At 43.9% G+C, this 60,720-nt stretch overlaps 2 protein-coding genes across 3 annotated transcripts; one reads left to right on the top strand and one right to left on the bottom strand.

Annotated features, from left to right (window-relative positions):
• Window positions 1-2,708: 2,708 nt before the first annotated feature.
• On the bottom strand, window positions 2,709-16,930 carry TMA7 (translation machinery associated 7 homolog). Its single transcript, XM_054035550.1, is given in 5 exon segments — window positions 2,709-2,884; window positions 5,666-5,753; window positions 16,599-16,654; window positions 16,826-16,859; window positions 16,862-16,930. Coding segments are annotated over 5 exon segments (267 nt in total). The 5' UTR covers window positions 16,916-16,930; the 3' UTR covers window positions 2,709-2,849.
• A 93-nt stretch (window positions 16,931-17,023) lies between these two features.
• On the top strand, window positions 17,024-47,868 carry CCDC51 (coiled-coil domain containing 51). Of its 2 annotated transcripts, XM_054035548.1 has the most exons (4): window positions 17,024-17,210; window positions 28,170-28,516; window positions 32,923-33,087; window positions 46,434-47,868. In XM_054035548.1, exons 2-4 carry the CDS (start codon window positions 28,208-28,210, stop codon window positions 47,178-47,180), a joined length of 1,221 nt encoding a protein of 406 aa, XP_053891523.1. In that variant the 5' UTR covers window positions 17,024-17,210; window positions 28,170-28,207; the 3' UTR covers window positions 47,181-47,868. The 2 variants fall into 2 exon arrangements, with proteins under 2 accessions (XP_053891523.1, XP_053891524.1); XM_054035549.1 differs by lacking the exons at window positions 17,024-17,210; window positions 28,170-28,516 and adding an exon at window positions 31,915-32,093.
• The last annotated feature ends 12,852 nt before the right edge of the window (window positions 47,869-60,720 follow it).

Here is a 60,720-nt window from a genome sequence, read left to right on the forward strand (position 1 = left end):
AACCCCTAAACCCTAAACCCTCACCCTGACCCTAAACCCTAACCCTTAACCCTTAACCCAAACCTCACCCTGACCCTGATCCTAACCCTAAACCCTCACCCTGACCCTAACCCCTAACCCTAACCCCCTAAACCTAACCCTAAACCCTAACCTCACCCTCACCCTTAACCCTAACCCTACCCTAACGCCTAACCCCCTAACCCTAACCCCCTAACCCTTAACCCTAAAACCCTAATCCTACCCCTACCCCTAAAACCCTAATCCTAACCCTAAAACCCTAACCCTACCCCTAACCCTAAAACCCTAATCCTAAACCCTAACCCCGACCCTCACCCTCACCCTAACCCCTACCCTAACCCCTACCCCCACCCTCACCCAACCCCTAACCCCAACCCCTAAACCCTAAACCCTACCCCTACCCTAAACCCGAACCCTAACCCCTAAACCCTACCCCCTAACCCCAACCCTAAACCTAAACCCTAACCAACCCTAACCCCTAACCCTAAACCTGACCCTACCCTTACCCCTCACCCCTGACCCTAAACCCGACCTCCCCTAACCCTACCCTAACCCTGACCCTAACCCCTTAACCCTAATCCTAACCAAACCCTAACCCCGACCCCTAAACCCTAACCCCTTAACGCTACCCCTAACCCTAAACCCTAACCCTAAACCCTTAACCCTAACCCCCAAACCCTACCCCTGACCCCAAACCCCAACCCCTTTCCCCTACTCTATCCCCTTACCCTACCCCTCACCCTAACCCCGACCCTACCGCAACCCCTAACCCCAACCCCTTACCCTCCCCTAACCTAACCCGTAATCCCTTGACCTTAACCTAAACCTTCCCCCTCACACTCATCGTAAACCCTAACCTCCCAACGCAACCCTAAACCCTAACCCCTTAACCCCGACCCCAAAGAACCCTAACTCTACCCCTGACCCAAACCCTAATCCCAACCCTACCCCCTAACCCTACCCTGACACCGAACCGTGACCCTTACCTCCGACCCTAACAACCATAGCCCTAACCCTTAACCCTCACCCTAAACCCAACCCCAGCCCCCTAACACCTAGCCCACCCCCACCATCCCCTAACCCTCACACCTAACCCCTCACCCCACACTGACCATAACCCTAAGATTGTATTGCAGTTATCCAACTAGAAGCTGGTTTGTGCCTTCTGTTGCACATTAGAGCTAAATTATTAAATATGCTTCAGCCCTCACCTAGCTGCTAGCCAGGTTCTCAAACTGCCCGTACCCTCAATGTCTTCTCCCTTGTTACTTAGTCTTAAAGTGCTCCTCAGACGGCACTTCTACACTACAGGGGAAAGTCGATCTAAGTTACGCAATTTGAGTTATAGGAGTAGCATAACAAGTCAACATAGTTTAAATCTACTTACTGCGGGGTCCACACTATCCTGTGTCGACAGGAGATGCTCTCCCATCCACTCCCCTTACTCTTCTCATTCCGGTGGAGTACCGGCATCAACCCCCGCTGGATCGATTGCCGCAGTGTGATCCACCAGTAAGCGGAGACAAGCCCTGAGCATAGAGAGTCCTTAGGCTAAACCACAGATGCTCAAGTTAACCCATCATCCTTATGTGCTGAACCATAAACCACTCCTTCAGTTGTACTTGACTTAAACTGTTCTCCACCCTCCATTCACCCAAGACAGCTTCCAGTTTCCCTAACCCACTCCTTCCATGGTGCTCATTTTGTAAACTATTCCTGTCCCCAAGTGCTCACTCTGGACTCTTATCCTCGATCCGCACACACTAAAAACCTCCTCTTCTGTCTCCATCCTAAACTTTTTCTCCTGGTGTTCACTTAACCACTCCTCCCCAGACACTTACCTTGAAGCATGCCCCAAGAGAGTGACATAAACCACTCTTTACATTTTATTCCTCACTTACCGGTATCTGCTCCTCCCAGCATGCTTACTTACAAAGTGGCAGCCTGGGCATCCATCTTAAACCACTCATCCCATATAGAAAAGACAAACTAGTCTTCCCTAGCTACTTGCATTAAGTGTCCTCTGGTTCCCAGTGCTCACAGCAAGTGGTCTCTCTCCCACCTCCCACATGCAAACCCTCAAACCCAACCCTAACCAGCTCCTCCCTACATGCTCATCTTTAAATACTCCCTATGCTCTTGCTTTATAGTGGATTTTTTTAGCCTACTTAATACTTCAGGTATTAATCACTGGAAAATTTTATTAATTTAAAGAGTGTAACCAATCATAATAAATTTGTACAAGATACACAACTGTAATTTATTAAAATTAGAGCAAGATAAAGGTATTTCTTAGATAATACTCCATCCCTCTTCCCCAGGCAAAGAGAGAATAGTGGGAATTTTTCAGGAAGCAGATGGGGAGGAACAGGGACCCTCCAATGAAAAAGTCCGCTCACTAAAAATGTACATACAGGTATTCAAGCCTTCAGTCACAGCAGTACATAGGAGGCAGTCTCTCTGCTATCCAGGACTCAAGCACTGTAGAGCTGTATAAATCAGACACTTTGAATTGCATACAGATATCAGCAGTGCAGAAGTTGAATAAGTTTGTTTCTGGAACTAAACACCACTACCCTATGGGCCAACTATAATTTCAAGTGGTCTTCAACTGTAGTCTCCTATGAAGTTCAATCCAGTAATGCATTTTGAAAGTCAGTCTACAGGGCAACACAGAGAGACACCACATCTTAACAAAACAATTTATTTTGACTGAGCAAAATGTACAAGGAGCTCAAATGACAGTGAATTTTCTTGACTACATGAATCTGCAGATCCATTGCATAGACAAGCAACCAATGGGAGCAGACTGCTTCTTCTACAGCATATAACTACTTTTTGCCAGACTTCTTGATGCCACCACCAGCTGCCAAAAGAAAGAAAACCACAATACAGACATCTGAAGCCTATACAGAGGTTTAGTCCCACATGCCAATTTCTTCAACAACTTCCTTTATTACCACCTCCACTCAATCCCCCATTTAAAAACCTTCACCTCAACCACATTGTTTGTATTACATTTCACCTGACTTTGAGTTAATGTTTTTTGTATAATTTATTACACTACTTCCTCATCAACACATGCTTTATGTTGCATTACAAGCTTTGCATTAAGACCCAATTCCTGTAACATTAGTTACGCACCTATTTTTGTCCGCAGGACTATGTATCCAGAGACCTTTTGCATCCACTCAAGAAAATCCTCTACTTTGTCCTCTTATTACAGAAGATGTTAGCACTGTTTTGTGTGATGTACAACACTGAAAATCTGTTCATTCACCTCTCTGGCCCTGGTAACCACTGTGGGGTTACGTGGGTGTAACAGCAAAATTTGGCCCACTAAGTCAGAAAATATACTTGAAAGGCTTTGCCAACAGCTTTTTCAATAACAGATTTTTCTCCTCTCCCCCTCCCACACCATGTCCGGGGAGAAAAACCATACAGATTAACAAAAGTTCAGAAAGTTTGCTGATGAATTCCCAAAACAAGTGATTCCCCATTAATGGCTCCACTCCCTTGTCAAGGACCCTAATTAGTCTTGAGAAACCTTTTGGCAGAAGAGCAAATGCTATGTGGGTACAGCATGAGTGTCTCCTCATCCCACATAATCAAGGTGTATTTAAGGCTGTAAGAATACAGACAACAGCAACCTTCCAATAGCAACTAGAGGCCCCAGTCAGAATCAAGGCCTTGCTGTACTAAGAACTGGAGGGGGAGGGGAGGGGCGCGGTGGCACATGGATCAGCATTCATGTCGCACTTCCTATCAGTACCTGGCTGGGACCAAGAAAGCTAACAATCCAACCAGCAGACCAAATTCGGTGATGCATCCTGGTCATGTGCCACCTGAGGCATGTTGCGCATGCGCTAAGACTAAGGGCTGGTCCACACTTAGTCCGGACTTCGGACTAAGGTACGCAAATTCAGCTACGTTAATAACGTAGCTGAATTCGAAGTACCTTACTCCGGACTTACCGCGGTCCAGACGCGGCCAGAAGTCTCCCCCCGTCGACGCCGCGTACTCCTCTCGGCGAGCTGGAGTACCGGCGCCGACTGTGAGCACTTCCGGGATCGATCCGGGATCGATTTATCGCGTCTTAACCAGACGCGATAAATCGATCCCAGAACATCGATGGCGTGCCTCCGGACCAGCCGGTAAGTGAAGACTAGGCCTTAGTAATGTAGAAACATGAGAGATTGTAAAATCTTCAGGACAGGGACTATGTAGGGCAGACAGACAATAGAAGGTAGGGAGAAGAGACTGTGAATTTAAATAAAAATGATTTTTTTAAAAAAGGTCAACAAAATCATTTTTTGTATTTAATTTAAATACCGTTTTTAAAAATAAACATTTAAAATTAAATTTGCAATTATGATAGATTACAGTATGTTTATGCCTAAACATAGGCTATTAGAATCATGTCCATTACATTAAAAAAAAAGCAGGACGTTTGCTATCCAAGTATTAAAAAAAGTCAAACCAATGAATTACTGGAAATCAATGGTTAAGTACACAGAACCAGAGTTGGCTGAAGTGCTAAATTAGCTTTTCATAGCAGTAGCCACTTTCTGCAGATACAAGGAGAATAATTTTATCTCAATTTATTCATTCAGTTTAGTTCAACAACTAGTTAATTCAAAGTTAAGAAACTGATTGGGAGTTGAAAAAACTGGAAAGCTTGTTTCACTCTTCCAATCTGTGAGTAATAACATGGTGTAAGAGGATGAGACCTGGTAGTTCCAAAATCTTGACGAACGTGGTGACCAGAAACAACCAGTTAAATTCACTAACTTTAGCGAAACTATTATATTAAAAAACAGTTTTAAATTCAAAACATGTTTGATGAACTTTTTCTTATGGATCCTGCACATTTAAGATAGAATTTCATTTTTATAATAAAACAGTGTTGGCGAGATGAAGAAGTAATAGGATTGTCAACGGGCACAGTTATTAGAATGGACTAGTTTGTGTCTGTCCAGGCAGACCAATGAATCTATTGAGTTAATTGATTGTAATAAGTTTAGTTATACTGAATATTGTAAATCACTCAGGACTGGTGCTCAAACAACTAAAACAGATGAAGTAAGAAATCTTAATTGAATCATTCTGGTTTCCATTTGTTGCTCATATATTCTTGTGTGTGTTTAATAACTTGAGTAATTTGCAATTAAAACCAGCTCACTTTGGAATGTAAAATAACTAAGGCTGTCAAGTGCAGGCATTAACTGCAATTAATTAACTGAAAGCAAAATTAATGCATTAACTTTCTTAACACGTTAATTGCATACCTGGGGCAGGGTGGGAGACATCGGCGGCAGGGGGGCTGAAGCAGCCCCAACCCACAGCTTCCTGGGTGATGGGGGGGGACTGGAGCCCTGTGCCACAAACCCTATGGGTGGGAAAGGGGGGCTGGAGCCCCCAGCCCTGACCCTATATTTGAAAATATAGAAACCTCCCCAAAATATTTAAATAAATGGTATTCTTATATTGTTTAACAGTGCGATTAAAACGGCAATTAGTCGCTTGACAGCCCTGAAAATAACCTAAAGCATAGTCCTTGTTATGTCAGTGTAGCAAAAAACATTAAAGATAATTCCTTAACTTTTCCTATCCTTAAGGCAAGCCAGTTATTGAGTGGGCCACTTACTAAGGGGGCCTTTCCCAGAAGCTTTTGTCTTCATCTCCTCAAGTTTCTTCTGCTCTTCCTTCTGTTTTTGCTTGAAGGCCAAATCTTCCTGAAGAAAAGTCAACATTTGTTAGCATCTTCCCTCCGACCACTGAAGTGAACTGACAAGGGTTTTGTGAAAAACAGTAAACTGGAGGTAAGCAATTGGAAATTGTAAAATTCCAGAAAACAAAGACCCCCAAAATTATAAATCTCTTCTAAAGAAAGATAGCCATAGAATCATAGAAATGTAAGACTGGAAGGGATCTCAATAGGTCATCTAGTCCAGTGGTTCTCAAACTAGGGCCACCGCTTGTTCAGGGAAAGCCCCTGACAGGTTGGGCCGGTTTGTTTACCTGCCGCGTCCGCAGGTTCGGCCGATCACGGCTTCCACTGGCTGCGGTTTGCCGCTCCAGGCCAATGGGGGCTGCAGGAAGCGGCACAGGCTAAGGGACGTGCTGCCCGCCCTTCCTGCAGCCCCCGTTGGCCTGGAGCAGCAAACCACAGCCAGTGGAAGCCGCGATCGGCTGAACCAGCAGACGCGGCAGGTAAACAAACCGGCCCGGCCTGCCAGGGGCTTTCCCTGAACAAGCGGCGGCCCTAGTTTGAGAACCACTAATTTAGTCCATTCCCGTCACTCAAAGCAGGACTAAGTAGTAACTAGACCATTCTTGACAGGTGTTTGTCTAACCTGTTCTTAGAAACTTCCAATGACGGAGGATTCCACAAACTCCCTAGGCCAGCGGTTCTCAAACTGTGGTCACCACCACATTTTAATGGGGTCACCAGGGCTGTTAAACTTGCTGGGGCCCGGGGCTGAAGCCAAAATCCAAGCCCCATGAAGTCCTCAAGCTTTGGCACCCCCCCACGGTGGGGGGCTCAGGCTCCAGTCCCTCTCCCTGGGGTCTTGTAGTAATTTTTGTTGTCAGAAGGGGGTCGCGGTACAATGAAGTTTGAGAAACCCTGCCCTAGGCAATTTGTTCCAGTGGTTAACCACCCTGACAGGAGGTTTTTCCTAATGTCCAGCCTAAACCTCCTTTGCTGCAATTTAAGCCCATTGCTTCTTGTCCTATCCTCAGAGGTTAAGAACACTTCTTCTCCCTCCTCCTTGTAACATCCTTTTATATATTTGAAAATTGTTATCATGTGTGTGTCCCCCACCCCGCCAGTCTCTTCTCCATACTGAAGAACCCCAATTCCCCCCCTCCCCCAATTTTCCCTCATGTCATGTTTTCTAGACCTTTAATCATTTTTGTTGCTCTCCTCTGGGCTTTTATTGGACACAGTACACCAGTTGAGGTCGAATCAGTGCAGAGTCCAGCAGAATTACTTATTGTGTCTTGCTTACAACACTCCTGCTAATACATCCCAGAATTATGTTCCCTTCTTTGCAACAGCATTATGCTGATGATTCATATTTAGCTTGGGATCCATTATGACCTCTAGATCCCTTTCCGTAGTACTCCTTCCTATGCAGTCATTTCTCATTTTGTATGTGTGCAATTGATTATTCCTCCCTAAATGGAGTACTTTGCATTCATCCTTATTGAATTTCATCCTATTAACTTCAGACCATTTCTCCAGTTTGTCCAGATCATTTTGAATTTTAATCCTATCCTCCAAAGCGCTTGCAACCCCTCCCAGCTTGGTATCATCCACAAACTTCAGAAGTGTACTCTCTATGCCATTATCTAAATCATTGATGAAGATATTGAACAGAATTGGATCAGGACTGATCCCTGAGGGACCCTTGATATGCCCTTTCATATAATATTAAATACCCAAAAAGTAACAAAATTAAGGTTGCCCAGTGCTGCCATGAGCCCTACCAGAATATGGAGAGTGGCTAAACTAACTTCTGGAAACCAGGAAATAAGAAGTTAAATACATACCAGACTCTCAATATAACCTTAACCCTGCCCTTTTTGAGCAATACCCAACATGCCAACACCACACATAGCTCCTGTAAGGATGGAGTGCTGCTAAGGAACACTGTTACAGGTTGGCTAAAAAACAAACAAACAATTTAACTTAAAAAAAAAACCCAAAGTGTTATTTTTAATTTAAATTAAATTACTTGTCCTTTTTAAAATAAAACCATTTTAAAATTAAATCTGAAGATATGATGACATATCTTAAGGGCTAAATATACTACAATCTATTAGAATCTTTTATATTAAATAGAAAGTATTGAACAGTATATGTCTGCTGCTTAAATGTTGAAGAACATCAGACTACTGAACTGGTAGAAGTCACTGATTAAGCACCTGGAATCAGAGTCTTTTGATGTGCTAAACAAAACTGACAGCACTAGCCTCTTCTGCGGGAGTAAAGAGAATATTTTCTTCTTTTCAGTTTATTCAACTAGTTCAGTTCAACAATTAGTTAATTGAAAGTTAAGAAACCGATTGGGAGATGAAAGAGCTGGAAAGCTTGTTTTTCTCTTGCAGTCTATGAATGAAAAAAAAAAAAATAGGTGTGAAAGGATGAGATCTACTAATTCTAAAATCTTGAAGGACATGAAGGCCAGGAACAGTCAGTTCAATTAACTAACTACAGTTACTACTTCTTTTGTTTAAAAAATCAGTTTGTTTTAAATGCAAATGCATGTTGTGTTAAACCTAAGAAAAAAGTATGTAGCCAGCACATTTAAGGTTGTTTGATTTAATATAAATGCATTTTAAAATGCAGTTTTTATGCATTTTAAAATAATTCTAATTTCCATCCAAATGCAGCTGGACACAACTCATGAGCACAAAATTAATAATCAAGTAAATGAGAAATGCATCATTTATGATTTCCTAGCATAATAAAAATGTAAAACTTAAGAATCTGAATAAATGCATATTAAGTTATGTAATTGCTTAAATAAGTCTGCATCAATAGTGTATCCTCCTTGTTAGCAAGAAGTACCAAGTTTAGCATAAAGGCAATACTCATTTACAAAATAAAATCTTGTAATGGTTACCAACCAATGAGAATCAACTTTTTCTTTAGGAAAATAACCAAAACAACAAATGCAAAACAAAATTAAAATAAATTATTTAAATCAAGAATTCCTGCTTGCTGATTTAAACTACGATTAAAATCAGTGACTTGTACTGGTTTGATTTAAAACAATCCAACCTGAGAAGGGATGCAATATATTAGTAGAATGGTGGGTGACAAACATGTTAGTGATGCATTTTGTATTTTTAAATGATTATGCTCTTTAAAACAATCTCCATGACAGGACGACTCCTGGGCACCTCTATTGATGCAATCTATACAACTCAGCACTGAGAGGAGACATACCTGATCCCGCAAGACGCACATGCACTTCTCTTCACATCATAGCAACAACTCTGCCAAGATGCTCCAACTAATCACTCCACCATTTAATAGAGCTACACCTAACAGTGAACGCATGTGGAGTGAATGCAGATAAATGCTGGAATTCAAATTTTTGGACCACCACCAACCCAGTGGCACCGGCCATGTCTATACGTACAGCTGCACCACTGCAGCGCATCTGGTGAAGAAGCTCTATGACAGTGGCTCTCAAACTTTTTTTACTGGTGACTCCTTTCACACAGCAAGCCTCTGAGTGTGACCCTCCCTTATAAATTAAAAACACTTTAAAATATATTTAACACCATTATAAATGCTGGAGGCAAAGTGGGGTTTGAGGTGGAGGTTGACAGCTTGCAACCCCCCAATGTAATAACCTCGCAACCCCGAGGGGTCCCGACCCCCAGTTTGAGAACCCCTGCTCTATGACAATGGAAGAGCTCTCCTGTCGGCATAGTAAAATCACCTCCACAAATGGCAAAAGCTATGTCAGCAGGAGAAGCTCTCGTTCCACATATCTACCTATAGATTAACAGATTTTAAGCCCAGAAGCGAACCATTAAGTAGCCATAAAATGCTATTCACGTAAGTGAAAGTTCTGCTGCAAATCTGGATTAGATTAGTAGGGAGAGACCACTATCCACAACTAAGGCTTGGTCTACACTACAAACTTATTTCAGTAAAACTACGTTGCTCAGGGTTGTGGATTTTCTACACCCTGAAACAACATAGTTATATCAACCTAACCACTAGTGTAGACAGTATTACCACCTCTTGGAAAGGTGGAGTACCTATGCCAACGGGAAAGCTTCTTCACTCGCTGTAGCATCTTCACTAAGCGCTACAGCAGCGCTCTAAACGTAGGCAAGCCCTGCTACAAGTTTGTCTACAAGAAGATGACGTTGCAGACCAAAAAGTTAGTGAGTCTGGGATTTACAACAGCGGCAGCTGCTTAATGGCTCTATGCAGAGTCTCAGCACATTCCATTAGCCAGCGTTTCTCAAATGCAGCCACAACAGCCTCCTGGGCAGAGATGGGGGAGGGGGCAAAGTAGTGGTCACTCCCTACAGTACTGAGGGGCTCCGGGGCAAGCTTAACCCCCCTCTCCTCCCATCAGCCTTGGGGCTCTGGTGGCTGGCTCTGAGCTTCAGGCCCCACTCTCCCAGCTTCAGGGCTCTGGGCTTCACCCACCCCTGCTCCTGCCATAGGGCTCCAGCTCTGGGCTTCAGCCCAGGGTAGCAGGGTTTCAGCAGTGCCGGCCTTACCTGGTGCTGTGGTCAAGAGGCAAGCAGGGGGCTGAGAGGCCATGGAAGGGAGCTTGGGGTGATTAAGCATGATTGAAATACAGATACGTAGTCACTCTGGGTGACACCCACAGCTAGCCTTTCTGGTACAAAAATGAAGAAGCCAGATGGTTTTGCTGATGGGCCATCAGCAAAGCCAATGAATCCTGGTAGAACTTAACCTTCCTGTGAAAGTTTTGGCCAGCCTGGAAGCAATGGCTGCTATAACACTGCAAGAGCATGTGACCAGACCACGTGTCTCTGGATTCCATCTTGGGATGTCAGTATTTTTTCCACAAACCAGTCTGGGAATCAAGTTTTGAAACAAAGAGTTCCTGCCATATGCTAATGCTATATAAGGAGGGACTGACATCATCTGTTGTTCTTCACTCCCCACATAAGAAGACCCCTGGAAATACCTGAGGAACAAAGACTGAACTGGGGGAAGTGCTGGACCCAGGCTAACAGGATTTCTAGCCTGTATATCAGTGGTCACCAACCGGTCGATTGTGATCATCTGATTGATCCTAGAGGATCTCCCAGTTGATCCTGATCTCTGGCAGCTCAGCAGGGCTGCCGCTAAGACAGGATCCCTGCCTGCCCCAACCCCACACCACTCCTGGAAGTGGCCAGCGCAGCCCCGGGGGCAGGGTTCTCCCTCCACATGCTGCTCCTGCCTGCAAGCACTGCTCCCGCAGCTTCCATTGGCTGGGAACAGGGAGCTGTGGACAATGGGAGCTGCAGGGGTGGTACTTGCAGAGAGGGGCAGTGCACAGAGCCACATGCCCCACTGTGCCAGGGCCACAAGGGTGAGTTGGCCCCTTCTGGGAGCAGCATGGGACCGGGGTAGGCAGGGAGCCTGCCTTAGCAGCAGCCACGCTGGACCACCGACCGGGAGCTGCCGGAGGTAAGTGCTGCCCAGCAGGAGGCCCCCACCCCAAACCCCCTCCTGCACCCCAAACCCTGACACCTCTCCTACAGCCAGCACCCCCACCCCCTTCCGCACCCCAATACTCTGCCACAGCCTGGAGCCCTCTCCTGCACCCAAACTCCCTCCCAGAGCTTGCACCCCACTCACTCCTGCACCCCAACCCCCTGCCCCAGGCTCAGCCCAGAGCCCCCACCCACAGTGAACTCCTCAGCTCCAGCCCAGTGCCCACACCCCCTCCTGAACCCCAAACCTCTATCGCAGCCCAGTGAAAGTGAGTGAGGGTAGGGGACAGCACGTAACGGGGGTGGGGGGAGGTAGAGTGAGTGGGGTGGGGCTTTGGGTAATGGGTGGCGTAGATCCTGGGTTGCCCTTAAACTCAAAAAGTAATCTTGGGCGTAAAAAGGTTGGAGACCACTGCTGTATATGTAGACCTGAGAAACCCAAGCTCTAAAACTAATGCAGCTTGTGCCTTAAGAATCTAAGTCTGCCTGTACTATCAGTTAGGGTGAGAATCCGCTAATTCATATCCAATCAATCTAGTATATTAAGCTTAATGTGTGGGGGGGTTATGTGCTAGGTAATCTGCTTTGATCTGTTTGCTATCCCTTATAATCACTTAAAATCTATCTTTTGTAGTTAATACACTTATTTTTGTTTTATCTAAACCAGCGAGGTTGAGTGAAATGCATGTGAAATCGTAGCTCAAGGGGAAAAGGCTGTCGCATATTCCTCTCCACATTGAGAGGGAGGTGAACTGGACAATAAATTCATAATGATTGGGGTTTGGACCATGGCAGGACAGTACAGCTCTGGGGTCCTAGGCTGGGAAGCTGGTGGTTATTTTGGCTGTAGCCTCTCTATTGTTGGTTCACATGCAATGGTTGGTCAGAGAACCTGCATGTAACTGCAGCTGGGTCGGTATGTTCCTGTGTGTATGCTGTTGGAAGCGTAAGACCGAGAGTGTGTCTGCAGCTTGTCACAGCAGCACAGTGTGAGAGGGAGCCAACGCTGGTGGGTCAGAGGGCTCAGTGGCAACCCAGGGGGAACCTGTCACAGTGCATATTTGTTTTTCCTAAAGCTAAGCTCCTGGCCCTCAGAGACCATGTATGGGCTTTGGAGACCAGAGTGGCTGAACTGGAGGAGCTAATGGAGACAGAGAGATACATAAATGAGACTTTCTGGGACACAGTAGATCGGTCCCACCCCTGGTCTGACAGCATCTGTGCTGTTGAGGAGGATGAAAGTCTCAGGGAAGGAGAACATCCAACTGGAGCAGAGGGAAACGATCCCATAGTTGGGACCCAGATGATGATGTGGTATCCTCGTGCACTGAGGATACCTCTCGGGGGGAGGGAACTCCAGTTATTAGGAAGAGACAGGTAACGGTTATGGGGGATTCGATCATTAGAAATATAGATAGCTGGATTTGCGATGACCGGGAGAACCGCATGGTGACTTGCCTGCCTGTGCAAAGGTTGCAGATCTCTCAAGACATCTAGAAGGACTTATGTGTAGTGCAGGGGAGGAGCCAGTGGTTGTGGTCCATGTAGGTACCAGTGACATAGGGAAGGATAGGAGAGAGGTCCTGGAGGCCAAATTTAGGCTGCTAGGTAAGAGATTGAAGTCCAGAACCTCCATGGTAGCATTCTCTGAAATGCTTCCAGTTCCACGCACAGGGCCAGTTAGACAAACAGAACTGCAGGGTCTCAATACGTGGATGAGACGATGGTATAGGGAGGAGTTTAGATTAGGAACAAGGGAAGCTTTTGGGAAAGGGGGAGCCTATACAGGAAAGATGGGCTCCACCTAAACCAAAATGGAACCCGATTGCTGGCATTTAAAATTAAAAAGGTCAGAGAGAAGTTTTAAACTAAGGACTGGGGGAAAGCCAACAGGTGCAGAGAAGCACATGGTTCAGACAGAGACATCCCTTAGGGGAGGATCTATTAATGGAGATTCTCTATGTCATAGTAAGGAGGAGAGGATGGAAGATGATAAAATACAGGTAGGATCTGATGAGAAACAGTCAAATGAAAAAAAGTCCCATTCAATTACATCATGTAATGGCAGACAGCTAAAAAGTGACAAGTGTTAATATACAAATACTAGAAGAATAAATAATAAGATGGGTGAACTAGAGTGCCTCATATTAAATGAGGATATTTATATAATAGGCATCACATAAACTTGGTGAAATGAGAATAATCAATGGGACAAAGTAATATCAGGGGACAAAATATAGCAGGACAGAACAGGTTGCGCTGGTGGGGGAGTGGAACTATATGTGAAAAAAAGCATAGAATCAAATGAAGTAAAAATCTTAAATGAACCAAACTGTACCACAGAATCTCTATGGATAGTAATGCAATGTTCTAATAATAAAAATATATTAGTAGGGCTATATTACCGACCACCTGACCACAATGGTGATAGTGACTTTGAAATGCTCAGGGAGATTAGAGAGGCTATAAAAATTTAAAAAATTAAAAAACAAAACAAAAAACAACAACGAAACTTGATAATAATGGGGGATTTCAACTATCCCCATATTGAGTAGGTGCATGTCAACTCAGGATGGGATGCAGAGATAAAATTTCTAGACACCACTAATGACTGCTTCTTGGAGCAGCTAGTCCTGGAACCCACAAAAGGAGAGGCAATTCTTGATTTAATCCTAAATGGAGCACAGGAACTGGTCAAAGAGGTGAATATAGCAAGACCGCTTGGTAATAGTGACCATAATATAATTAGATTAAACATCCCGGTGGCTGGGAAAACACCACAACAGCCCAACACTGTAGCATTTAATTTCAGAAAGGGGGACTACACAAAAATGAGGAAGTTAGTTAAACAGAAATTAAAAGGTACAGTACCAAAAGTGAAATCCCTGCAAGCTGCATGGAAACTTTTTAAAGACGCCATAATAGAGGCTCAACTTAAATATATACACCCAAATTAAAAAACATTGTAAGAGAACCAAAAAAGTGCCACCATGGCAAAAAAAAAGTAAAAGAAGCAGTGAGACACAAAAAGGCATCCTTTAAAAAGTGGAAGTTAAATCCTAGTGAGGAAAATAGAAAGGAGTATAAACCCTGGCAAATGAAGTGTAAAAATATAATTAGGAAGGCCAAAAAATTTGAAGAACAGCTAGCCAAAGACTCAAAAAGTAATAGCAACAAATTTTTTTTAAGTACAACAGAAGCAGGAATCCTGCTAAACAACCAGTGGGGCCACTGGATGATTGAGATGCTAAAGGAGTACTCAAGGATGATATGGCCATTGCAGAGCAATTAAATAAATTCTTTGCATCCGTCTTCAGGGCTGAGGATGTGAGGGAGATTCCCAAACCTGAGCCTTTTTTTTAGGTGACAAATCTGAGGAACTGTCCCAGATTGTGGTGTCATTAGAGGTGGTTTTGGAACAAACTGATGAACTAAACAGTAATAAGTCACCAGGACCAGATGGTATTCATCCAAGAGTTCTGAAGGAACTCAAATGTGAAATTACAGAACTACTAACTGTAGTTTGTAACCTATCATTTAAATCAGCTTCTGTACCAAATGACTAGAGAATAGCTAAGTGATGCCATTTTTTAAAAAGGGCTCCAGAGGTGATCCCTGCAATTACAGGCCAGTAAGCCTGACTTCAGTACCGGGCATGAACATGATTTGTTGGGGAAGAGTCAACATGGCTTTTGTAAAGGGAAATCATTCCTCACCAATCTACTAGAATTCTTTGAGGGGGTCAACAAGAATGTGGACAAGGGGGATCCAGTGGATCTAGTATACTTAGATTGTCAGAAAGCCTTGTGACAAGGTCCCTCAACAAAGGCTCTTATGCAAAGTAAGCTGTCATGGGATAAGAGGGAAGGTCCTCTCATGGACTGCTATCTGGTTAAAAGATAGGAAACAAAGGATAGCAGTTTTCAGAATGGAGAGAGGTAAATAGTGGTGCCCCCCAGTGGTCTGTACTGGGACCAGTCCTAGTCAATATATTCATAAATGATCTGGAAAAAGGGGTAAACAGTGACATGGCAAAATATGCAGATGATACAAAAACTACTCAAGACAGTTAAGTCCCAGGCAGACTGTGAAGAGCTACAGAAGGATCTCTCAAAACTGGGTGACTGGGCAACAAAATGGCAGATGAAATTCAATGTTGGTAAATGAAAAGTAATGCACATTGGAAAACATAATCCCAACTATACATATAAAATGATGAGGTCTAAATTAGCTGTTACCATTCAAGAAAGATCTTGGAGTCATTGTGGATAGTTCTCTGAAAACATCTACTCAATGGGCAGCTGTAGTCAATAAAGCAAACAGAACGTTGGGCATCATTAAGAAAGGGACAGATAAGAAGACAGAAAATATCATATTGCCTCTATGTAAATCCATGTTACACCCACATCTTGAATATTCCATGCAGATGTGGTCCCCCCATCTCAAAAAAGATATATTGGAATTGGAAAATATTTAGAAAAGGGCAACAAAAATGATTAGGGGTATGGAGTGTCTGCCATATGAGGAGAGATTAATAAGACTGGGACTTTTCAGCATGGAAAAGAGACGACTGAGAGGGAATATGATAGTCTATAAACTCATAACTGGTGTGGAAAAAGTAAATAGGGAAGTGTTATTTACTCCTTCTCATAAACACGAACTAGGGGTCACCAAATAAAATTAATAGGCAGGTTTAAAACAAACAAAAGGAAGTGTTTTTTCAGACAATGCACAATCAACCTGTAGAACTCCTTGCCAGAGGATGTTGTGTAGGCCAAGACTATAACAGGGTTCAAAAAAGAACTAGATAAGTTCACAGAGGAGAGGTCCATCAATAGCTATTAGCCAGGATGACCTGGGATGGTGTCCCTAGCTTCTGGACAAGAGAGGCTGGAAATGGGAAACACAGGATTCATCACTTGATGATGACCTGTTCTGTTCATTCCCTCTGGGGCACCTTGCATTGGCCAATGCCAGAAGATACTGGGCTAGATGGCCCTTAGGTCATACTGGGTCGGACCATTCTCATGCTTGCAGGGAGCTGCTGGAGGTGAGCACCCCGCATCTGGCATCCCAAGCTCCTCCTGCACCCCAACCCCCTGCCCCAAGCATTTCAGGAAAATTTGTCAGACTGGCCACCAATAAGAGTTGGTGGCTGCACTCTGAGGCCACCAAAAATTTTGTTGTGAGAACCCCTGCATTAGACCACAGCCTCACTATGACCACTTTACCAGTCAAGTTTATCTCCACAAAACCCAGTTACAGGTGCCACTGCTCCCCCAACCCTATTCCAAGGTGAGCAAAGTCCCCTCCCGGTAGCCAGACCCTCAGCCCGCCCACGAAGGGAAGAGCTCAGCACTGACTCCCACCTCGTCCATGTCCTTTGCCTGTTTCTTCGGTTGCTTCAGAGGTTTCTTCTTACCACCTACACCAAAGGAAAAGGAAACAGTGAGGCGCAGAGCCGGGTGTTCGCATGCGAGCCCCCCACCCCCGGACCCTTTGCGGGAGGAGAGCGGCGCTCGCCCCGGAGCCCTCACGGGGAGAAAGGGAAAGGGGGGGGGGAAGCGCGAGCGGCACCCACTCCAGAGACACGCACGAAGGGACGGCGGGAACACAAAGCCCAGCAAGTCTCTGTTTCCTCTAGGGCCGATCCGGGACATGGGACGGGCTCAGCCTTTAGCCGCATTAAAGCGAACCCTAAGGGCCGGCAGGAGAAAAGGGGACACTAGCTTTCTAGAGACCCCGTTACCGTCTCTGCCCGACATAGCGTGGCTCAAGACTCAGCACCCTCACAAGCACAGCGCTAGCCCGGAAGTACAAGCCCGTCGGCTTATCACTTCCGTCTGACGTTATGCGGCCACCATACGGTTTCAGGTGCCCGCTTCCGAGTTCACCCGAGAGTGGTGAGCACTGCGCGTGCCCGAGCTAGGAGAGCCAAGGGTGTGGAACCGCGGCACGCGCAGAGAAGGGGAGCCGGGCAGGTACCGACAAGGGGTTGCAGGGAGATGGGTGGAACGCGCCGGGAGAATTGGAGGGAGGGGTGAGCCGGGGGGCGTAGAGGGAGTATTGGGGGAAGTGCTTATGAGATTAATTTCAATGGTCTGCATTATGCAAGAGTTCAGACTACAAAAACAACAAGGAGTCTGGTGGCACCTTAGAGACTAACAGATCTGTTAGTCTCTAAGGTAGGGTGACCAGATGCCCCGATTTTATAGGGACAGTCCTGATTTTGGGGTCTTTTTCTTATGTAGGCTCCTATTATCCCCCACCCCCGTCCTGATTTTTCACACTTGCTGTCTGGTCACCCTACTCTAAGGTGCCACCAGACTCCTTGTTGTTTTTGTAGATACAGACTAACACGGCTACCCCCTGAGACTTGAGTTCAGACTAGTTTGTCATGAATTCCATGGAGATTTACATGTAAATCTCTTAGTTTAGAAATTGTATAAATATCAATAATTGCCTTTCTTTGAATTCTTTTTTGAGGTGAGCCCAGTCTTTTGACTCCTTCTGGCACAGTAGTTTTTAAGGTTTCAAAGTTGAAAATGGATTGAATATTAATTTATATTAGGTTTTTGTAAAATCTAAACAAGCCCTATTTGACATAACATGTGAAGATGAGCAACTGAATATTGCAACATGTGCAAGTGCTTATGTACAAGTGCTAGAAGTGTAAATATGAAGATCAGGGGTGAGGTCCCATCCGGAAGAGGCGGGGCCTCTCAAGATTTAAAAGCCCTGAGGCACCGGCTGTGGCTGGGAGCCCCAGGGCCTTTAAATCAACCCGGGGCTCCCAGCTGCAGAGGTGGCTGGGAGCCCCCAGGGCTTAGGGGCAAATTAAAGGGCCCGGGGCGCCGGGCGCCGCGGAGCTCCAGGCTCAGAGCTCCCACGGCTGCGGAGAACCTCGAGTCTTGCCGGGCTGGGGCCGGGATTTAAAGGGCCCGGAGCTCCTGTCACTGCGGGGAGCCCCGAGCCCTTTAAATCCCAGCCCAAGCCTGGCTACTGGCTCTTGCCGGTACGCCGTACCAGATTGGACTGGCTTACTTTCACCTCTGACGAAGATGGGTGAAATGAGAGTAGTGATAATAAAGAGGAATTATTTCAGCTCAGTACTAATGTGGACACGAGATTAATGGATATAAACTGGCCGTAGGGAAGTTTAGGCTTGAAATTAGACGAAGGTTTCTAACCGTCAGAGGGGTGAAATATTGGAACAGCCTTCCGAGGGAAACGGTGGGGGAGAAGGACCTGTCTGGCTTTAAGATAAAGCTAGATAAGTTTATGGAGGGAATGCTTTAATGGGATAACGTGATTTTAGTCAAATAAACAGCGTGCCATCGCTGGTAAATAGTATCAGTGGCCAATGAGGGGCTGGCTGGAGAATCTTGCCTACATGCTCGGGGTTCTACTGATTGCCATATTTGGGGTCGGGAAGGAATTTTCCTCCAGGGTAGATTGGCAGAGGCCCTGGAGGTATTTCGCCTTCCTCCGCAGCATGGGGCGGGGGTCGCTAGCTGGAGGATTCTCTGCTACTTGAAGTCTTTAAACCACAGGATTTGGGGACTTCAACAGCAGAGTCAAGGGAAAGGGGTTGGGACGGCTTTTGTGGCCTGCATCATGTGGGAGGTCAGACTAGATGATCATAATGGTCCCTTCTGACCTTAAAGTCTATGAGTCTATGAGCATCTTGGGAGAATGAGGATAATCAATGGGACATGGTAATACAGTAAAAGCTTTTTTAACTGGCATGCTGGGGAACGAGGGGTTCTGGTAAATTAAAAATGCCGGTTAACTCAGAGGGAGGGGTTTGGGGTGGATTTGTGCGTGGGAGGGGCTGCGTGGGAGAGAGTTTGGGTCCGGGAAGGGGGGGTGCTAACCTCCGGCAGCTCCCCGTCTCTGCTGCTCCTGGCGGAGGCACGGCCAGGCAGCTCTGCAAGCAGGTACGCTGCCTCCATCTGCAGGTGCCACCCCCTGCAGCTGCCATTGGCTGCGGTTCCCGGCCAATGGGCGGGGAGCTGTGGTGTCAGCGCTCAGGGAGGGGGGAGGACAGTGACAGAGTGCCTGCAGAGCCGCCTGGCCGCACCTCCACCAGGAGCAGCAGGGACAGGGAGCTGCTTGCAGGGAGCCGCTGGAAGTGAGTGCCCCCCCTCATCCAGCACCCCAAGCCCTTCCTGTGCCCCAACCCCCTGCCCCAAGCCCCCTCCCGGACCCAAACTCCCTCCCAGAGCACGCCCCGCAGCCCCTCCCACACCCCAGCCTCCTGCCGGCCCCGCACCAACCACACTATAAACCGGACTTTCAGTGCAGATCAGAAATGCCAGTTTATAGAGGTTGCCAGTTGGTGAAGTGTCAGATAAAAAAGCTTTTACTGTCCCAGGGTACAAAATATGTAGGAATGACAGAGTAGGGTGCACTGGTGAGGGAGTGGCACTGTATGTGAAAGAAAGCATAGATTCAAATACAGTAAAAATCTTAAATGAATCAAATTGTACCCTAAAATCTCTATGGATAGAAAATACATGCTTGAACAATCATAATATTGCAGTAGGAGTATACTATGGACCACCTGACCAGGATGATGATTGTGAAATGCTCAGGGAGATTAGAGTGGCTGCAAATGCAGGAAATGCAATAATGCAGGATTTCAACTATCCTCATGTTGACTGGGTACACTTGGAGCAGCCTGTCTTGGATACCACAATAGGAGAGGCAGTTTTTAATGTAGTCCTAAGTTTAGCATAGCATCTGGTCCAGGGGGTGACTATAGCTGAACTGCTTGGGGAAGAATGCCTAAGAAACCTACCACAGTAGCATTTAACTTCAAAAAGGGGAACACACCAAAAAAAAAAAAGAGTGAGTTAAATGGAAATGAAAAGGAACCATCACAACGGTGAAGTGCTTGCAAACTGCATGGAGACTATTTAAAAACACCATAACAGAGACTCAAACTAAATATATACACCAAAAAAAAAAAAAACAGTAAGAGAACCACAAAATGCCACCATGGCTACACAGCAGAGTAAAAGAGTCAGTTAGAAGCTGTGATGGGATGCCCGGGGTGCACCCTGGGACTGTGGGACCACTCTGCCCCCTTAACTCACCAATCTGAGTTGTCTCTCACAATGCATTACTGGTGACAAACAGCAAATCCCTCCAGGTGCTGTTATCACTCAGTACAACTCCATCCAGCCAGATTGCATGAATGCTCCCAGAGCCATTCACAAATTACACAGAGAAAGGCACCAGCCAAATCCCCCCAGCTGCCAGCCTTATACTACAGGGATGTACCATCTTGCACCACTCAAGATCCTTTCTTGTTCAACACTCGCCTTGGCTAATATCTGGTTGATCTCCAACTCACAGCATATTTTAGTGACAACCATACAACACAATCTCATAACTTCATACGTACCAATGATATACATATTTAGATAGAACAATGGCTTTCAGCAGATCATAACCTTTCCCATGATACCTTACACAGCATGGTTTATATGAAATATCACAATTATATACAAATGATGAATATGGAGATTACAGGGTGCTCCCCCGAGGTATAGAGTGTCACAGAAGCAAAAAAGCATCCTTTCAAAATTGGAAGTCAAATCCTAGTGATGAACATAGAAAAGAGCATAAACTCTTAAGTACATCAGAATCAGGAAGACTTCCAAACAGTCAGTGGGGCCACTGGACAATCCAAGTGCTAAAGAAGCACTCAAGAAAGACAAGGCCATCTCTTGTTATTAGTTTAGTCAGACTGAGAAGAATGGATCACCATCTACTGAGGTGAAGGCTATCCAAACTCTACAGCCTCCTTTCCCTGTAGAAGGTGGACCAATGTTTGATAAAACCAAAACACTCTACCTTACCCCACTTACCTAGCCAGAGGTTCACGTCCAGAATCTTCTGTCTTCCTTTGCTCATGGGACAGGAAGAATCCGAGAGAAGATCACTTGGACATTTTTCTTCTTCAGCACGCTTTCAAGTTCCCTGAAGTAATCTATTATCTGTGAAATAGTCCATGACACAGTGTCACTAGTGCCAATGGATCCCTTCCTATCAACTCAAAAACCTATCCAGTCTTAGAGTACCGAATCCCTAGCCAGGATCATCCGTCTTCCTTGGACGGTTGGAGAAATCTTTGTGGACAAGCTTGATTTTTCTTACAGGTTGGGCTGAGCTGCCATCCACAGAGATGTCCTGTGCATCTCTGAATTCCCTTGGACTATTTGTATCTAAAGAGGTATCTTCCATAATTTCTACACTGAGGACCTGGTATCAATTGGAAACTTCTAGCTGTGTGGAGTTCCTCCCTGTCCTCTTCTTTCTTGAAGCCACAGCCGCACATCCTTGACTGTCTCCTGCCATGTAAAATGCCATCTTGACCTACTGCCTCCGGTGGTTACGAACTGCGAGGCCACTTCTCTGAATTAGTCTCTCCCTGACTCCTTTGGTGGCCAACTCCTGGGAGCAGCTGGATGAATTAACAGGCTACACTCACCTCTGTAGCATTTCCCTGTCTGCCTGTATATATGTAGATGCACACACAGAGCTCCTGGCATTTGGGGGGAGAATGGGAGATCCTGGGATAGAGGGAGGAGAAAATGGGGGGCACACACAGCCCCTGGCATGGTGAGGGGGAGAGAATGGAGGACTGTTTTGGGAGAGGTTAGAATGGAGATCCCGCTTACAGAGGAGTGGGGGAAACAGGGAACACACAGAAACCTTGGCATGAGGGAGGCTGTGTGTAAAAAGAACAGAAAATACTCCTACTTTAAACGTTTGGGTTATTCAGTACTCCTTGAGTGAGATTAAAATAAGTACCCATCTATATTTGTCTCCTATTTGGGTATACTACGTTGTTTTTAAATTTTTACAGTTTACTACCTATGTAATGCCAATAACAAACAATTTGCATCTGCAATGGCTAAGTGACAATCTAAACACGGTCAATGTGAAACTCCTGAGTACAAAAGGCATCTGCAAGCTAATGTGTATAACGCAATCAACCATGCTATGGAAACTTTGCCCGGATGTGAAAAGAGATTGGCATTGCAGAGAGAACGTCGGTTAAATTACTATACGATGAAAAGTGGGCTAAAGCCTTAATTCCAATTGCAAGCAGACCACGGTGGATAAAAATCATATTTTTTTTTAAATAAAAAAAATCTGATTTTTTTAATTTAAATCATATTTTTTTTATAATGGTTTTTGAGGGAAATAACCTATCTAAAATGGTTTTAATTAAGATACATTATAGCTCAAAGATATCTCATCACGGAATAGGGATTATAAATTCTAATTCTATACTATGAGACAATATATTCATGTAATGCTTAAGAAAAGTTTTGTAAATGAGTTCCAATAGTGCATGGATTAGGGACCCAATTTTATGGGGCTCCAGGGGCTTTTGTATAGATTATTTAGGTTAATCTTTCTATCTACCCAATGGGACTCAGTCTAGAAGATACCATCAGAGATGCTTAGTTTTGCAGTTCTCAAACTGTGGATTTGTGTCTCCAGAGATAACGTGCTTGTTAACAGCAAAAATGTTTTTAGATAAATAATATGTCATGGTGAGAAATAACAGACCTCAACTCTGTTGCCCCTCTGCAAATTTGTGTACACAGAGTCAATCCCTTACCTCTCTCTAAAGTGCAAAGTTTCAAAAAGTTCAATGAATAGAAGATTGTTGGGTCCGGAATAGATCTGGATAAGGAGAAGAAGTCTGGAGATAAATGTGAGAAGAGAGGGACAGGCAGTAGAAACAAAAGTGTAACTGTTTGAGCAGCATATTCCAGAAGTCTTGAGGTCTTTCTGAGTGTAGCCTTCATTGATTTGACATCTTCCATACTATTCTCTTACTAGAAGGGAAAACCTATAATGGCAGCAGGCTGTAAAAGAGACCCAGTTTGGGAATATTTTAATGAAGTTCTTCTACCTGTGCGTAAGACAGGCATGTGTGCAAAATGCAAACAGTGCAACAAAGAAATGCAAGGCCTGGTTGCCCGAATGAAACAACATCATGAGAAGTGTTTCTTCTCAGGTGGAATCTCTGTTGAAGATGATGAAAGGAACATGTCTGAACATGCAGGATCTTCAGGTTTATAAACTTTTTTATTTCTTACTTCTTTCTTAAGGACTGCCTGTCTTCCTTCTGGACTATTCTTGAATTCTCATGTTTGAGCAAAAAATACAGCTATTACTCTATGGTACTATCATTTTAGATGCAGTTGTGATAAAAAAATAAACAGCTGAAATAGGCAGATCTTCCTTTTACAATTTCACCTTTAAAGTAGTACTGAGTATCAGTGACTGCAGTGAGGAATACTAAATGAGCTGCATTGACTTCTTTTGTTTAGGAGAATCCATCCTCAACATACAGTATTCTGAAGACTATCCAGCTTCAAGATCACCATCATTTTTTATAGTTTCAGAGTTATCTGCCAATGATAGTGTTTCAGTCACATCATGTATGTCACATAGCCACAGTATATCACTTGTAGCAAAAAGAAAAAAAATCTCCCTCATCCAGAAACAACCATAGATAAGTTTGTGATAAGAACCATCAGATTACAAAAAGAGGTAATTGATGAAAAAAATGCCCAGTTTGTTTATGCAACAAACTTTCCTTTCCACGTGGTTGAGAACCCACACTTCATTAACATGGTTCAGTCATTAAGAGCAGGATACAGTCCACCCAACAGAGCAGATGTTGCAGGCAAATTGCTGGTTAAAGTGTATGAAAGAGAAATTGAGCAGTGTGCAAAAGGTCTAGAGGGTGAAATTGTTAACCTGAGTCTTGATGGGCGGAGCAGTGACCACAATGATCCTGTTGTATGTGCTTGTGTGACAACAGAAGAAGGGAATGTCTTCCTTACAGAAACAATTGATACATCAGAAAATGCACACACAACAGAATACTTAAAAGAAGTAGCAGTAAAAGCTATAACAAACTGAAAAAAAATTCAAATATCTAGTACGCAGCTTGGTCACAGACAATGCAGCGAATGTATCCAAGATGAGAAGAAATTTAGAAGAGAGTGAAGAGAGTTCCAAGCTAATAACATACAGTTGCAGTTCTCATTTGATGCACCTCCTAGCCAAAGACTTCAGTGTTCCAGAAATAAAGGCTAATACTGAAATTGCAAAATACTTTCATAACAACCACTTTGCAGCAGCTGCTCTGAAAAAAGGGGGAGGAACCAAGCTAACACTCCCACAAGATGTGTGATGGAACTCAGTAGTGGGCTGTTTTGAGCACTGTATCAAGAACTGGCCTAATCTGATGACAGTTTGTGAACAAAATTGTGAAAAAATAGATGGCACTGTCATAGCCAAAGTTCTCCACATTGGGTTTAAGAGAAATGTTGAACGCATGCTAAGTACCCTGAAGCCTGTTTCTGTGGCCTTGAACAAAATGCAGGGAAATAGCTGTTTTATTGCTGATGCTGTTGAAATTTGGAAGGAACTAAGTGAGATCTTAAAAAGAGAAATATGCAATGATGGAGTTAAATTACAAGCATTAAAAAATGAATGGGACAAGCACTATCTCTAGCTCATTTTCTTGCAAATATTCTCAATACTCGGTACCAGGGTCAAACCTTAACTGCTGAAAAAAGAGAGTTGGCTATGACGTGGCCATCCATAGAATCATAGAATATCAGGGTTGGAAGGGACCTCAGGAGGTCATCTAGTCCAACCCCCTGCTCAAAGTAGGACCAATTCCCAACTAAATCATCCCAGCCAGGGCTTTGTCAAGCCTGACCTTAAAAACCTTGAATCATCCCTCCATAATGCCAACTATAATAAACTTCAGAGCTAAGGGTGAACCATTCAAGAAATATATGTTTGCTGATGATGTTTTAAAGCAAGTCACACCAGTGAACTGGTGGACATCACTTAAGCACTTGGTTTCAGAGACTGTTGAAGTGATAATCTCACTTTTAACAGCAGTAACTTCTTCTGCTGGTGTAGAAAGAATATTTTCTTCCTTTGGACTAATTCATTCCAAATTGAGAAATCGTTTGGGACCTGAAAAAGCAGGAAAGCTTGTTTTTCTTTTCCAGATTATGAACAAACAGGAAAATGAAGGTGAAGACAACTGAGTTAGCTGCAGAAGCCAATATTTTAAGTTGATCTGGCTGACCCAGTCCCTTTAATTTTTGTTGTTGTTTTTTTAAATATTTCATTTAACTATTTTAGGTAAAAACAATTTTAACAAAAAACAAACCTGATTTTAAAAAACTTGAATGTTTAACTAAATTCAAAAATTCATATGCTTGTTCTGTTAAAATATTTTATATGTTTACTGTTGAAGAAAAACATCCAGAATACATAATGTTGTTGTTCTTTTAGTTAAACAATTTAAATGTCTATCTGGTGATGTTCTCCTCCTAATACAGCATGGCAAGAAATCCTCCAAATATTAATGATTAACCTGTTGAATTGGAGGTAGTTCACCTCCCAATGACTTCATAAATATCTGCTTCAGTTACCTTTGGTAAATGAAATAACCAAACAATCATTCATTTTCTGATATAGCTGTAAAACTAATCTGAAAAGTTTTCAAAATAAATCTCTTTAAAAATGTATAGTGTGTACCTTCTAAAAATGAAACCTACATCTATCTCTGAGTTGTGAAGAATATGTATTAAGGTTATAACAACCAACAAGAATGCATTTTTATGTAGAAATACATGATTAAATCGAGTCTTCCTGACTAATGATTTAAATCATGATTTTAAATCAAATCCACCCTGAAGTAGACAGACGTAATCAAGATGATGATTGTTCTCTCTTTGATAAGCATCAAAAATCTCTAACATGGAATGAATGTGACAATTGTGATGAGAGATTGATAGGGGCTGTTGTAACTGATGACACTTGTAACTGACATAGAAAGTATAGAAATGCAATTAAATATTTTTTTCTGCTGAAAGTAACATGGATCCTGCCCACAGCCTCCTGAACTATGTACTCTAACTTTGGTTAAAGAACAGCGGATTGCTAGAGTATACCCTGTAGTATGTGTACAGAATTCTGTGTACAGAATTCTTGGCCAATGGTTTGGTTATAGTTAAGGCTACGATTTAGTCACGGAGGTCATGGCAGTCATGGATTCCGTGACTTTACCGGACCTTTGTGATTTCTTCAGCTTAGGCTGTCAGCAGCTGGAGCTGGGGCTATACTCCCCTGCCTCACGGCTTGTGGCGGGGGCTGCAGCTGGGGCTGTGCGCCCCTGTCACACAGCTTGTACGCTTATTTTTAGTAAAGGTCATGGACAGGTCATGGGCTCCATGAATTTTTGTTTATTGCCTGTGACCTGTCCACGACTTTTACTAAAAATAACCATGACAAAATCTTAGCCTTCGTTATAATGAACGGGTGATCAGCTTTCCACAGGCTGTCAACATTGTAGCAAGGTGTCTTCTACATTCATTGAACTCACTGCCTTCAGTGGTTATTTTGCATCACAATACAGTGGATGGACAGGTGAGCCCTTGCCTCCACTTGAGCCAGTCCAGCCCTCTGTTTTCACTTAAACTGGATAACACAGAGCACAGTCTACTTGAGCAATGAAACTTGTGACCCTCTAGTTAGTGTTTGCACTGGTGTGAGGAAATATATTTGAAAAAATCTTAACTCTAAGTTAATTAAACGAGGTGTGTTTGTGTGGCAGTTTATCAGCAGTCCCATGCAAAAAGCTTGTATTAATTTCCTAGGGTTTAAAAAAAAAAAGCTTAACCGGGGGCAGTCCTGTGGTGGATGGAAGTGCAGCTGCTGATGAGAATGTTTTATTGTTAAGCAGTTCTACATGACTGCTTCTCCATTGTAGGATAAAATCTGACCAAAAAAAAAAAAGTGCAGCTTCTGATTGAGATGGTTTTATCTATACACACCCAGCCTCATCAATCAGCAAGGAATCCTAAATCCTATTTAACTACCTGTTGCACCAGATCTACTTGGGACCCAACTTGCTACCAAGTTTTCTGTAGAGAGTCAATGTTTTTGTAAGATTTCTGTCAACAATGAAAACTAAAATGGCTATGGATAAATTTCAGCCAAAGTCCAATTTAAAAGATTTCCAATTAAAAATTGTAAAGTGAAGCCAAACAAAAATTCAAAAGGCATAGAAATTAATACTGAAATTTCACACTAATAGGGTATCTACTTTTGAAGGGGGAGTGGGGAACAATGTATACACCTTTCTAGCCTATTTCAGAAAGCAACCCTTTCTGTGGAGCCATTACTAGCTACTTTGATGATCTTGGTGGTTCATGTCTAGATTTTAGTTTTCCAGATACTCACATGTGGAAAAATTATGTTGAATACTAAATTTGGCACTCCCACTGTTTTACCTCTGCCCCTTGTGTATTTGTCTTTCTCCACCCCAGTATTTAATTTCTCTTGGGGGAAGGTGTCTTTCCCCCCCCCCCCCTTCACTGATCTTTTTTTGTCTTTCCCTTTTTCCCTCTGCTTCCCCTCACCTCCTCCCAGGATCAATAGCAGGAATGGAATAGTGCTAAGCTCAAGTGTGGAAGTGTATAGTAAACAGATCCATAGGTAAATTACTTCTGTGCTTGAGTGCTATGCTTCTTTGTGGCAGTTGCTATTGCTTCCAGTTCTGCAAAAGTCCACTACTCAAGGTCCCTTGAGTGAATTAGTAATCGGGAGGCATCATGGCAATATTTATGAATAGCAGAAAGGCAAGAATATATGGCAGAACTGCCATACATAAACATTTTGATGAAAACCATGGAAAGTATCCTAGTGCAGCCTAGGTAAGTAATGGTTAAGGAGCCATCATTAGTGTTAATTTATTGATTTTTAACAAGCACATATGAATCTTTTTACAGCCTTATGTAAGTTAGATTTAAGAGGTATGTATTCATTTCCTTTTCATTTGGTGACTCTTCTTTGCTTCTTTATCCTTGCAGTGGTGTTAATCAGTGATTGGATTCAAGATTTAGATCTCATGAGGTGTAATGGTACCATATCCTCAGTGTGGTATGGCATGCAATATCGCCATTCGTTTATACCGAGGAGCCAAAGAATGAATTTACATGTACTGAGGACTTACTGCTCACCAGTACCTAAGAGGCCTGAGACTAAGACTGCAGTGGAAATGGCCATGACACTTTTTCATCGGATGACAGAAGTAGGGAAAGTTTTGGGAAGAAACTCGCTCAAAAGAATCTCTACAACAGTCAAAAGTTGGTGGGATAGATATGAAGAGTTTGTTGGTCTTAATGAAGTTCGAGATGCTCAAGGAAAAGTGACAGAGGTAATACTTTGCATTGTTAACATACAGAGACAATGTGGAAGGCTAGAAGTGATCAGTTGTCTTGTTAAAACATAAGTTCTAGCTTTGAAATATAAAGGAAAACTGTTACACTTCTCTGGGGCACCCAGGGTTGGGAGGCTTCTCACCAACACCTGCCTTTAGCATGAGGAAGTGTTGTCTATCCTTGCTGTGGTTCAGTTCCCCAATATCACCAGCCTGTGGTTACACAAACACTGCCTTCCAGGGCTCCGCAGGCCCTGCTGTTTCTTTACAGGTTAATGATAGGTACACTCCAAACCCTGAGTCTTCCACGTATCCCTCTGGAGTGCCCAGCCTCTGTTCCACTGGATGCTTCCAGAATTAACAGATACCTACTTCCAAAAGAATAGTACACACCAACTTCCTAGTTTCACCTCAGGATCACCACTCTGCTCAATACACAGTCCTTAAATACGTTTTTAATGACAACAAGAAGTTTATTTAATGCTGAGCAAAGATTCAAATAATAACAAGTAGATAGAAGTATTGGAAATAAAGGATTATATATAAAATAAAATCATAACACTCATTCTAGAACCTACTAATGCCCACCAGCGTTTTTCAGCCAGATAGGCTGCCATGCTCTCAGCTTGTCACCTCAGCAAAATATTCAGAGTGTAGCTCTGTACCTATAGTTACAGTTATACTAGTTCAAAAATCCATGGTCTTCACTTGTAAACAGGACTTTTCCCCCTGCTGGTTTATTTCTTCCGTAAATTCCCTCTCAGAATGTAAATGGATGCCCATTGTGAACCAATACTCAATTTCCATGTAATCAGACATATAGATAAACGTCTCTTGCCTGAAGAAACCTGTTTTCTCACCTTCTGGTGACCAGACCAAAGACATAGACCTTAAGAGCATAGTTTTCAGTATATACATGTAACTCCTTACATGTTATCAGTACTTTCACAATTATTATGAAGACGAGTGTGACACAGGCTTTCAGTAAAGACCTCACATGACCCTCTTTGGTGAGCTACTATGTAGATACCAGATCTAGGGGATTCCTGTGAGCTAGGACTCAAGTGATTAACTCAAAAAAAATAATTGCAATTAAAAAAATTAATCGCAGTTTTAATCACACTTTTAAACAATAGAATATCAATTGAAATTTATTAACTATTTTGGATGTTTTTCTACATTTTCAAATATATTTATTTCACTTACAATACAGAATACAAAGTGTACACTTTATATTATTTTTATTACAAATATTTGCACTGTAAAAATGATAAAAGAAATAGTATTTTTCAGTTCACCTCCTACAAGTACCATAGTGCAATCTCTTTATCGGGAAAGTGCAACTTACAAATGTAGATTTTTTTTGTTTTGGTTTGTTTGTTACATAACTGCACTCAAAAACAAAACAATGTAAAACTTTAGAGCCTACAAGTCCATTCAGTCCTACTTCTTGTGCAGCCAATTGCCAAGAGAAACAAGTTTATTTACATTTACAGGAGATAATGCTGCCTACTTCTTATTAACAATGTCACTTGAAAGCGAGAACAGACGTTTGCATGGGACTTTTGTAACCGGCATTGCAAGGTATTTACGTGCCAGATATGCTAAACATTCGTATGGCCCTGCATGCTTTGGCTACCATTCCAGAGGACATGCTTCCATGCTGATGACTCTTGTTAAAAAAATAATGCGTTAATTAAATTTGTGACTGAACTCCTTTGGGGAAAATATATGTCTCCTGCCTCTATGTTTTACCCGCATTCTACCATATATTTCATGTTATAGCAGTCTCGGATGATGACCCAGCATGTTGTTCATTTTAAGAACACTTTCACTGCAGATATGGCAACACGCAAAGAGGGTACCAATGTGAGATTTCTAAAGATAGCTACAGCACTCGACCAAAGATTTAAGAGTCTGAAGTGCCTTCCAAAATCTGAGAGGGACGGGGTGTGGCGCATGCTTTCAGAAGTCTTAAAAGAGCAACACACTGATGCGGAAACTACAGAACCTGAACCACCAAAATTGAAAATCAACCTTCTGCTGGTGGCATCTGACTCAGATAATGAAAATGAACATGCATCGGTCTGCACTGCTTTGGATCATTATCGAGCAGAACACGTCATCAATATGGACGCATGTCCTCTGGAATGGTGATTGAAGCATGAAGGGACATATGAATCTTTAGCGCATCTGGCACGTAAATATCTCACAACGCTAGCTACAACATGTCATGGAGTCCCCAGGCGATGCTCTGGAACTGCTCCCTACAAAGCCAGTCAGGACTCTGGTGAAGTCTCCTCTCTGTGAGCAGACTGTCTTCAGGGCAAGAAGCTCACACGGCTTCACCTTCCTGGGTCTGACCGTGGAGCATTCAGCATCCTCTGCCCCTCTGTGCACTTCCCACAGCGAGTCTGCCCAGGCGGGGTCCTGGGGAAGCCAGAGGGTCCTGCACCCCAACTTTGCAGTCAGACATGATGCTTAACCAGCCAGTAAAACAGAGGTTTATTAGATGACAGGAACACAGTCTAAAACAGAGCTTGTAGGTACAGAGAACAGGACCCCTCAGCCGGGTCCATTTTTGGGGGGCAGTGAGCCAGACACCCACGTCTGCACTCACTCCACGTCCCCAGCCAGCCCCAAACTGAAAAACTCTCCAGCCCCTCCTCCTTTGGACTTTGTCTCTTTCCCGAGCCAGGAAATCACCTGATCTCTTTGTTCTCCAACACCTTCAGCTGGCACCTTTGGAGAGGAGGGGCCCAGGTCATTAGTTGCCAGGAGACAGAGTGTTGGCCATTTTCTGTCCAGCCAGCATCACATCTGCCCTCTAGGGCTCTGCAACAATCACACCCCCTTCTCCCACCACCTAGATACTTAAGAACTGCATAGGGGAAACTGAGGCACCCACACAGTATTCAGAGAAAACATTATGAACACTTCATCACACAACAGTGCCATGCAAACACCTGTTCTCACTTTCAGGTGACTTTGTGAACAAGAAGCGGGCAGCATTATCTCCTGCAAATGTAAACAAACTTGTTTGTCTGAGCAATTGGATGAACAAGAAGTAGAACTGAGTGGACTTGTAGGCTCTAAAGTTTTACATTGTTTTATTTTTGAATGCAGTTATTTTTGTTATGATTCCTGATGTCAGATTTGTGTCCATTAATTCTTTTGCGTAGAGACTGTGGTTTTGCCAATGTACACGGCAGAGGGGCACTGCTGGCACATGATGGCATATATCATAATGTGATATATGCCATCATGTGCCAGCAATGCCCCTCTGCCATGTACATTGGCCAGACCGGACAGTCTCTACGCAAAAGAATTAATGGACACAAATCTGACATCAGGAATCATAACATTCAAAAACCAGTAGGAGAACACTTTAACCTGTCTGGTCACTCAGTTACAGACCTGAGGGTGGCAATTTTGCAACAGAAAAGCTTCAAAAACAGACTCCAACGGAAACTGCTGAACTTGAATTGATATGCAAAGTAGATACAATCAACTTAGGCTTGAAGAGAGACTGGGAATCGCTGAGCCATTACAAACATTGAATCTATCTCCCTATGTAAGTATTCTCACACTTCTTACAAACTGTCTGTACTGGGCTATCTTGATTATCACTTCAAGTGTTCTTTCTCTTACTTAATTGGCCTCTCAGAGTTGGTAAGACAACTCCCACCTTTTCATGCTCTCTCTATGTGTATATATATCTCCGCTATATATGTTCCATTCTATGCATCCGAAGAAGTGGGCTGTAGCCCACAAAAGTTTATGCTCAAATAAATTTGTTAGTCTCTAAGGTGCCACAAGTACTCTTGTTCTTTTTGCAGATACAGACTAACATGGCTGCTACTCTGAAACTTGAAAAATGCTATTTCTTTTATTTTTACAGTGCAAATATTTATAATAAAAAATAAAGTGAGCACTGTATTGTATTCGTGCAATTAATTTTTTAAATCATGTGACAGCCCTACTGTAAACCTTATTCATCCCTGTACCCCCTGCTAGTTGACACCGAGGTCTCTGGGTCACAAAGACTGCAGATACAGTACTCAGTTTGCCAGTAGAAAGGAGATTCCTTCACTGAACTTCGGAAAAAGAACAACTATATATCTTTGCTGAAAATGAACTGAGGAATGAATTAATATTATGAATGTGGTCAAGCCTAGTAGCTTGTCTTCTGGACTTTATTAACTGAGAAATCTCCCTTCTCCAAATTCACATCCATGAAGTCAGCAATTTAGACCTACTCAGTGATAAAGTTGCATCCGAAGAAGTGAGGTTTTTACTCACGAAAGCTTATGCCCAAATAAATCTGTTAGTCTTTAAGGTGCCACCAGACTCCTTGTTGTTTCAGTGATAAAGAGGAACTTGTTTGCATTCCCTCTTTTCAGGCTGAAAAAGTGTTTATGGTAGCTCGAGGGATCGTACGAGAAGCTCGTGAGAGCATAGAAGCCCATCAAATCAAACTGAAGGAAGTTCGCGATCGTTTGGATCGAGTATCCCGGGAAGACACCCAGTACTTAGAACTGGCTACCCTGGAACACAGATTGCTGCAGGTAAGGGATATGCCAAGAGTTGGAGCTTGGGGACAGTGGGTCCCTTGTTTTTACCTCTACTGATCATTATTGCAAATAGCCAATCCTATTTCTAAAACTGAAACCTAAATTAATCTCTAGTGCCATTGACTTGGGATGAATTTGGTACACTACACATTAGAGAAATGGATAATATAGGTTAGGGTTGGAATATGCTGGTAAAGCTGTGGAAGAAAACCCAAGATTAAGTGAACATTGAGAATAAATTGTCTGCCTAAGGAGGCAGGGGTAGTTGGGACAGTGTTCCCTGTAAAACTGGAATTCAATAAGAAAGTCTAGAATTGAATACATTTTTAAAGGCAAAATTTAGTTCATGAGCAGCTAATCTGCTTGACAGGACTGGCTCTAGGTAAAATAATATCTGCATGGCCCCATGCATCTTCCTCCCCACTTACGATGTTGTCCATTCCCACCTGGGTGTCCAGGATAACCACACCTGCTGCCGCCTGTCTGATTGCAGAACTCCTTAACCTTATTAAAGGCTGTGCAGACTCAAAAATAAGTGGCACTTCTACTTGGATCGGAATGCCACTAGGTGGAGCTGACATGCAGCTTTCCAAGCAATGATGTGAGAAGGGCTTCCACTAATTCTGGCACCAGAGTTCGAAAGGACAAGAGAAAGAATCAAGGATAGCACTCTAGCTGATGGGTCAGGTCAGTGTGTTATGAGACCCCTGGAAGAACAGGGCCTCATGTGACTGCATACATTACATAGGGCTAAAGCTGTCACCACTGTCTAGGTTAGGGTGACCAGACGTCCCGATTTTATTGGGACAGTCCCGATTTTAGGGGACTTGTCCCGCGTCCTGACCTTACATTGGTCGGGACGCACTTTGTCCTGATATCGGGGGACCGTCTGGTGGAGGACGCAAGCCGGCACTGCCTGCGCCGCTCACCTCTTCTTCCTGGGCCCTGAGGCAGCTCAGCTGAACTCCCAGCGCCTGCTTGCCTGCCGGCCGGCCAGCAAGAGCCTGCAGAGTGCTGCGGCCCCACTCCCCAGGCACGCACAGAGACGGCGAGGAGGTCTCCACTGTGTGCTGCAGAGGCGGGGGGGCTTGTAGGCGCCGGCAGCGAGCGCCGCCCCCCCCCCCCCCCCCCGACCCGACCAACCTTAGGAGCCAGAGGGACAGGACCGGCCTGCTGGATGCTCCCTGGGAGCCACTCCAGGTAAAGCTAGCACTGCCTGGGACTCACCTGGCCCCCTGGCAGGTCCCTCTGCGTGCTGCCCCCCTCCCTCCCCGAGGGGGGAGGTGGAGACGGAGCAGAGGCAAGCTGGTGGGGGGGCGGGGTGTGGAGCTGCCGGTGGGTTCTCAGTTTTTCCTGTGCTCCGGCAGTTTTTTTTGTTTTGTTTTGCTGCGCTGCCTGCTTGTGTTTTTTTTTTTTTTTTTTTTTTGCTCCGTTCCCCCCCCGCATCCCAATATTTGACCTCTGTCATCTGTTCACCCTAGTCTAGGTCAAGGCTAAGATATAGTTTGTTGTTATCCCCATTGTACAAGTGGTGAAGTAGAGGCTCTGAGAGAGTGACTCATAGAGGGTTTCACAGGAAGTTGATATCAGAACCAGTCTCATGATTTCCAAGTTTATGTCTCATCCATTAAGACCAAAGTGTCTGCTGAGTAAGTATTTTAACTTTAACAACAAGGAGTCTGGTGGCACCTTAAAGACTAACAGATGTATTTGGGCATAAGCTTTCGTGAGTAAAAACCTCACATCTTTCACTCTATGCATCCGAAGATGTGAGGTTTTTACTCACGAAAGCTTATGCCCAAATAAATCTGTTAGTCTTTAAGGTGCCACCAGACTCCTTGTTGTTTTTGTAGATACAGACTAACACGGCTACCCCCTGATATTTTAACTTTTACATCCCTATTTTCTGCATGTGTACCATGTGGCATCATACTGGATGCTGCTGCAGTACTGACCCTATCCTTGTCACTGTACACATTTTCCTCCTCAGTGAATGCATTCACACACACACAGTCTTAATGGTCTGATAGTTAATCGTCTTTTATGTTGTGAGATTGTTTACTACCTATCTCCTTAATCAACAAATTAGTGGGATAGACAGTTAAGGCAAGATCTGTGAAGTAGCTTAATTCTGGGCTGCACTCAGCCTAGAGCTGGAGGCCAGGGCTGCGTAGCCAGAGCCAGGGGGGTCAGCACCCGCTGCCCCACGGTCAGAGCCCGGGGCCACACAGCCAGGTTCCTTAGGTCCCACCGCTGGAGCCTGCTGCTCAAACCTGCTCCCCCCGATGTGGGTCAAGAACTCACCTTGCTTCTGCAGCATTGTGCCCCACCTCTCTCCAGAGGCAGTGCAGGGCAGCGTATTCAGGAGCAAAAAGAAGGAAGTGGGAGGGGCTGATGCTTTGCCCCCCACCCATCACCACCCAGGAGGCTGTCGTGGCTGTACAAAAAGCCCCTGGCGGCCGCATTAGAGAAACATTGCTCTAGTGGACCTCCTAAGGCAGGGGTTCTCAAACTGGGGGTTGGGGGCCCTCAGGGGGTCGCCAGATTATTACCTGGGAGGTCGCAAGCTGTCAGCCTCCACCCCAAATCCCGCTTTTCCTCCAGTATTTATAATGGTGTTAAATATATAAAAAAGTGTTTTTAATTTATTAGGGGGGTAGCACTCAGAGGCTTGCTATGTGAAAGGGGTCACCAGTACAAAAGTTTGAGAACCACTATCCTAAGGTGTGTGAAACAGTTTTCTGGAAGTGTCTCGTGTTCTGGAGATGTCTAGATAAGTAATTGAAGATCATGGCATTTACATGCACTTGTTGGGGCCAGGATGTAGGTGGCCAGCTCTAGTGGTTGGAGCAGAAGTTGGAGTTGGGCATCAGGTCAAGGATTGGAATCAGGGTCAGAGCCAGAATCAGATTTGGGGAATCAAACCAAGGGTTGGAGCCAGAGTTGGAGACCAGAGGTAAGGAACCAGGAACAGATCAGGAAAGCAGGAACAAAGAGCAAAGGAGGGAAACAGGATTCAGGAGTGAGGTGAGAAGGCAGGGTCTGATATAGCAGCCAGGTAGAGCCCAGTTGTGGAGACAACTTCCTGAGCCTCTCTTTGGTCAGGCTTCCTATTTAAATCCAGTCAGAGGTCCTGGTGTTCCTACAATCAGGACCCAGAGGAGTCTCCCGATGTAGCTTCAGGTTTCATCATCTCTTTGCTCAATCAGTTAGTAGTGAGCTGCTGGGTGGGAGCAGGGAGCTGACAGCCAACTGGGAACCCAGCAGACCCAGGTTCAAGACCCATGGGGTCATGACAGTACCCTCTCCCTTAGGGGTATCCTGGGGGGGTGCTGGACCGGGTTTCTCCGTGGTTTTTGTGGAACACCTTGAGTAGAGGCATGAATGTTTTCTGCCAGTTCCCACGTACGCGCCTTTGGGCCATACCCTTCCCAGTTGAATAGGTACCAGAGTTTGTCCTACTTAAACTTGGAATCGAGGACATCATCAATGATGTACTCTTCATGGCCTTGCACGCATACCATCGGAGGAAGTGGTTGCTCCCACTGAGGGAAGGGGTTTTCTGTATATGTTTTCGCATCGAAACATGGAAAAGCAGATGGATCCTGAGCGTTGAGGCAGGTGGAGCTCAAAGGTGACTGGGTTGATTTGTCATCAGATTCGATAGGGACCCAGGAACTAGGAATCTAGTTTGCAGGAAGGTCTGTCTGTACAAAGATGTTTTGTTGAGAGCTATACCTTATCCCATACTGAATAAGGGGGACTTGGTTGACTGTGCTGGTCTGCATGCCTTTTATAATCCAGTTGTGTTTTTTCAAGATGGCCCTTCAGTCTCTCCTGAGTCTGATGGATCTGTTGAATCCAATCTGATGCTGCTGGATTGGATGAGGATACAGGTAATTTTGGGTGGAACTTGTAGTTTGCGAAGAAAGGGCTCTGACCTGTGGAAGCATGTTCTGCGTATGGTAATAGTGAGGACCAATCATCCAAATGGTAGTTGGTGTAGCATCATAGATACTGTTCCAAGATTTTGTTTACTTACTCTGTTTGACCATTGGTCTGAGGATGTTATGCAGAGGAGAGGCATATATGGACCCCCAGAATTTGCAGTGCCTCCCACCAGAACCAAAAGATGAATTGCATCCCTCAATCAGAGATAACATTATTTGGGAGACCATGGATATGGACAAACATGGGTTATCCATAGCTGGACTGTTTCTTTGGATACAGGGAACAAAATGGGCCATTTTTGTAGGGTGGTCTGCAACTCTGAGGATGATTGTAAACCCACTGGACCCTGGCAGTTCTATAATAAAATCTAATGCAATAGTTGCTGAAGCCCTTGTTGGGGTTTACCATGTGGTGTCTTGGCAGGAGCACACATGTTGCAGGAAGCAACAAACAACTATGTTGTAGAATATATTTGGAGCCACCAGAAGAAACAGGATACCAAACGTGGGATTTTAAGGTGCCCCAGATGTTCCACTAGCAGGAAGTCAGGGCACACTTGTAGTGCCTCCACATGTAGGGGACCAAGGGGAACGTAGATATGACCCTTCAGAAACATGACTCTCTCCTGAGTGTCATGTGGTTCTTTGTTTAGTGTGGCTAACTCATCAGAAGGTATTCTCAAAGCAGAGGCAGAATGGATTATAGAAAATAAATCCTGTGGGGTGGCAGCATTCAGAAAATTATGGGGTTTAAGTATGTGAGATATTTCCTGGCTCAGACCCTTTTGATTGGTGTAATATTCTCCCTTTTGGGATAAGGTAGCAGCTTTGCCATTTCTAAGTCTTTGCCAGGATGGTAGGAGATAATGAATTTGAACCATGAAAAAGACACCCCCTCGAGGGGATGATGCCATTCTTTGAAGGCTTTTTTGATTACTAGAAGTGCTTTGTCCAGGATTTCACATTTCTTCTCTGCAAGGTTGAGTTTCTGGGACTAATAAGCACAGGGTGTAAAATCTGCTCTGCCCCCTGTCTTTGTGAGAGTACTGCTTCAATCACCATACTGGAGGTGTCTGCTTCTACAACAAACAACTGCATGGTGTCTGGGTGAACCAGTATAGGAGCAGTAGTAAAGGCTAGCCTTAATTGTTTGAAAGCGGTTTGGACCTCATGAGGCCAATGGAACTGAATATTCTTCTGGAGTAGGGCTGTGAGAGGTGTGATTTGCTTTGAGATGTTTGGGATGAACTGATGATAAAAGTTGGAAAAGCCTAAAAAGAGCATTGCAGGTCATGTACATTTTGAGGCACGACCCAAGTGCAAACACCTGTACCTTGCAAGGATTCATCTTGATTTCTTCAGGAGACAGGATAAAACTCGGGAACTCCTATAGTGGTTTGATTAAAAGCAAATTTTTCTAATTTAGCATGAAGGCCATATTGACATAGTCTTTCTAAGATGTTATGACATGGAAATTATGCTGCTCTAAGTTGTCAGAAAAAATTAATATATTGTCGAGAGAGACTACAGCATATTTGTTTAATATATCCTGTAACACATTACTGAAGAAATGTTAGAAAATGCCCCAAGCGTTTGTTAGACCAAATGGCATTACTAAATACTTGAAGTGGCCATAACAGAGCCTAAATGCTGTTTTCCATTCATTTCCCACTGTAATACACATGAGGCTGTAGGCCCCTGAAGGCCTAGCTTTGTAAATGTTCAGGCAGCCCCCACGTGATCTAGCAACTTGGGAATTAAGGGCAGCAGTATTGATTCCTGATTGTGATTTGATTCAAGGTTTGGTAATCTAGGCAGAGACAGAGGTTCAGTGCTTTGGGTTCTGACATAGCATAGATTTGTTCAAATGAGACCTGCACTCCTGGTTGCAAATCTATTGCGTAATCACAAGTATAGGATATTAATTGAGAAACTGTGTCATAATGTGTATACACAAGAGGGCAGAATTAAGATTGTGCAGACAATCTTAACTCTGACTTTTTCTGATGTTAGTGTTTTTTGATACAGTCTTATTGTTTGTTTGGTGGAATCGTATGAAAATGTTGGGTTCCAGAGAGGAAACGGCAACATATGAAGCTGGAGGCCCTTATGTGAGAAACTCTACACCCACTAAAGTGTTTTAACAGTCTGCATGAAAGGGACTGCAAGATTATAGAATGACACAGGAGAAAAAACACTTATAGTCAGCCAAGTCTCATAGACTCATAGACTTTAAGGTCAGAAGGAACCATTATGATTATCTAGTCTGACCTCCCGCATGATGCAGGCCACAAAAGCTGACCCACCCACTTTCCCTTAACTCAGCTGTATCCATCCACCGTAGTTGCTTTCCTGACCCATCCAGTTCCTGTGCTGTGAGATTGCAAAGAGTGCTGTACTCCATGCTTGTAACAACCCCTCCCACCCCCGCAAAAAAAAAGTAAAATAATGTAATATAATCAGAAAGTTAACAATAAAACTCCCCAGGTAAGAGGTTCAGCAAAGTCTTTCTAGCCCTGGGGGTGGAACCCTCCCTTTTTGAAGGTATTCTCTTGCCTCTGCCTCCCAAGCAAGCCATATTTATAGTCTTCCCTTCTCAGCCCCTGTGTAAAGAGAAGGGGAAGTTGGGTGAAAGTTAACTTCTGATTTACTGATCATATCTTTGCACCCCATTACACAGATGTATAAATCTTAATAATACTAAAACCACAGAGTTGCTTTATCTGTGTAAAGAGTAGTATTTCTTTATTTTTGTAGGCTGTGGTTGTTCGTGTGATGCTTGTCTATGCTTGTGCTGATGGAGGTCAATTGCCAGATCTAAAAGTATCTGTATCACTTGGGCTGGAAATATGTCATGGCAATTTAAAGACAAAGTTTGCTCTCTTTTCCTATCTGCCGGCACATAGATGGACACTGCTCAACCTATTTTCCCTCTTATCCTCCTCTCTGCCCTGGCTGCTGGGAAGGGGCTTTCTGTCCTCCTTTACACAGCCTTGGCTGCTGGGACGTGGGATTAGTGGGGTTGGGGATGGAGAAGAAGACAAAGGGAGTATCAAGGAGACTTGAATCGCAAAGCATAGTGCATAAAAGAGGAAATGTAAGAAGACAGAAGTATAGCTGTGAAGATTCTTAAAGGACAACCCAAAGAATGTGAATTGATGTGGTAAAACATAGGGTATCAATGAAGTATCTTGACGGGGGGGAGATACTGTTGGAGGCTTTCCACACTTTCCTCCATTTCCCTCCATCCTCTGACAAGGGAAGTGGGTATCTCTGTAGCTTTCTCCTTGTTCATATGTAACCCAGCTCCACTTCTCCATCTCTTTATTTGATGGGGGAATTACAACCCTAAGAGCATCCCAGTGCCAGAGGGGAAAGAACTCACTGGTATCAGGTAAGGAGTGACCAATTCAATGTACCCCAACTCACTATCCTTATAATGTGTATCTAAAAGTTGTCATGTAAATATATCATTGGAAAATTAATAACTCACTCATTAATATTCTTGCATGGTGCATGCCCAGGGATGTACAAACAATTATAAATATGTGCTAGAATTATATTCTTAAAATGTGTTTGGCAAGCAATGCATAAACACAGGCTGCCTTAGACAAAGCAATATGTATTTGCTTCTCTGTCCAGCCCAGTCATCAGGCAGAGACAAAGAAAGTCTAATTACAAATTAGGTAAACAAAGATATCAAGCTAACAAGTGGGGGAGGAGACAGCATGGCATCTAACCTGCAGCAGGAGAGAGTAGCTTGGTCTGAGTTTTACTTTTAAAAGAATACATTGCAAGAGTTTTCTGGTCTATAAAGACTGTGGGGCTGAATCCTAAATGAAAGGCAATTGAATCAACTGCTTGTATACAATATTACTGTATTATAAAAGTGTATCAAGTAAGGTATTTTCTGGAAGCTAATGACACGCTTGTGATTAATTTTGTTGTAAATTGTCTGCATTAACACAACATAAGGAGCTATGGATACCCATTAATATTATGCTTTACAGTCTTTGACCAAGCCAAGGAGGAAACGGTTCCCTCCCATATAGGAGGGAAGTATCTATCTCCCTGAAGATCTCTGTGTAGCTCAAAAGCCTGTAACTTCCACCAACAGAAGTTGGTCCAATAAAAGATATTAGCTCCCCTACTTTCTCTCTCTCATATCTCATACCCATACAGCTACAACAACACTGCAAACAGGAAGTTAACCTGTTAAATTTAGTCTCTAGAAAGTGTTAAAATTTTGTCTCATATGTAACCATTTGTTCCCAATATTCTTACTCACTATTACTAGAATCTTTGACAATAAACTTATTCTTGTTTTCATTATAAACATATCCCAGGCTAACAGAGTTTTATCTCACCCATAGTTCTCTTCAGTGTTTTCAACCTAGGCTAGCTGAGACCCCTTATTCATTTTTATACTTTCTCAGTGAAGGGTGCTTGGGAATCTTCTCTGCCCCCAAATATAGTTAAGATAGGGTTACCATACGTCCTCTTTTTCCCGGACATGTCTGGCTTTTCGGCAGTCAAACCCCCGTCCGGGGGGAATTGCCAAAAAGCCGAACATGTCCGGGAGGGGAAGTGCCCGGCTGGGGGCGCAGGGTCTGGAGGCACGGGGGCTGCCCAAAGCCGGTAGCGAAGAGTCGGGGAGGAGCAGAGCCACCGCGGCTGGAGGCTCTGCTCCTCTTCGGCTCTGTTTAAGAGCCGAGCTGCCCGAGCGCTACCGGCTTCGGGCAGCCCCCGTGCCTCCGGACCCTGCGCCGCCGGAGCCCGGGAGGGGAAGTGCCCAGCTGGGGGCGCAGGGTCTGGAGGCACGGGGGCTGCCCAAAGCCCGAGCGCTACCAGCTTCACGGTTTGCCGGGCAGCCTCCAGACCCTGCACCCCCGGCTGGGTGCTTCCCCTCCCAGGCTCCAGCTGTGCTGGGGAAGCGCCGGCCGGGGGCGCAAGGTCTGGGGGCTGCCCGGCAAACCGTGAAGCCGGTAGCGCTGGGGCAGCCCTTTCCCCGTGGCTGGGAGTGGGAGGGAGGAGGGGGCGGAGTTAGGGCGGGGAAGGGGTGGAGTTGGGGCGGGGCTAGGGGGTGGGGAAATGGGCGGGGCCAGGGCCCGTGGAGGGTCCTCTTTTTTTATTTATTAGATATGGTAACCCTAGTTAAGAAAACTTTTGAAGTGTGCCCACCAGATAGGGTTTCCCCCCTCCTGCTTTTCTCTTCCTGTTAGATTTTTTTTTTTCTCTGAAGGCCTCACAATCCTTTATCTGCATTCAGCTCAGACTGGTGGTAAGAAGCCCATTCTGAATGAAGCAATACTCTGTTTACTTGTGAACAGATAGATGAATGAACATCTATCATCTGACAGAAAACCAGTTTTCACCTTTGCTGGTGACCAGTACCTACAGACTTTTAAAGAACATATGTTCAGTATGTATACATAACTCCTTACCTGGTATTTGTATATACATTTTACAATGATTTTGATGACCAGAGTGACACAGACCTCACATGATACTCTCTCTGGTGAACTAAAATGTATACAGTAGACCCATGTGAGGCTTGTAACCCCTCTGCATCTCCTTGTCAATTGGCATTAAGAAGTTCTTGGGTCACAGGCAGTGATTACAATTACTTTATTGGGGACAGTTTTAATGGAATGGAGAGGATCTAGGAGACAGTTGTAAAAGCTGAGGCATCAGAAATGCATAGTATGCTCAAGTTTCAAGATGGAAATCTGGTTAAATTAGTAACTTCATTTGGAGTTTATAGGATAGGTATTAGAGCTTTATTTAGACTTGGAAGGATTTTAATAGCCCTGTGTGTGATTTTTTTATATATCTATATACATACATACATACACACACACACACATTTTATTTTTATATATATATAAAAATATACACACACACACACACATTATATATATATATATATTGTGTTTGTGTGTGTGTATATGTGTATATAATTATATATACACAAAAGCTATAATTAAAAAGTTATTTAGGTTGCAAAGTCACTGAAATATTAGGAAATCCTATATTTAACCTTGTCTTTGCCAACCTATATTTGCCCCCTTGTGCATATGCACAATGATGCAGTCTTTAGTTATATGATCACATACTATTTTTCCATTGGACTCTTGCTTTATTCAGTGCACATAATGGATGGTGCTCGGGGAATCTTCATTCAGTGTGTGGTCCCATACCTCACACGCAATCTTAAAATAATCTTAAGGTTGAAAAGCCGAGCACTCAAAAGTTAGGAAATATTATAATCAAGGTTACTTCTTACCCCGTGTGCATGTGCATTATGGTAGAGACTTTAATTATGTGATCTTGCATCTTGGCAGGGGGTTAGACCAGATGACACTTGCGGTCCCTTCTAACCCTATGATTCGGTGATCACATACAATTTTTTCACAGGTCCACTTCTTCATGCTATGCTCAAAGTGGACAGTGCTCAGTGAATGATTCAGGGTGGTGTACTGAATGAGACTAGCTGTTGTCTGTAGAGCCCCTGCCTCATTTGCTGCCGAAGTTGGAAGGTGTGTAGTGAATAAGGAAGGGGACTGTAAGAAGAAAGAATGATCTTGTATCTAAGGCAGTTAATTGCACGTCAGTATGTGTGGATCTGCTGCAGACTTCCTGTGACATGCTAGGCAAGTCACTTAAACCAGAATGTTTGCAGTTCTTGTTATCTCTGTTTTAGTGAAACACATGCTCCAGAAGAGCAAGTGACTCATCCAAGGTATCATAGCCAGTTGGTGTTGGAACCAGTCCCCTGACTTCCAGATTTAACTCTAATCTACTAGCCTATAGTGTCAGCTGGGAAATGACTCATAGAAAGATTAAGGGCCAAAGTTGCATAAGTATGCACTAATTTTAGATGTATCAATGATTGGGTGCCCAGCTTCAAACTGTCAGCCTTGTTTTTAGAATTGTTGAGCATTCAGAAGTGCAACTGAAGTTAGTGGGTGCCATGGATACCCATCACTTCTGAAAAATTGGTCCAAATTGCCTCAAATAGGCAGTGTGTCCTAGCAGACAGAGTACTGGACTGGGACTTAGGAGACCTGGATTCTACTCCCAGCTCTGCCATTGGCCTACTGGACAAGTCCGTTCACCTCTCCAACTCAGTTTCACCATGTGTAAAATGGAATAATGATACTTCCTTTATAAATTAACATGGCACACATTAAGTGGATTAAAAACTGGCAAACTGAAAGATCTCAAAATGTAACTGTAAACAGGGAATCGTCACTGAGTGAGTCTAGTTCTAGTGGGGTCCTGCAGAGACTGGTTCTTGGCCCTACACTATTTAACATCTTTATCAATAAATGGGAAGAAAACATAAAATCATCGCTGATGAAGTTTGCAGATTACATACAAATTGTGGGAGTGGCAGATAATGAAGAGGACAGGTCACTGATTGAGAATGATCTGGATCACTTGGTAAAATGGGCACAAGCAAACATTATGCATTTTAATATGACTAAATGTAATATATGTCTAGGACTAAAGAATGTAGGCCATACTTACAGAATGGAGGACTCTATCGTGGTAAACTGGGACTCTTAAAAAGATTTGGGGTTCATGGTGGCTAATAAGCTGAACATGAGCTCCCAGTGCAAAGCTGTGGCCAAAAGAGCTAATGTGATCCTGGGATGCATAATGGGGGAATCTCAAGCAGGAATAGAAAGGTTATTTTACACGGTATGTGGCTTTGGTGTGACCACTGCTGGAATACTGTGTCCAGTTCTGGTGGCCACAATTCAAGAAGGATGTTGATAAATTGAAGAGCGTTCAGAGGAGAGTCATGAGAGCGATTAAAGGATTAGAAAACATGCTTTACAGTGATAGACTCAAGCAGCTTAATCTATTTATCTTAACAAAGAGAAGGTTAAGGCGTGACTTGATTGTCTATAAGAACATACATAGGGAACAAATATTTAATAATGGGCTCTTCAGTCTAGCAGAGAAAGCTATAACATGATCCAGTGGCTGGAAATTAAAGCTAAACAAATTCAGACTAGAAATAAGGCATACATTTTTAATGGCGAGAGTAATTAACTAATGGAACAATTTACCAAGGATCGTGATGGATTCTCCATCACGGACAATTTTTAAAACAAGATTGGATGGTTTTTTTTAAAGATCTGCTGTAAGAATTATTTTGTTGAAGTTCTCTGGCCTGTGCTAACCAGAATATCAGACTAGATTATCATAATGGTCCCTTCTGGGATTAAAAATTATGAATCTATGTATAAGAAGCAGAGTAGAAGAAAGTTTGCAGATTCTTGTTTGAGAAGCAAACATATGGGTGGTTGAAGCTAGCATTGTAAGTGGGCTACAGGGTAAAGCAGTAAGAGAACAGCAGTGGATAAGTACACAGGGGCAGAGCTGTGAAGGCCTTGCTGGTGAGGAGAAAACATTGGAACTTGATATAATGGAAGAGGGGAAGCCAGTGGAGTGATTCAAAGGGAGATTAAGTTATTGTAGTCAGTGAAGATCAAGGAAGATGATCAATTAGCTGTGTTTTGATTGGGTCAGGTAATGTAGATGGGTCAGTTTGAGTCAGACAATGTATCATGGAAGGCCCGATAGGAGGCAATTTTAGTAATCCAGATTTGGGAGATGAGGGCCTGGACAAGTTTTAGCAATGAAGAAAAAATAAAAGAGAATGGACTCTCAAAATATTCTGGTCAAGATACAGACCAAGCCTGGGTGTTTTGTGTGAGAGAGGGAGAACTGGAAGAGGACTCTCAGGTTATGGTATTATTTGACAGGAAAAGATGATGGTGTCAGTGTTGACAGAATGAAGGTAAGGAGAGAGAATTTTGGAGGAAAGCGCAGTGCAGGTTTGGCCACATTATTTTCAGATTGCTTGTGAGACATCCAGGAGGTGTCATCAGAGGAACAGACTGAGATGCAGGACTGAATGGAGGCAGACATCAAGAGTGGAAAGGTAGATTTGTGAGTCATCGGTGTAAAGATGGTAATTTAAAGCAATGGGAGCACATAAGATGATCCACAGATAGATTGTAAAGAGAGAAGAGGAGGATACCAAGGACAGACCTATATGTGACAAATCTCTGCACAGCAAAGCTTAAAGTGTAATTCTTGATCATCATTTTTAGTCTTTAATTTTCACTGGAAATTACATCTCAGATTGTTATAACTAGATTTGACTAAGGAAATCTGACAATAAAATAAGACATTTCTGAGCTAGAAATGATTCCAGGACACAGCTGAGGTATATTAAATTACACTATAGTTCTGTGCATAGAGGAAAACATATGTATACACCAAACCAAGTATTTAATTTGTAGATGTAGACTTCAATGTGATTTTATAATTGCACATCACATCTTCTTCAATATGTCGTGTTTTTTGCAGGAAGAGAAGAGGTACCGAACTGCCTATTTAAGTGCAGAGGAATCTGAGCGGGAAAAATTCTCTCTCTTCTCTGCAGCTGTGAGGGAAAGCCATGAAAAAGAGAGAACAAGAGCAGAAAAAACGAAGAACTGGTCCATTATTGGTTCTGTACTAGGAGCTATTATCGGTGTCTTTGGTTCCACGTATATCAACCGAGTAAGGCTGCAAGAATTAAAAGCCTTAGTTCTCGAAGCACAGAAGGGACCAATAAGCTTACAGGAGGCCATCAAAGAACAGGCGTCCAGCCACTACATACAACAGAAGGATCTCAGTGACCTCATTGACACCCTGAGAAACATGCTGGAAGCTGGGACTGGGACAGAAGGCATGAGTGCATCATTAAAAATAGACCCTCTTTTAGTTTCTTTAAAAGAACATCTAAACTACTCAAAACAAGTCAGTTCCTGCATGGGGAGTTTACAACAGCAGCTTAGCACCCTGGAAGAAAATTTAGGACAAATGACTGCTGAGGTACAAAATGTTAAACATGCAGTTCATTCTAGACCTGTGGAAAGAGTGGTCCTTGGCTCTTCAGCTGAGGTAAAGGGCCAGGCCTTAGCCATGCAGGATGTGATTCTAGAATTGTGTGGTGCAGAGCGGAGACTGGAAACACAAATCAAGAGAAATTCAATCTTCAGCACTGCACTAACCTGCACTGTGTTTGCTGTTACTCTTCCTGTGCTATACCTTTTATTGAAAGGAAATTAGTTTCCAATGGAGAGAAACATAATTTACTAGGTTAATAAAATTACATTTGCACCCTAAACACTGGGAGTTAGTGCTAGTCAAAAATCTGTATTAACAGTTTCTAATCTTGCTTTCTCCATAATTCATAGAAATGGAAAATACATTTGAACATTTAGTCCTTCCCCCCGGTCAGGCTTACTTTTTGCAGTATTTTTTTTTTTTCCTCTAGTGATTTGTACAGTCGAGTTTAAATGTCTCAAGCAATGACAGTTCCACAACTTCATTTTGGTAGATTCTTCTGCCATAGTCTTTTCTAGTTTATTCTGCAATCCTGTAGAGCTTACTCTGAGAGACTGTTCCTCATGTTCAAATTATCATTATTATTATTATTATTTACTTTTAATTATTTGTGTTTATACCCTTTGGCTTCCACATATAATTCTCCCCCATTCAAGCTTATTACTTATCCTATTGATTTTTCAATTTGTCCATACCCAAAACTCTGCTGGGCAATTTACCAAACAAATAAAAATGTCTACCATGAAGATTTTTATCTAAATTTTAAATAGGGTACAGTGAGTGGAAGTGACAAACAATAGGGATGGGATGTCCAAGGAAGGATGAAGGTTACAGCAATATGATCTTGTGATTACCCATTCAAGGTGTGTGTACAGCTTGAGGGTGCAATTAAAATATTTTTGGTAACTTACTGACTCACTTCTATTACTGATTATTTAAATAGTGTCTCAAAAGTGTGCTTGATGCTTTAGCTGCCTAATTATAGACTGTTCCCAGTCCCAAAGAGTTTAGAGCCTAAACAGATGACAGATAATTAAATGATGAGAGGACAGGTGGATGAGCACAAATCCATGGGGCCAGATGCGCTGCATCCGAGGGTGCTAAAGGAGTTGGCGGATGTGATTGCAGAGCCATTGGCTATTATCTTTGAAAATTCATGGTGATTGGGGGAGGTCCCGGATGACTGGAAAAAGGCTAATGTAGTGCCCATCTTTAAAAAAAGGGAAGAAGGAGGATCCAGGGAACTACAGACCAGTCAGCCTTACCTCAGTCCCTGGAAAAATCATGGAGCAGGTCCTCAAGGAATCAATTCTGAAGCACTTAGAGGAGAGGAAAGTGATCAGGAACAGTCAGCATGGATTCACCAAGGGCAAGTTATGCCTGACTAACCTAATTGCCTTCTATGAGGAGATAACTGGGTCTGGGGTTGAGGGGAAAGCAGTGGATGTGTTATTCCTTGACTTTAGCAAAGCTTTTGATACGGTCTCCCACAATATTCTTGCCAGCAAGTTAAAAAAGTATGAGCTGGATGAATGGACTATAAGGTGGATAGAAAGCTGGCTAGATTGTCGGGCTCAACAGGTAGTGATCAACAGCTCCATGTCTAGTTGGCAGCCGGTTTCAAGCGGAGTGCCCCAAGGGTCGGTCCTGGGGCCGGTTTTGTTCAATATCTTCGTTAATGATCTGGAGGATGGCGTGGACTGCACTCTCAGCAAGTTTGCAGATGACACTAAACTGGGAGGAGTGGTAGATACACTGGAGGGTAGGGATAGGATATAGAGAGACCTAGACAAATTAGAGGATTGGGCCAAAAAGAAACCTGATGAGGTTCAACAAGGACAAGTGCAGAGTCAATTTAAAATTTAAAATCCCTTCACCTTTCCTTTGCTCAATTTTCTGTCTCTTGAGTCTTATGAATGATGTTGTCATTTCACTTGTTCTCCTGTTATCATAGGCTTTGTCTGGACTAGCATTTGTCCTCCTGTTGTAATTGATTGCCAATTGCTTGTTAAGTGATTGTAAATGCTAATCTAGACTTTGCAAAGTATCAGGACATGGTGGCTCAGCCTCAGGCAAACCACAAAACTTTGTGTCCAAGAACAAACATTTGTGGAGAACTTCAGTTATCAACACAGTTAGCATTTACAATTTATTAGCTCAAATTATAACAGGACCATCAACTCTAGTCTAGACAAAGAGAAAGCATGAGTCGCCCAGGCTAGACAGGACCTGGATTTTTAATATAAAAGGAGACAACATAAATGTGTCTTCCCTCCCCAAAACAAACAAAAACAAAACACCTAGGCTCCCAAATCTTCATGCCTTCTTTACACATCAGAAGAAAATCAAACAAAGGCACAGTCTCAGTTATTGCCCCTTTACAGATCACCTTTAAAAATGAAATTATCCTTTACATTCCTAATTCCCCAAAATCAAGGTAACTGCTGACTTTGTGGGCCTGAAAGACTGGATCTGGGTGTGAAAATTTGTCCCTTTCCACCATATCCAAGTACATATAGAACAGAGTGCTGGGATCACAACAGCATAGGTTAGGGTAAGAGAAAGCTGATTAGGCGAAAAAGGGCCTCCAAAAAATCTTGTCTTGAAAATAGCCACAGGGTTGGTTTAATTGTCAAGATTTTTGAGGTCATTTAAGTGAGATACAGTCCTACTAAAATAATCATGTGATACCCAAATTTTACACTTCTTATAACTTTTATTTTCTTTTTTTTCCCACGTGCTTGGGACTCAAACTATGACTCTGATCCTGATATTACTCTCTCGGGATCAATCGTGGATAATTTCCACCACCCACTTCCCTTTTGGGGCAGCAATAATTAAAAAGCTATTTATGGACTGGGATAGAATTTATGGTGCAAATTTAGGTAATTTGATCAAGAAGTTCCCAATACATGTCCTCCCCCTGCATTATGAGCATCTATTAATTTTCAAAAAAAGAAGAACAGGAGTACTTGTGGCACCTTAGAGACTAACAAATTTATTAGAGCATAAGCTTTCGTGGACTTCTTCGGATGGGCTGTAGTCCACGAAAGCTTATGCTCTAATAAATTTGTTAGTCTCTAAGGTGCCACAAGTACTCCTGTTCTTCTTTTTTGCGGATACAGACTAACACGGCTGCTACTCTGAAACCTATTAATTTTCAGGTTTCAGAGTGTTAGTCTGTATCAGCAAAAAGAACGAGGAGTACTCGTTGGAGTCTGTTTTTGAAGTTTTTTTGTTAAAGAATTGTGACTTTTAGGTCTAACTGAGTCTCCAGGGAGGTTGAAGTGTTCTCCGACTGGTTTTTGAATGTTATAATTCTTGACGTCTGATTTGTGTCCATTTATTCTTTTGCATAGAAACTTCAAAAACAGACTCCAATGAGAAACTGCAGAACTGGAATTAATTTGCAAACTGGACACCATTAAATTAGACTTGAATAAAAACTGGGAGTGGATGGATCATTACACAAACTAAAGACTATTTCCCCATGCTAATTTTTCCCCCCACTGTTACTCACACCTTCTTGTCAACTGTTTGAAATGGGCCACCCTGATTATCACTACAAAAGTTTTTTTTTCTCCTGCTGAGAATAGCCCACCTTAATTGATTTGTTAATTAGAGTTGGTATGGCAACCCCCATCTTTTCATGTTCTCTGTATATATATATCTTCCTAATGTATTTTCCACTCCTTGCATCTGACGAAGTGGGTTTTAGCCCACGAAAGCTTATGCCCAAATAAATTTGTTAGTCGCTAAAGTGCCACAAGTACTCCTCGTTTTTTTTAATTTTCAAAGTATTCTAAAATCCACATGCATAATGAGATTATCTAGGATATTGGTATGCTCCAACAGGGGCAATGGTGCAAGTTTGGAATAATTTGGTTCAGATGTTCCTCAGATACTGTTCTCCCCCCATCCCCAGAAGATGATTTTAATATCCTAGTTGCTCTAAAACTGACATGCATAGTGAGATTACCTTGAACAATGGTATTCCACAACTGAATATGAGGTAGAGGGGAACTCCCATTGAGATGAATGGGTCATTTCACACCACCAGGAGCTATTGTGTTATACTGTTAATCTCTTTGGAGAATCCTAATTCATCTGAGCACACCCCACTGAGGTGAATGGGCCATGCCACACATCAACAGCACTCCTGTACTGCAGAGGGCTGTGCAGAGCCCCTTCCTTTGCACTAGCTCCCTGAAGTAAATACAAAGTCTGGACTCTCTGCTATTCATCTTGCTACCTCCAATTGGTAGATGTGCTCGTCACAGCCCATCAGTTACCATCTTCCTTTCTTCCCATGGCCCTTCCAACCCTCCAGGGGGCATGGTGGGGCCAGGAGGCGGACAGAGCTGGTAGCTAAAGTGGCAGATCATTCCACTCCCATAGGTGCCCTCCAATCATGCCTCCTCACTAACACTTCTTTCTCAAGAAACATGGGAAATTACCTGCCCAAAAACATGGTTAATGCAGGTCTTGTTTACACTACAGCACCTTTGCCAGTATAGCTATGCTGGCTAGACTCTTAGTACCTTCTTCAACTCAAGAAGTGTGTTTCAGATTCCTGCTGGCACTGCCAGTCTGACGTGCCTTCTCTGGCTTGTCAGATTGAGTTTATATCTGCTGGTGAACCACAGTGCCACTCATCAGACTGCTTCCCAGACTGGTGAACCACCTGTGGGTCATTAATTTTATATCAGTGTAACTCCACTGATTTCATTGGAGTTGCTCCTGAGTTACACTGCTACAAGCGAGGAGCGAAGAGGTGTTAGTGTAGCTGGCGTTGCAAGGTATTTACATGCCTGTAAGCATGCGGATTCACCCCTGCGGCGCTTCCTGCTGGTGTCTTGGGAATTAGCTTGTTTCCAGCTAATTGGAGCGTGCTCTGCAGGCTGGTGTCCCACTACCACTAGGCCCCCGCGTCCCTCCCTGGACTCCGGTGCCCTGTTATCTGGGGTGCTGCCCCCTAGCAGTAACCCCAGGGTCTCGGGGTCTCCCCACCCAGGGGAACCCCCCCTATCCCCACCTTGCCTCAGTGTAAGGCTACTGCCAGTCACCAACTAGCCCCCGTTCCCTGGGGTAGTCTGCAGTGTATGCCACTCATCACTGGCAAGGGGGATTTGGACCTGCTGCCTTCCTCTACCACCCAGTACCTGTTTGGCCTTATACTGGGCCGCAGCCTGGGGGGTTTCCAGGCCGGAGCTCCCCAGCTCCCTTGGCCTTCCCCCAGCCCTGCTCCACTCCCGTTACCTTGTCTCTAGCTCCCTACAGCCAGGCTCGTCTCCCTCTAAAGCTGGAGAGAGACTGTTTGGGTTCCTGGCTTGCAGCCTCTTATAGGGGCCAGCTTGGCTCTGTTTGGGGCGTGGCCGCAGCTCTTCCTGCTTCCCCCAATCAGCCCAGTGGCTGCTTTCTCTTGCCACAGCCCTTTCCTAGGGCTCTTTTAAGCCCCTCAGGGCAGGAGCAGGTGTCCACCCCGCTACAGTGCCAGATATGCTAAACATTCGTATGCAGGGTTGGCGCTTCCACTAGGTGACCCTAGGTGGTCGCCTAGGGCGGCAGGATTTGGGCGGGGGGCGGCATTTTGCCGTCCTTGGCAGAAATTCGGCGGCGGGGGGTCCTTCCGCTCTGGGTCTTCGGCAGGAATTCGGCAGCGGGTCCTTCACTCTCGCCGGGACCCACCGCCGAAGTGCCCCGAAGATGCGGAGTGGAAGGACCCCCACCACTGAATGCTCAGAGGAGGAGCGCTGCCGCCTAGGGCAGCAAAAACCCTGGCGCCGCTCCTGTTCGTATGGCCTTTCATTCTTCGGCCACCATTCCAGAGGGCGTGCTTCCATGCTGATGATGCTTGTTAAAAAAAAAATGCGTTAATTAAATTTGTGACTGAACTCTTTGGGGGAGAATTGTACGTCTCCTGTTCTGTTTTACCTGCATTCTGCCATACATTTCCTATTATAGCAGTCTCTAATGATGACCCAGCACATGTTGTTTGTTTTAAGAACACTTTCACTGCAGAGCTGAGAAAATGCAAAGAAGGTACCAATGTGAGATTTCTAAAAATAGCTACAGCACTTGACCCAAGGTTTAAGAATCTGAAGGGACGAAGCGTGGAGCATGCTTTCAGAAGTCTTAAAAGAGCAACACTCGGATGCGGAACCTACAGAACCCGAACCACCAAAAAAGAAAATCAACCTTCTGCTGGTGGCATCTGACTCAGATGATGAAAATGAACGTGTCAGTCTGCTCTGCTTTGGAGCGTTATCAAGCAGAACCCGTCATCAGCATGGACGCATGTCCTCTGGAATGGTGGTTGGAGCATGAAGGGACATATGAATCTTTAGCACATCTGGCATGTAAATATCTTGCGGCTACAACAGTGCCATGTGAACACCTGTTCTTGTTTACAATGTCACCTGAAAGTGAGAAGTGGGCAGCATTATCTCCTGCAAATGTAAACAAACTTGTTTGTCTGAGCAACTGGCTGAAGTAGAACTGAGTGGCCTTGCAAGCCCTAAAATTTTACATTGTTTCATTTTTTAATGTTTTTTTTTATACATAATTCTACATTTGTAAGTTCACCTTTCATGATAAAGAGATTGCACTACAGTACTTGTATTAGGTGAACTGAAAATTACTATTTCTTTTGTTTTTTTACAGTGCAAAAATAAATATAAAGTGAGCACTGTACACTTTGTATTCTGTGTTGTAATTGAAATCAATATATTTGAAAATGTAGAAAACATCCAAAAATATTTAAATAAATGTTATTCTATTATTAACAATGCGATTAATCGCAATTAATTTTTTTAATCGCTTGATAGCCCTAATAATTATGCAAACAAAACCTGCAGTGTAGACTCAGCTATGCTGACAGAAGAGTACATCTGTCAGTATAGCTAACATAGTTCGGCGGGAGGTAGTGTTCCTACAGCAGCAGAGCTCCCTTTTTTCTCCCAACATATACTGTGTCTTCACTAGGAGGCTCTGAGGGCATAACTATGCTTGCATAGGCAATATTGTGTAGACATAGCCTGAAATAAGTGGGCTCAATTTCTAAGAGGCTGTGTTGCAGGTGATCAGTACCTTTGAAAATCAGACTGCTTATGTGGGTATCTGAATATGGATATGGATTTAAATGCCTGACTTTAGGTGTCCAAGTTATATTATGGTAACATTTGTAGTAATACATACCAGGATGGGAGTAAGTGAATCTCATGTGTCATGCCATAACCTGATCATTGGGTCAGGAAAGGAGCATAATTAGCCTGTAGAACTCACTGCAATAAGCTCATGGAGGCCAAGACCCTAACAGACTAAAAAGAGTTTGCACATTTGTATGGATGAGAACATCCACTGTTATACAGATTATAAACATTTTAAAGGACATAAACCCTCACATTTCAAAGTAAAATAAATATTTTAAAAATGTATTTCTCATTATTAGCACTGCATTTGCTATCTAACATGGCAAAGAATAGAAAGTTCTGTGGTATGAAACCCCAACTCCTAATATACAACAAATTCAGGATCTGTTTCAAGGAACGTGCTTAATGGCCCTGTATCGCAGTGTGACAATAGACCTGGACAGGCCGGCATTGCAGGCAGTAAAAGTTTGAGGTTATACTTGATTATATTTAGCTTGTGCCTCCTTTCCAAACTTGCAGCATTTGATCTCCAAGGCAACTGCTTGAAAACAATCAGCCTTAAAACTAGTCTGCATAAAGGAGAAAATGGATTTTCTTTAGATGTTCTTTCAGGTTATGTAGCCATTTATGTTGTATCTTGAGGTCCAAGGTCATAATTTCCATGCGACTAAGACCTGTATGAACAGAACACAAAGAGAGCCTGCTCGTTAGCATTTGGCTCTAGTTCTATACAAGCTTCCAATAGGTACACAGCATTGCTCTGTGCAGGGGCATCAAATTTTATCTCTTTTCTACAAAACCCAAGTGCTGGAAAAGATTCTATATCAAGCTATATAATATTTGTTGTCTGATGGCTTCTTCTTCTTTATTGTAATGTTTTGCTTTAAGTGAAATTAAATTAGGAAAATGTGTTCCCAGATGGCTATAGTGAAGGAACTGACTAATTTCCTTACCTAATTTGGGGGGTTACTATACCAGGAGATGAGGGAGGTTGTGTGGTCTCTGGAAGGCTGGGACTCCTATCATACCAAATTGTTTGCTTCTCCCCCCTAGTACTTTTGTCCTCACTCCAATGTCACCCCCTTACATGTGGAGCTTCTGCCTCAAATCAGTTTATGCCCCTGCTGCACTGTCTCCCTTCAGATTCCCTTTAAGGCTCACTCACACCACAACCACGAGAGGACGGATGATCCAGTGGTTAGGATATTAGCTTAGGTCCTCCACTGACTTCCTGTCTGACCTTGGGCAAAACTCTTAAAGTAAAATTTTCAAAAGTTCTTGATTAAGAATTTGTCTCATTGAAAGTCAATGGAATTTAGACACCTAAGGCACTTGGGTGCTTCTGAAAATATTACCCTTAAACTGTCTCTCAATTTCCTATCTGTAAAATGGGGATAATAGCACTGCCCTGCCTCATAGGTGTGATGCAATGATAAATACACTAATTAAAGAATATGAGTCACTCACATGATGGGAATGGGTGCCATATAAGTACCTTGGACAGCTGGCCATGGTAAACTGCCTCTTAGGTTACATCTACACTACGGGGGGGGGGGTCGATTTAAGATACGCAAATTCAGCTACGCGAATAGCGTAGCTGAATTCGACGTATCGCAGCCGACTTACCCCGCTGTAGGGACGGTGGCAAAATCGACTTCTGCGGCTTCCCGTCGACGGTGCTTACTCCCACCTCCGCTGGTGGAGTAAGAGCGTCGATTCAGGGATCGATTGACGCATCCCAACGGGATGTGATAAATCGATCCCCGAGAGGTCGATTTCTACCCGCCGATTCAGGTGGGTAGTGTAGACCCAGCCTTAGGGTGTTACCCACACACAATTCTCTGTTACTTGCACACTCTAGAGGTGGGGCACCCACCTTTACCCAGTTCTGGGCTCAAGGCATAACCCTTTTAATTTAGCCACCCACCCTTATCCCGTTCCTACGGCTCAGGGCATAACCTTTAGGGCACCCACCTTTACCCTTCTATGGGCTCAGGGCGTAACTTTACACTTTGCGGGTTTGCAGGGTCTTTTACCAGTGAAAGAGCCTTACACAATAATATCCTACTTTACCTCTATTTATTAACAATCACCAAAACAGAATGCACACGCTAAGCATACAATGCTCATCTCTCCCAATAAGGCAGATTAACTTTTCTTGATGGCCAGTCAGGATCAGGTCATCTGGGTGACCTCAGCTACTGCATGGTGTGGTTGGCAGGGTGTTGAGGTCTGGCAGCTCTGATCTTGGGGCTGTGTCCTGGAGTTCAAAGAACTTCCTTTTGGACCCCAGTTTATATAGCGAAATTTGAGTCTTGCTTAGCTGTACCTTAACCAATCATTTTAATAAAATATTACTAAACAATTTTCTAACCAATTCTAACATTGTAAAACAATTATTTAACCAATCATACCCCACCACATTAATTGATTTACACTAAGCAAAATTAGAGGATTGGGCCAAAAGAAATCTGATGAGGTTCAACAGGGACAAGTGCAGAGTCCTGCACTTAGGACGGAAGAATCCCATTCACTGTTACAGACTAGGGACCGAGTGGCTAGGCAGCAGTTCTGCAGAAAAGGGGTTACAGTGGACGAGAAGCTGGATATGAGTCAACAGTGTGCCCTTGTTGCCAAGAAGGCTAACAGCATTTTGGGCTGTATAAGTAGGGGCATTGCTAGCAGATCGAGAGACTTGATAGTTCCCCTCTATTCGACATTGGTGAGGCCCAACCTGGAGTACTGTGTCCAGTTTTGGGCCCCACAGTACAAGAAGGATGTGGAAAAATTGGAAAGAGTCCAGCGGAGGGCAACAAAAATGATTAGGGGGATGGAGCACATGACTTTTGAGGAGAGGCTGAGGGAACTGGGATTGTTTAGTCTGCAGAAGAGAAGAATAAGGGGGGATTTGATAGCTGCTTTCAACTACCTGAAAGGGGGTTCCAAAGAGGATGGATCTAGACTGTTCTCAGTGGTAGCAGATGACAGAACAAGGAGTAATGGTCTCACATTGCAGTGGGGGAGGTTTAGGTTGGATATTAGGAAAAACTTTTTCACTAGGAGAGTGGAGAAGCACTGGAATGGGTTACCTAGGGGGTGGTGGAATCTCCTCCCTTAGAGGTTTTTAAGATCAGGCTTGACAAAGCCCTGGCTGGGATGATTTAGTTGGGAATTGGTCCTGCTTTGAGCAGGGGGTTGGACTAGATGACCTCCTGAGGTCCCTTCCAACCCTGATATTCTATGATTCTATGAAAATTAGTATGCAACAAACAGAAACAATCAAATAACCAGACAGAGACCATACAGTTAAACAATAAAGAAGTAGGGACCATAAAGGCAAAACATAGATGTATAGATTTTACAATCACAACTGTTGATAAGTGATTTCTTGCCAGACAGGATGCTATCAAACAAAGTTTTCTTTAACATTCTTAAGATCTGTTTCTATCTGGTGATAGTGGGTACTATTAAGACAGGATCACCTTCTTAACAGCTTGATATTACATTATTTTAATGTAATTTAGATGGAATGTGAGGATGTGACTTCCTGTTTCTTAGCTCATGACTGCACCTTTCCTAATATGACTGCAGACAAAGGCCTCAGACCTTACAATATGGCTACAGGAAAAGGCCTTATCCATACAAGGGCATGAGCTGGCCTCTTTAAGGGAGTTTGGACACAGTTCCACCCATGCCTAGGGCCAGATGAACGCAGGAGTTTTAGGGGGCTGCACCCCAGGATGGCAGCCCATGGACCAGATCCAGTCTCCAGGGTCCTTCCCTTTGATCATCCGCCTGGCATGAGCTGTTTCTTCATGCCTTCTGGGAAGCAGCTGCTCAGGAAGCATAAAGGTATTGCCCACTCCTAGGACCCTAGCATATTCGCACAGGATGGGAGGGGGGAGGAGTGGAGGAACTATCCATCCTCACAGGAAGGAGGGAGGGAGCAAACAGAACTCTACAGCTCCAGTCCCTCTTCCCCCTCTGCGAGCAAGGCTGGCACCTCCATTCTCCTTACCTCCCTCCTTGTAACACCTGGCCTGAGGCTGGGGAGAGAGGTGAAGAACCCATAGGGCTGTTCCCCTTGCATGGAAGGGGGGGACCCTGCTGCAGCCCTACCTAGCTCCCAGCCTTGGAGAGGGGTATGAAGAACATCACTAGGACCAGAGGTGAGGCTGGAGGTGGGGGGCACAGTTGATGTGGGGAGTTGGGCAGATGGGGGTGGGCCGATTGGGGGGACTAGATGGCAGAACCAATGGGGGGAACTGAGACCTGATTGTTTTCGGGGGGAGGGTCGCAGATCAGCAAAGAGGTACTAATGCAGAGGATTGGAGAGGGCCCAAAGCGTTACCGTAGAGAGAGGGTTTCATTCTATGGAGGTGTTTATAATATGTGTGTCATCATAGATTACTGAAAAGCACTTTCAATGGGGCTAGAGAGACAAGGTAGGTGAGGTAATATCTTTTATTGGACCAACTTCTGTTGGTGAAAGAGACAAGTTTTTGAGCTACACAGAGCTTTTCTTCAGGTCTGGGAAAGGTACTCTAAGCATCACAGTTAAATTCAAGGTGGAACAGATAGTTTAGCATAAGTAAGGGACTATTCAAAATATATTGGCTTGGTAACACCTCTGCAGTTACAGTACAAAAAGAGGGGTTAGTGGGTTACAGATTGTTGTAATAAGCCATAAATCCAGTGTCTCTGTTCAGTCCATGATTTTTAGTGTCTAACAGAGTTATGAAGTTAAGCTCCAAGGCTCATCTTTTGAAAATGTTGTGCAGGTTTCCCTTAAGAACAAGGACTGATAGGTCAGACATAGTGTGGTGAAGGTGGTTTTGAGTGTGTTAAGGTGTATATTCTGGACTTTCTCCTTGGAGCATATTCTATGATATCTGAGTGCCTGGCTGTAGATAACAGATTTCTTGGTGTGTTTGGGGTGGTTACTGGGTCTATGAAGGTAGATGTGGTGAGCTGTGGGCTTCTTGTATAGGGTTGTCTGTAGAGTTCCATTGTTGAAGTTGATGCTAGTGTGGGAGTGTTCCACAGAGAGTTTAATGGAATCTTTGGCCTGGTCTACACTAGGCGTTTATGTCGAAGTTAGCGCCGTTACATCGAATTAACCCTGCACCCGTCCACACCGCGAAGGTATTTAGTTCGATATAGAGGTCTCTTTAATTCGACTTCTGTACTCCTCCCCGACGAGGGGAGTAGCGCTAAATTCGACATGGCCATGTCGAATTAGGCTAGGTGTGGATGGAAATTGACGCTAATAGCTCCGGGAGCTATCCCACAGTGCACCACTCTGTTGACGCTCTGGACAGCAGTACGAGCTCGGATGCTCTGAACAGCCACACAGGAAAAGCCCCGGGAAAATTTGAATTTGAATTCCTTTTCCTGTCTGGCCAGTTTGAATCTCATTTCCTGTCTGGACATTGTGGCGAGCTCAGCAGCACTGGCAATGATGCAGAGCTCTCCAGCAGTGATGGCCGTGCAATCTCAGAATAGAAAGAGGGCCCCAGCATGGACTGATCGGGAAGTCTTGGATCTCATCGCTGTGTGGGGTGATGAGTCCGTGCTTTCCGAGCTGCGCTCCAAGAAACGGAATGCAAAGATCTACGAGAAGATCTCTAAAGACATGTCAGAGAGAGGATACAGCTGGGATGCAACGCAGTGCCGCGTGAAAATCAAGGAGCTGAGACAAGGCTACCAGAAGACCAAAGAGGCAAACGGACGCTCCGGATCCCATCCCCAGACATCCCGTTTCTACGAGGCACTGCATTCCATCCTAGGTGCGGCCGCCACCACTACCCCACCAGTGACCGTGGACTCTGAGGATGGGATATTGTCCACGGCCGGATCCTCGGACATGTTAGCGGACGGGGAAGATGAGGAAGGAGAAGAGGTGGACGAGGCAGTCGACAGCACTCACAACGCTGGTTTCCCCGACAGCCAGGATCTCTTCATCACCCTTACAGAGATCCCCTACCAACCGTCCCCAGCCGTTACCCCGGACACAGAATCTGGGGAAGGATCAGCCAGTAAGTGTTGTAAACATCTAAACATTTATTTTTAACAGAACAGGAATATTAACAATTAAAAAAATGGGTTTCTCATGATTAGTTTGCCCTAGGCGCTTAACGGTTCAGTCATGGGCAGTGCAACTATTGAAAAAAAAATCTAGCAATGTCCAGTTTTGCATGATTGTCCTGCCCAAGCCGCTCTACTGTTTAGTCACTGCTACAGCAGCTAGAGTAAAATGCGGTCTATATGTCCGGGGATGGAGCAGAAATCCTCCTGTGACATCTCGAGGAAGCTCTCCTGGAGGTAATTGGAAATCCGTTGCATTAGGTTCCTGGGGAGAGCGGCCTTATTGGGTCCTCTGTAGTACGACACGTTGCCGCGCCACGAGACAAGCAAGTACTCGGGAATCATTGCTCTGCACAGCAGGGCGGCATACGGCCCTGGTCTTTGGAGGCTTTCCCGGAGCATTCTCTCTTTCTCGCTGTCAGAGATCCTCATGAGGGTGATGTCGCTCATGGTGACCTGCTTTGAATGAGGTAGGGGAATGTTAGTGTTGGGACTGCTTTACCGTTCCTTTACAGAACTGTAAC

This window comes from Malaclemys terrapin, chromosome 7 (assembly GCF_027887155.1).
Source record: "Malaclemys terrapin pileata isolate rMalTer1 chromosome 7, rMalTer1.hap1, whole genome shotgun sequence".
NCBI lineage: Eukaryota > Metazoa > Chordata > Testudines > Emydidae > Malaclemys > Malaclemys terrapin.

What these genes read in the sequence shown, in the direction of transcription:
- CCDC51 (XM_054035548.1), top strand. Translation starts at nt 28,208, where the DNA reads ATGAGGTGTAATGGTACCATATCCTCAGTGTGGTATGGCATGCAATAT. An exon ending in CTCAAGGAAAAGTGACAGAG is followed by an intron (nt 28,517 to 32,922) that starts GTAATACTTTGC and finishes CCCTCTTTTCAG; the next exon opens with GCTGAAAAAGTGTTTATGGT. An exon ending in TGGAACACAGATTGCTGCAG is followed by an intron (nt 33,088 to 46,433) that starts GTAAGGGATATG and finishes TGTTTTTTGCAG; the next exon opens with GAAGAGAAGAGGTACCGAAC.